The 71,746-nt window shown below is 41.4% G+C and overlaps 2 protein-coding genes across 5 annotated transcripts in view; both read right to left on the reverse strand.

Moving 5' to 3' along the window:
* The window catches only part of HACD4 (3-hydroxyacyl-CoA dehydratase 4), a 55,622-nt gene extending 31,785 nt beyond the window's left edge, over positions 1 to 23,837 (reverse strand). Inside the window, exons 1-5 of one of the 4 annotated variants that reach the window (XM_049635209.1) lie at positions 23,710 to 23,837; positions 22,342 to 22,445; positions 19,424 to 19,551; positions 6,057 to 6,169; positions 1,458 to 1,564 (exon numbers count right to left, since the gene is read on the reverse strand). In XM_049635209.1, coding sequence (XP_049491166.1) covers positions 1,458 to 1,564; positions 6,057 to 6,169; positions 19,424 to 19,551; positions 22,342 to 22,445; positions 23,710 to 23,738 — 481 coding nt within the window. In that variant the 5' untranslated portion in view covers positions 23,739 to 23,837. Of the gene's footprint in view, positions 1 to 1,457; positions 1,565 to 6,056; positions 6,170 to 19,423; positions 19,552 to 20,451; positions 20,543 to 22,341; positions 22,446 to 23,709 lie in introns of those variants that run through there. The other 3 variants (XM_049635231.1, XM_049635214.1, XM_049635222.1) reach the window with 3 other exon arrangements.
* Positions 23,838 to 52,728: 28,891 nt separating this feature from the next.
* LOC125925935 (interferon beta-like) lies at positions 52,729 to 53,464 on the reverse strand. Its single transcript, XM_049635245.1, has one exon. It carries the CDS (start codon positions 53,462 to 53,464, stop codon positions 52,886 to 52,888), a length of 579 nt encoding a protein of 192 aa, XP_049491202.1. The 3' UTR covers positions 52,729 to 52,885.
* Positions 53,465 to 71,746: the final 18,282 nt, after the last annotated feature.

A 71,746-nucleotide genomic window follows, 5' to 3' on the forward strand; every position in this document is an offset into this window, starting at 1 on the left:
GTCACCATTTTATGTTAAATTTCTTTCTGTATATTTTCCCTCAATTATCTCAATATGCTTTCTTAATTTGTTTATGCCTTCTGTTTTCAAAATTCTTAATGTCTGTTTCAGAAAGTTCCCTACCAGTCTTGCCAACTCCATTACAGAAGGAAGTATATATTCCCCTAATATCCTCAAGCTTTTTGCAGGCAGATTAATTATTTAAGTTTTAGTTTTACATTTAAGCTAAGTAACTAGCTTACTTTATATTGTATTCAGTAATTCATTCAGTGTTTATTGAGCATGTATATTGGGTATGTAAGAGAAAGAAAGCAAGGAAACACAGACAACCTCATATCCCCAAGGATATCAGAGGTTACACAGAAAATAGGCATTAATCAAAGAATCACACAAATGTCTAATTACACCCGAGATAGGTCTTGTAAAAGACAGATTCATGATGCTGTACTGGGGGTGGGGGATAGGACTGACTGAGTTGAGAAAGTTGAGGAAGGCTTCCCTGAGAAACTGATGACTGATCTAAAGGTAGAGTCTTTCAACAACAGCCAAACTATGGAAAGAGCCTAAATGTCCATCAACTGACAAATGGATAAAGAAGATGTGGTTTATATATACAATGGAATACTACTCGGCAATGAGAAAGAATGAAATCTGGCCATTTGCAGCAATGTGGATGGAACTGGAAGGCATTATGCTGAGTGAACTCAGTCAGAGAAGAACAGATATCATACGTTTTCACTCATACGTGGATCTTGAGAAACTTAACAGAAGACCATGGGGGAGGGAAGGGGAGAAAAAAAAGTTACAGAGAGTGAGGGAGGCAAACCATAAGAGACTCTTAAGGACTGAGAACAAACTATAGGTGGGGGGTGGGGGGCGAGGGGAAAGTGGGTGATGAGCAGGTAGGAGGGCACTTGTTGGGATGAGCACTGGGTGTTGAATGGAAACCACTTTGACAATAAATTATATTAAATAAAATAAATAAGTAGATAAAAGAAATAAAATAAAATAAAATAAAATAAAAATAAAGGTAGAGTCTATTCCTGGCAGAGTATGATGCATGGGAGACAGTTAAGTAGGAAAGACAGTCCCGCCAGAGGGAACTGAATTTCTATGCATTAAACATAACCACTGAGTCACTAAATGTTAAACCCCTTTTGTTTGAGTACACTGAAAGGTTACAACTCATATAACAAGTTAATGAAGTTAAGGGCCTGTGCTCAGATGTCTTCATTCCTCACCCAATATTTTGTCTACTGAGCAAAGCTGCTGCCCCCTCCAACTTTGTTTCTTAATGCTCGGCTTTTTTGCATCAAGGGAAGTGTGCCAGGAATGATACACTGGGTCAGCTGTCAGCGGTAGCAAAAATAGTAATTTAATCATCAAAAAATTTAGTGAGCCATTATAACTAGATTGCTTTGTCAGTAAGCAACACTGCAAAGTCACTCTTTGCTTACCTTCAGCGAGAACACACAAAGGATAAATCGGCATCCACAGCGTTTGACTGAGCCAGGTCAAGACAGCGTAGGATATTCCTATGACTGACAACATGCTGTAAGTGTACCTAAAAGGAGACAAGGAGCTCATCAACATCATTTCCTGCTGATGTCTGGGAAATAACAAGGGAAGAAAATAGCTTACACTGTAATTGAACACAGAAATACAACTGGAAAGTGCAAAGTCCAAACTTTACTTCCTAGCATTTAAGCAGGAGAAGAGGTTAAAAAACTAATAATAAGGGGAAGGGAACTGTGTCAGTCTGGTTTGTCTCGGGGGGTGGATCATGGATAATTATGGAAGTGAACAAAAAGGTAACTCCTATCCCTCAGTGAATTACAGTTACAAGCTTCCCTGATCAGTGACTTCAATTTCACTCAGAAGCTAAGCCCATTTTATGGAGCACATGGCTAGGTGTTTTAAGACGGACAGACTCGTAAATATCTAGGGGATGAATTTTTAAAATAAAGGTGTGACTTCTAAGTCCGTGTTTGGCATCCCTTTGCCTTGTCGTCTGATCAATTAAAAGAACTGACCTTAGAATCTCGTTTTGGGTGCAGTGGGTAGTTTTACACCTGCCTTCGTGATGTAATAGATGAAACAGCACACATCTTTTTGTTTCTCCGACTGGGCAGTGATTCTCAAGCTTAAGCATACATCAGAATCACCCAGAGGTCTTGGTAAAGCACAAATTGCTAGGCCCTCTCCCCAGAGTGTCTCATTTAGGGAATGTGAGGTAGAGCCTGTGAAGTTGTATTATAAACAAGTTCCAGGTGATGCTGGTGTCACTGGTCAGGTATCTGTTTATACTTTGAGAACTACTGGAGTAGGCAATGCATACTATAGCAAAAAAAAACAAAACCAACCAACAAACAAACAAAAACCCAAGAAATCTGACACTGAAAACACGGAGAAAACGAAATCTTTCTCCCCTTCTAAGACCCCAACTCCATTCCTCAGAGGCAGTGACCAATGCCAGTTTCTTATGTATTCTCTTAAATAGTTTTGCATTTGCTTATCTATGGGTACAGGTATTATACACCAACAGCGTGAGCCTTCATTAAACATGGCAGGTTATCAAACTTGATTTTTACCAATCTAAGTGAAAAATAGCATCTATTTTTCTTTAAAAAATTTGTTTTATATTTATTTTTGAGAGAGAGGGAGAGACAGAGCGTGAGCAGGGGAGGGGCAGAGAGAGAGAGAGGGAGACACAGAATCCGAAGCAGGCTCCAGGCTCTGAGCTGTCAGTCAGCACAGAGCCCAATGCGGGGCTCGAACTCACGAACCGCGAGATCATGACCTGAGCTGAAGTCGGACGCTCAGCTGACTGAACCACCCAGGCGCCCCTATTTTTCTTTTTAGTACAAAAGTAGATAAGCATCTTCTCATATGTTTAAAGGCCACTTTTAATGAAGTCCAAAGTATCTTTTTTCTTTCATTGCTTGTGTTTTTGGTGTTTGAGAATCCACTATCAAATCCAAAACCATGAAGGTTTACCCCTATGTGTTCGTCTCAGAGTTTTATAATTTTAGATCTTACATTCAGTGTTTTGATCCATTTTGAGTTAATTGCTGTGTATTGTGGGAGGTAAGGGACCATTCAGGTGGACATCTGGTTGTCCCAGCACCATTTGTTAAAAAGACTTTTTGCCCTCCAACAATTGTCTTGGTAACCTTGTCAAAAATCAATTTACTATAAACGTGAGAGTTTAACCTCTGGACTAACAAGTCTATTCTATGGTCTATCCTTATGCCAGTATCACATTCTTGATTATTATTGCTTTGTAGGAAGTTTTCAAACTGAGAAGTGTGAGTCGTCCAACCATGTTCTTCCTCTTCAAGATTGCTGTGGCTATTCTAAGTTCCTTGAATTTCCACACGAGTTTTAAGATCAGCTTCGCAATTCTCTCCAAGCAGCCAGCTGGGATTCTGATAAGGATTGCACCGAATGTGTACATCAGTTTGCAGAGTTTTGCAGTCTTAACAACATTAAGTCTTCAGCCCATAAACACGGGTTATCTTTGTATTTATTTAGATATTTTTAAATTTCTCCCAACAATATTTTATAGTTTTCAAGGGACAAGTTCTACACATCTTTTGTTAAATTTATGCCTAAGTACTTTTTTTTTTTGATGCTTTTATAAATGAAACGGTTTTTCTTAATTTTATTTTAGGATAGGCCATTGCAAGTGTATAGAATACAATTGACTTTTGTATGTTGGTTTTGTATTCTACGGCCTTTACCAGTTTACTAGTTCTAATATTTTTAGTGGATTCCTTATGATTTATATAAAAATCATATCACCTGCCAATAGAGACTTCACTCCTTCCTGTCTAATATGATTGCCTTTCACATAATTTTCTTGCCCAATTGCCAGAACTTGGCTGGAACTTCCAGTATAATGTTGAACACAAGTGGCAAGAGTGGACCTCCTTGTCTCATTCCTGGGTGTAGAAGGAAAGCATCCATTTTTCAACATTAACAATCACTTGGATGCAGATTTTTTATAGATGCCTTTATTAGGTTGGGCAAATTTCTAGTCCTTGCATTTATAAAAACGTCATTCTAGGGTAAGCTGGGAAGATAATTCCTCCCCAACTTCATAGAGAAAGGTTAGTTAGGTGCTCAGGGATTTCACTTCTAAGTTAGGAGAAATGAAAGTCTTTGTGCACACAAAAACTTGTACATGGATGTTTATAGCAGTTTTCCTCATAACCAAAAAGTAGGTCCATCAACTAGAGAAAGGATAAAAAGTGGTATATCGATATAATGGAGTATTATTCAGCCATAAAGAGGAAATACTGGTATGTGTTATAATATGGATAAACCTTGAAAACATTATGCTAAGTGAAGGAAGCCAGTCACAAACGGCTACATACCATATGATTCCATTCATATGAAATGCCAGCAAATTCATACAGAGAGTATGTTAGTGGTTGCCAGGGGCTGAGAGGAGGAGAAAATGGGGACTTTACTGCTAACAGGCTTGGGGTTTCTTTTGAATGCAATGAAAATGTCCTCGAATTAGTGATGATAGTTATACACATCTTTGAATACCCTAAAACCCCCAAATTTTATATTTTAAAAGGGTGAATGTTAAGGTACATGAATTATCTTAATTCTGTTATTTGTTTTTAAAGGCTCAGTGATTTGTCCAAGATTATATAGCAAGTAGTGGAGGTGAGATTCATCCTAAGATCTTCTGTGTTAAAAAGTCCTTCCGGACATCATGATGCTGCTCCCGATGCTAAGTCATTTTGTTCTCTAATGGGTCTAACCGAGCTCATCTGAGACTGAACAGGCACTGAGAAATTCGGGCACAACAGAGAACAAGACATCAGAAAGTCACAGTCCCAGTCGGGGCTCCTGGTCTCAGGAACGCAAAGTCATGGGCTACAGAAGTCCATGGAATTTGCCCTGACTCTACAAAACTATCAGTTAAAAATGAGAAATAGCTTACACAAATTATATACACAAAGAATTCAACAAAATAGTTCATCCTAACTCACTCTAGGGGCTCAACCTATTATTTAGAAATATTTTAACTCAGCTAGGTTACTGACAATACAATAAACAAAGAATTTACATAACCTCAGCTAAAATGCTATGGCTCTTTTGTTACCTAACCACATCCAGACCTTGCAAGTGGGAGAGGCAGGTCTCTACTGTGAAAGCTGAAGTCGCAGTTAGGACACCTCCCCAAGATGAGCCTCTGAGCAAAGGGGACTGTTCACCCCACTGCTGGTAAAGGTAAGACTAGACCCATCTCTGAGAAGTTTTCGACATAGAAGGAAACTGAAGATCATCTAGAGGAAAAGATTCTTAACCTGAGGTTCAAGGATTCCCAAGGAATCCATAAAATACCTTCAAGAAGTCATTCAAACCGACTGGAATTGTATTCAAAATGTATCCTGGAGACGAAAAGTGTAGCACAGGGAATGTAGCCAATAATACTATGATAATATTGTATGGTGATGGATGGTGACTGCACTTATCCCGGTGAGCACCGCATGAGTAATGTATAGAACTGTCCAATCACTATGTTGTACACCTGAAACTAATATAACATCGTATGTTAATTATACTTCAATAAAAAAATAAATGCATGTGGAGGTGCATTTTTCCCCCCAGAGAGATGAGGTCCTGTATTTAAAATATTCTGGAACTCACAGAAAGCAACTTTGGAAATCCTGACTGGGATATGATAAAAGTCTTGCTTTGCTTGTTAGAGTCACATGGACCAGAGCAATTGCAAGGAATGCCTTTCATTAGCAAACAGCTGTGAGGTTTATTCCAAACTGGTGTTTTGCCAAGTTTTCTGCAGGAAACCTGAATGCGCTGATTTGCTCTTGTAATACCGCAGTAGGTTTTCATTATCTCTGATATGCCCATTATGGAAAGCGCTAAAAATACATTTCCATATCAAGATAAAATAATTTGCAAAGGGGTTATGTTTTTCTCTCTCATTCACAGTAACCAAACGTAGGCGGCTATTACTGGCTGCATTGTAGAAAAGCAACTTGGCTTTGTTTTAAGAGATTATTTTGCCTCCTTACCTAACCATATCCAATAGATTCCAAAAGATGAATAAAACACACACCACGTATTTCTCTTGGACTTCCTCTTGACTGGTGATCACCACAAAGAGGATGATTATTCTCTCTGTGAGCTAACAAAGAAACAGCAAAGTCAAGAATTAGGATCATCTGGTAAGCATGTAGGTAATTTTCTAATTTTAAACACCCCAGTCCCTCTTAAAAGTATGCTTTCACTGGAAATAGGTATACTAAACTGTTAACATAACCTCTGAGGGAGTAGGGTTAGAGGTCCGTTTCATTTCCTCCTTTTTGTTTTTTGCATTTTGTATTCTCCAAATTACATATAACAAATGAAAAGAAAAGAAAACCTGTATTTTATCTGAATCGGGATAGCTCTCCCCCTGCAAGAAAGGCACACGTGTTGTTATTCACTTTGGCAGAAAGCATGGTCCTTGCTCCAGAGGAAAGCAGCGGTAGGAGAATGTGAGGACAGAATTCTGACACGGTGTGAATAATGGTGCCGTTTAAAGTGCTCTGTATGGGAGCACAGGTGAGGGAGATACCTGCCTCGGGAAAGGATCCAGAGAGACTCATGAAGACAGGTAACACTTCAGAGGGATCTGGGAGAAGGGACGGGAGTCTGTCAGGTAGACCGAGTAGGAGAAAGGGCATCCTAGGTCAGGGGAGCAGACTAAGCAAAGAGGCAGAGGTGTGAAAATGCAGGTGTACTGGGGAGTAATGAGAACCCCTGGAGGCTACAGTTGGAGGAAAGTGTAGAGAAGGGAATAATAGGAGATAAAATAAAAAAGGTGCTGGGGCTGGGTTGTGAAGGGTTTTGAATAATGGGCCCAGAAATTTCGATTTCATCTAAGTCATCGTAGCATTTTTTTTTAAGGGGGAAGAGAAGTAATACAATCCTAACCTTTAAAAGCCAGTGGAAAATGAAAAGAATTCAACATACGCATTTTTTTCCAAGTCAGTAAGCATTTTCAAATCATTGAGAATTCACACACTTATGGCTTAGCTCCAATTACTGACCTCAAAACACACATTCTTCTTCCCCAATCTAAATATAACGTGACTTCTTACATTAATACCCCCTGTATAGGCTGCATTTTTTTTTCTTTTTCTTTTTTTTTTTTAAGAGAACATTTTACTTTGCTTTCAGTGGTAAAAGGAAAATGTACTGGAGATTGAAGGAGCATAGTAGTGATTTAAAGAAGGAGGATTGCTTTATATTTTTCAATAGCTGTCTTTATTTTTGAGGCAGATCTAGGAATAATCTGTGACTTAGAATCATAGGCTTGTTAATCCTGGAAAATCACCTACTGCAGAGAAATCCAAGATGTGCCAACACTGGGCCCACATGCTCTATCAGCATGTTTATGACCGCAGCACTGAGTCAAGAGGGTCTCTGCTTGGCTAAGGGAATTGCATATGATTCATACGTTAGTCCATCTAGAGAAGCTATCTACACAGCTGTATTTATTTTGTTAGTCTTTCTTTACAATGCCCTAGTTTCTTAATTTATATTTACATAAAGAAGTATACTTAACTGCAATTATAATTACCAAATGATCCAAGCTTGCTGTCAGTGACACCCGGCAGCCTTCAGATAAAAGATTTTAGGCGAACATCTGAGGAGCAAATAAGTACTTAGGAACCACCTAATCTTCCGTTTGGTCAGTGCCTGCTAATTAGGAAAATCATCTAATTTCTGATAAAAATCTCAGAAGATATATACACGTGAATGCGTACATAACAACACATATTCCTAATTCTATGGCTCACTACAGAAAGAAAAGACCTAAATACCTCTTGATAAGATGGATCTCTAGGGTCCACTCTAGCCCAATCCTACCTTTTTTACAAATAAAAAACTGGAGAACCAGAGAAGTGACTTGCCCTAGCGGCAGACCTAGAAACATATAGATCCCGAGCTTTTTGGTTTCCGGAGTTGTAAGCTATCCATGATGTCAGACTGCCCCTTAACTGATGAGTACAGAGGGGGAAATCTCCTAAAACAGAGAATGTTACTGGACAATAGAAATCGCCCTGTTGAGAATCACCACTTGTTACTGATGCAATCCCAATTGCATAGAAATTGGCAATCAACATGCCCCCAAACCCCACAACCACATACATACATATGGAATATGTGAAGACACCTCTTACAACGTCAATTAAATTATCTGATGGTTCTTCAACTCTAACTTGACCATTCGATGACAATACACTGGGAGAATCTAGTTGGAGCTATTCTTAAATTGAGAACAGCCAATATTTACCGGTTAATTTGTGTAAGGTTCCAAACATACACCATACCTCATTTAATCTCCACAATGACTCTAAGAAATAAGTGTTTTAATTTTTTTCTGCCTTTTATAAAGGGCCTTGCATCTTACAAAGTGAAAGTGACTTGCCTACAGATCTGGGATAAAAATCTAGACGACGTGACTCTAAATCCCTCGTTTTGAAGCACAAAGACATTTTCCCCCTTGTCATTTCATGGGCTATCCTCATGCCTAATATCCAGGTTATAGTCTATTCTTTCAAAAAGCCTCTTTTCAAAATTTTTTTTTAATGTTTGTTTATTTTTGAGACAGACAGAGCACAAGCCTGGGAGGGGCAGAGAGAGAGGAAGACCCAGAATTCGAAGCAGGCTCCAGGCTCTGAGCTGTCAGCACAGAGCCCATGAGGGGCTGGAACTCACTAACTGTAAGATCATGACCTGAGCTGAAGTCGAATGCTTAACCAACCGAGCCACCAGGTGCCCCTCAAAAGCCTCTTTTAGGGGCACCTGGGTGGCTCAGTCAGTTAAGCATCTGACTTCAGCTCAGGTCATGATCTCACGGTCCGTGAGTTCGAGCCCTGCGTCGGGCTCTGTGCTGACAGCTCGGAGCCTGAAGCCCATTTCAGATTCTGTGTCTCCCTCTCTCTCTGCCCCTCCCCTGTTCATGCTCTGTCTCTGTCTCAAAAATAAATAAACGTTAAAAAAAAATTTTTTTTAAAAGCCTCTTTTAAAAAGTTAAACTTAAAACAAGAACCTCCTTGATATTCTAAATCAACACCAAACACTTTTGAAGACTAGACTTTTTAATTTATTACTTACCTTTATGTATAATAATTTGGCCAGTTATTTGGAGCTTTACACCTGTGAGAACTTAGCACTTCATCATTTTAAACAAATCCTAAGAGAACATGACTAATTACTAATGGTTTTTTAATGTTTAGCATAGCTCAAACCAGGTAGAATAAAAGCACCATTAAAAAAAAAAAAAAAAAAAACAACCAGTAACTTAGGCCAAATGAAACATTGTCATAATGTGGTATACTCAAAAAAGTATGGTAACTATAAAATAAAAATACTTTGCATTTTTATGTTCTATTTGGGAATCCTAAATTCCAAGTTAAGCAGTGACTAAAACTAAGTTGTGACTATAAATGGCAGCTTTAGTTATCAACTATTCCCTCTATAGAGAGAATTTCTAGAATTAAAAGTAGCAGAAAAAGAAATTAAGAGAACAATCATGTTGGGGCGCCTGGGTGGCTCGGTCGGTTAAGAGGCCAACTTCGGCTCAGGTCATGATCTCGCAGTCCATGAGTTCGAGCCCCGCGTCGGGCTCTGTGCTGACAGCTCAGAGCCTGGAGCCTGTTTCGGATTCTGTGTCTCCCTCTCTCTGACCCTCCCCTGTTCATGCTCTGTCTCTCCCTGTCTCAAAAATAAATAAAACGTTAAAAAAAAAAAAAAAAACAGATTATGTTTACAATTGCACCAAAAATAACAAAACATCTAGGAATAAATGTAATCAAGGAGATAAAGGTAAAACTATAAAACACTGATGAAAGAAATTGAAGATGACACATAAATGGAACGGTATCCCACGCTTACTGATTAGAACCAGTATTGTTAGAATGTCCACACCACCCAAAGCAATCTACAGATCTAATGCAACCCCTATCAAAATGCCAACAACATTTTTCACAGAACTAGAATAATCCTAATTTGTTTTTTTAATTTGAGAGAGCACACGAGTGTGGCAGAGGGAGAAAGAACCTTAAGCAGGCTCCACACTCAGCATGAAGCCCATGTGGGGCTTGATCCCATGACCCGGGGATCATAATCTGAGCTGAAATCAAGAGTCAGATGTTTAACCGAGCCAACCAGGTGCCTCAACGATCCGAAAATTTGTAAGGAACCACAAAAGACCTCAAACAGACAAAGCAATGTTGAGAAAGAAGAACAAAGATGGAGGTATCACATTCCCTGGTTTCAAGATACATGACAAAGCTGTATTAGTCAAAACAGTATGGTACTGACACAAACGACAGAGATATAGATCAACAGAACAGGAGAGCCTGGAAATATACCCACACATCTCTGGTCAACTAATCTAAAACAAAGTAGGCAAGAGGACACCGTGGGGAAAAGACAGTCTCTTCAACAAATGGTACTGGGAAGATGAGACAGCTACATGCAAAAGAATTAAACTGGACCACTTTTTTGCACCATACACAAAAATAAACTCAAAATGGGTCAAAGACCTAAACGTGAGACCTGAGGCCATAAAAATCCTAGAAAAAAACATAGGTGATAATTGCTTTGACATCAGCTATAGAGATGTTTTTCTAGATAGGTCTACTCTGGCAAGAGAAACAAAAGTAAAATTAAACTATTGAGACTACACCAGAATAAAAGACTTTTGCATAGGGGAGGAAACCATCAGCAAAAAGTAACCTACTCAATGGGTGAAGATATTTGCAAATGCTATATCCTATAAGGCATTAATATCCAAAATATATAAATAACTTATACAACACCAAAAATACACCAAATAATCTGATTAAAAACAAGCAGGGGACCCAAATAGACATTTTTCCAAAGAAGATATCCAGATGGCCAACAGACACGTGAGAAGATGCTCAACATCCCTAACCTAATCATTAGGGAAATGCAAATCAAACCCACAAGGAGATATCAATCAGTCAGAATGACTAAAATCAAAAACACAGGAAATACCAAGTATTGGTGAGGCTGTGGAAAAAAAGGAGCATCGGTACACTGTCGGTGAAAATGCCTGTGGTGCAGTCACTGTGGAAAACAGTATGGAGTTTCCTTAAAAATTCAAAATAGAAATACCATATGATCCAGTAATTCCACTGGAATTCCATTTACCCAAAGAAAATGAAAACACTAATTCGAAAAGACATACACACCCCTATGTTTATAGTAGCATTATTGACAATAGCCAAGATATGGAAACAACTCAAGTGTGCATCCATAGATGGATAAAGAAGAGATGGGGTGTGTGTGTGTGTGGGTGTGTGTGTGTGTACACGTATATAATGGAATATTACTCAGCCATTAAACAGGACAAAATCTTGCCATGTGCAACAACATGGATGGACCCAGAAGATACAATGCTAAGTGAAATAAGTCAGAGAGAGAAAGACAAACACCATATAATTTCACTCAAATGTGGAATTTAAGAAACAAATGAAGAAAAAAAAAGAGAAACAAAAAAAACAGACTCGAATACAGAAAACAAACTGGTGGTTGCCAGAGGGGAGGTGAGCGGGGTGATGGGTGAAAGAGATGAAGGGGATTAAGAGTACACTTAGAGTGATGAACACTGAGTACAGAACTGTTGAATCATACTGTACATCTGAAATATAACACTACGTTTTTGAATTTTTTTAAGTTTATTTATTTTGAGAGACAGAGCAGAGGAGGGGCAGAGAGAGAGAGAGGGAGAGAGAGAATCCCAGGCAGGCTCCATGCTGTCAGCACGGAGCCCAATGTGGGGCTTGAACTCACGAACCGTGAGATCACGACCTGAGCTGAAACCAAGAGTCGGACGCTTAACCGACGGGAGCCGTCCAGGCGCCCCAACACTGTATGTTAATTATATTTCATTTAAAAAAGAAATAAAAATTAGCCTCAAAGACTATTATTTTACTAAATAACCCAAACTATTTCCATCCTATGAATTTCTGTCAAGAACCTTAGAAGCAGATCTTTAACGTGTTCAAAACCATCAATTACTTTCTTCTGTAAGACACAAACGTTGACATAATTTTATTTATATATATTTTTGTTTATTCATCATTCGTCATACTTATTAAGTGCACTGTTCTGGATCCTGGGAGATCTAGCCATGAATAAGACCAAGGCCCAGCCCTCAGGGTATTTATATCCTACTTGGTGAGATATACAATAAGCACATTTAGAAGAGTAGAGAATTCAAGACAAATAGCCTAAATCCAAATTTTCACTCCACCATCCACAATTTATGTGGCCTTCAGTCATTTATTTAACTTGTGTTAAGTAATTACACTGGAAATAATAATTAGTATTAATATTATATAGTAAATATTTAGTATAAGGTTATTGTGAAGATTAAATTAGTTAATGCACATGGACTTAGAAAACTATTTGGCACATAAAAAGTCCTAAATTGGGGCGCCTGGGTGGCTCAGTCGGTTGAGCGTCCGACTTCGGCTCACGTCATGATCTCGCGGTCTGTGAGTTCAAGCCCTGCATCGGGCTCTGTGCTGACAGCTCAGAGCCTGGAGCCTGTTTCGGATTCTGTGTCTCCCTCTCTCTCTGACCCTCCCCGTTCATGCTGTCTCTCTCTGTCTCAAAAATAAGTGTTAAAAAAAATTTTTTTTTAAAAAAGTCCTAAATAAATGTAAGCTATTATTAATAAAATAAATATAATTTAATGTAGTGATTAGTACATTAAGGCTATCAGTGAAAGGGCGCCTGCATGGCTCAGTCAGTTAAGCATCCAACTCTTGATTTCAGCTCAGGTCATGATCTCACAGTTTGTGGGATCGATCCCCACATTGGGCTCTGCACTGACAGCACAGAGCCTGCTTGGGATTCTCTCACACGCTGCCCCTCCTCCCTCAAAATAAATAATCTTTTTTTTTTTTTTTTAAAGACTATCAGTGAATAAAAAAGGCGAATCTCAGCATCTTTAAAATTATACTATAAATATAGTTTTTTAATGATCACACTGAAGAACTGCATGGATCAAACGCAAAAAAAAAAAAAAAAAAAAGGAAAAACCTAAAATCCTACCTACAGAGTGAACTGTGCCATTCATTCCCAGGAAGATTCAACATTGAGAAGGTCAGCCTGACACAGTCTCCAGGACAGTTTTATCTCCAACAACATAAACCTGATCTCAACTCAAAAGTGGAAAGAAAATCTGTGATTTCATGGAAAACCAGATTATTTAATCCAGCAATGCAAAAACGTACCTGCCACACAACTAAAAAGAAATCAGGGTGCAACTTGGCGGTCTTCCGAAAAGGGTTTACTTTACAATACTCTGTTGGCATTTCCTTCATGTTTGTTCGCAGAATCTAAGACTGTGTGAGATCCTTGGAGGGATTTTTGACCAGCAGACGCTTGCTTGCCCTTATCAGGAATGGGAGGGGATTATTAGTAAATGTAACAATGGTTTTTGCAATTTAGGTTCACAAATAGAAGTTTTGTAGGCACAGGAATTTGAGGAATTTCCTGGTGTTTTGATTTATAGATTTTTAGTTTTGTAAAATGAATACACGTGCAGCAGTGTTTATTGCAATGCAAAGGAACAATGCAGAGTTTAGACTTTTTAATTCGATTTTATATGAAGTCTTTGAATTTCAAGCATTTCTCAAAACGCAAAGGAGTAAATTGGATTACTCTGAGGGTTTCCTAAAGGCATATCAGTCTAATGTCCTGATACAAAGGTTAGTTTTGTGGAGATTTTCCCCTCTCCTGGAGTTGAGACATCCAGGAGGATCAATAAAAACCTTTCTCAGGCTTCTGCACAAAGTCAGAACAAAGTCCTTCAAAATCAGTATTTCAGGGTTGGTAGTGTTTCCACACTATGAAAACCAAGCTATTTTGATTACCTCTATTGAAATAAACGAATTTCTCAATTCAACTTTTTAAATTTAATTTAATTAATTAATTATTTATTTTTACCAAGCTAAACATGAGGACTCTTTTGGGAGGAAGGGGTTGGAGAGGAGTAACGCCTAGTTTTATATTCACTTATATTATCATGTGTTAAAATAGTTCTGTGTTTCTTTTGGACCTTTTTTATTTTCCCATTTTATAAATTAAAAGCATATTTATATGTTTTATATATATTGTATTATAAAATTAAAAGTTTACTATATTTCTCTATATAACTTTTTTTTAATATTTATTTTTGAGAGAGAGACAGAGACAGAGCACAAGCAGGGTAGGGGCAGAGAGGGAGGGAGGCAAAGAATCCAAAGCAGGCTCCAGGCTCTGAGCTGTCAGCACAGAGCCTGACATGGGGCTCGAACTCACAAACTGTGAGATCATGACGTGGGCCAAAGTTGGACGTTCAACCAACTGAGCCACCCAGGAGCCCCTTCTCTATATAATTTTAATTGACATGTAATTATTTCCAAAAAGGATGTCTTTAAGCAACGATTTATTTTATAGGTTTGCCTTTTACTCCTAAAGTGTGTTTTTTTAAATATATAAAATTTATTACTGTCTACTGTATTTAATGTATATTGTGTATTTTGAAAATACATAAAAAATTTTATTCCATTAAATTATTTTAGTCTTATTGTCAATGGGTTTCCTCCCCTTTTGCAATTGTGTGTGATTCATGATGGCTTTTAGAAATTCATAATGGCTTTTCCCTATCAAAATAAATACGTGTGTATACAACATCCAGAAATGCACAGAACAAAACACGGAACACAAACACACCTTCTATAAACCCACCACAATCATTTGATACATGGTTCAGTTAGTTAAACTCTCCTGTTGCTTTATGAAATCACTTATCTTGAGATTTTGGAAGACCAGTTTCCCAAAAAGATAATTCAGTCGTCACTTAGTCTCGCAAAGGTAATGGCCAAGTGACATCACAAATTTGTGTTTTTCAGCCCACTGAAAGCAGTTGCACACCAATGCATTTTTCAAGATGCTATATGCAATCAGCTAGGCTAACAGTGGAAAGAAGCTTAGCCACAATCTTAACTACAGTTTCTTCACTTAAAAAATGGGGAAACAGGAAAACCAAGAATGATTACACAACCTTAGAGTTTTGTTTGGTTATTTTAAAGCAGGGGCCTCCCGAGTCATCTCATAATGAGGGAATTCTTCTAATTGTCTGCAGAGCTCAAATGAAGGAAGGGGGTAGAAAATGAAACTTTGAATATGATGAGACGGATTTTCAAAGCTTTTTCCAACACCAGGTCTATTTGGAAAACTATAGAAAAGACAGTAAATGAATACCACAAATAGAGGACAGATAAAATCTGAAAGAGATAAAAAGAGGAAGGCAAACAATCACAACAAAAATTAATAGTAGCCCAGGATGAAAATGGCAGCTGTCTTCCCTCATGTGGTAAATCCCTCACTTGTCATCCCTCCCAACAAAAAAGACTTAAAAATCATTTGAGCCCCATGAACAGCAGACACTGCAAATCACTCTGAATAAAAAGATTCAACGTAGATTTGCCTTTTTTTTTTTAATTACCAAACCAGGATATAGTTTGATTACACGGACCATAGTTCTATAATTAGATCACATTAGATTAATAGTGAATACAAGCACATTTAAATAGTCTGGAATTTCTGGAACTCCAAGACATCAGATTTCTAAGCTGCATAATAATTTCTATAACTAGGCAAGCCTACATAATTTTGGAAATCATAAAAAAGGTGCACATTTTCTAGGCACAATTAAGGTGCTCTGTTTTCTTTCTTACAAGTCTACTTATCCCGTGTCTCACTTGCATGCCTTACAATGTCAATAACTAAAATAACATTACTCTTAATTTTGAAAGTGCTGTTTCACCATGAAACTGATATTAGCCAATTTAGCCTAAGAAAGTAAAAAGTCCAAAAAATATACACCAAAGAATACCAAAAGAAAGTATGCCAAAAGAAAACATGACTTAGACTTTCAACGAGCTTGGTCATCCTCCAGGTAAAATAATTCCATGATAGACTACAACTTGCATTCAACCTGGATGGTTAATTCTGTTCCCTAAAATTAGCATGATGGAATGTTGGAACTATAAACATTGTGTTAGTTAACGTATAATAAACATCAATAACTCTTGTTCCCAAATATGCTGCTTCGGGGACAGACATGTACTCCTTTTTATTTTGTAAGGAAATACAGTTAAGGGAAGTCCATCTAGGTCTTGGCTAGCTGACTACTCTGTTATTAGGAGTCAAGGCTCTAAATATTATCCTGACTTTTATTTTACATTTGATATTTCAACACTTAAAATGTCTTCATCTTAACACTATTTCTCTACTTTTATTTAATAAGTAAAATTTAAAATCTCCCATAAACTTATAATGCTGAGTTCTTAACAGCCTCTTTAGGATTACAGTCCTATTTCCATCTTTTAAGCTTTCATGGTATTTTTTTTTCCTCTCTCTCTCACCTTACCAGCAATAATTTCCTATACTAGATCTCCACCCGTGAATTTCTCACCTTCCCTTCCACCGGCCTTTAAAAAGGAACATGGCCATCTAGAGCTAAAGATACAGTAGAGGAAACAAAAAATAGCTGAACAAATGGCAATAGCTCCCAGGTATTCTATTCTAGTGCTAGGAAATTATCTCACCTGTTTTTTCTGTTACTCCAAGAGATACAAGTTACTTTCACATCACTTGAGAAAATGATTCAGAACAATTGGTTCTGAACAATTGGTTCAGAACAATTTTTATGTTTTTTGTTTGTTTTTGAGAGAGAGAGACAGAGTGCGAGCGGGGGGAGGGGCAGTGAGAGGGAGACACAGAATCCAAAGCAGGCTCCAGGCTCTGAGCTGTCAGCACAGAGCCCGACGCAAGGCTCGAACCCACGAACTGTGACATCATGAGCCGAGCCGAAGTTGGACACTTAACCGACTGAGCCACCCAGGCGCCCCAACAATTTCTGTTTAAATCCATACGACTGGTTTCTACTCCTGAAACTACTATTACACTATATGTTAGCTAACTGGAAGTTAAATAAAAACTTGACATAAGAAAAAACAAATTATAACAACTAGTAAGAGCTAGAAGTGGGATTTGAATCCAGGTCTGTAGGATTCCCAAGTCTATGATTAGATGCTATACTAGATAAACATGTATCTCTCCTTTCCATTTGTATTCAGTAAAAGTGGCAGAAAGAACAAGAAATGGCTAAGTATTCTATTCTTTCGATATGGATGAAGGACACTTGTTTTTTCTGTTTGGATCATTTACACTTTGCCAGATATTTTGTGTGGTGTCTTTTTCAACAGCTCAATGACTGTGGATATGATCCCACAGTGAAAGGCAGAGGAACCAGGTGTCAACCCAAGTCTGAATGACTCCAATCCTAGGACTCTCCTCTGTCCTACACTGCCTAGGGTGGTGGCACAGTGAGCATGGGAAGTGGCTGGAAAATCTGTCCCTAAGACAGGATCACTAAAGTGTTGCACAGACCAACAGCGTCATTGTCCTGAATGTTTCCAAATGGCTCTTCTAACCACATAGGGTCTTAGAATGAGGTGGGGGTTTTTGTTTTATTGTTTGTTTTTTATAGAATTCGTATTAGTGACTTGGGTTGCAAGTTTGCAGGGGTTTGCTTTTTAACTGCTAGCTTTAAGTCAAGGGAGGCTGAAACAGTACAAAGTATAAAACAGATTCTGTAAGACTGATAATGTGATTAAAACCACCCTGCAGAACCATGCTCATGGATTGGAAGAATCAGTATCATTAAAATGTCCCAACTACCCAAAGCACAGATTCAGCGCAAACCCTATGAAACTACCGTGAGCATTTTCACAGAACTAGAAACAGTAATCCTAAAATTTGTATGGAACCACAAAAGACCTCGAATAGACAAAGTAGTCTTGAGGAAGAACAACACAGTGGAGGTATTATAATCTCAGATTTCAAGATATACAACAAAGCTGGAGTAATCAAAACAGTATGGAACTGGAACCAAAACAGACACACCCGGCAGTGGAACAGAATAGGGAGCCCAGAAATAAACCCATGATTATATGGTCAATTAATCTTAGACAAAGGAGGCAAGGATATCCAATGGGGAAAAGACAGTCTCTTCAAAAAATGGTGTTGAGAAAATGAGACAGCTGCATGCAAAAGAATGAAACTGGACCTCTTTCTTAAACCACACACGAAAACAAACTCAAAATGGATCAAATGAGACCTGAAACCACGAATATCCTAGAGGAAAACATAGGCAGTAATCTCTTAGACATTAGCCTTAGCAACATATTTATGCTTCTGTCTCCCTATATTGTAAAGGGAAACAAAAGCAAAATTAAACTACCGGGTCTACACCAAAATAAAAAGGTTTTGCACAGCTAATGAGACCATCGACAAAACAAAAAAGCAATCTAGTGAATGGGAGAAGATACTTGCATGTGAAATACCTGAGAAGTTAGTAACCAAAATGTATGAAGAACTTAGACAACTCAACACCAAACAAACAAACAAACAAACAAAACCCTGGTCCAATTTAAAAATGGGAAGAGGACCTGAATAGACATTTTTCCAAAGGAACCAGAAGGATGGCCTACAGACACATGAAAAGATGTCCAGCATCACTTACCATCAAGAAAAGGCAAATCAAAACCACAATGAGCTATCACCTCACACCTGGCAGAATGGCTAGAGTCAAAGAGACAAGAAATAACACGTGTGGGCAAGGATGTGGAGAAAGGGGAACGGTTGCTGGGAATATAAATTAGTGCAGCCACGATGGAAAACAGTATGGAGGTTCCTTAAAAAATTAAAACTAGAAATAACATATGACTCAGTAACTCCACTACTGGGTATTTACCCAAAGAAAACAAAAACACTAATTTGAAAACATATATGCACCCCTATGTTTATTGCAGCATTATTTACAATAGTTAAGATATGAAAGCAATCCAAGTGTCCATCCATAGACGAATGGATAAAGAAGATGTGGTCCACACCACACACACACACACACACACACACACAGGAATAGTAGCCATGAAAAAGAATGAGATCTTGCCATTTGCAAGACCATGGATGGAGCTAGTGGGTATTATTCTAAGTGAGGTCAGTCAGAGAGAGAAACACAATACCACATCATTTGACTTACAGGCGGCACCTAAAAAACAAATGAACCAAAAAAAAAAAAAAAAACAAAACAACCCCAAACAGACTCTAAAATACAGAGAGCTAACTGATGGCTACCAGAGGAGAGCTGGCTGGGGGGATGGGTGAAATAAATACAGGAGATTAAGAGGTTCAAACTTCCGGTTATCAAATAAGTCACAGGAATGAAAAGTACAGCATAGAGATTACAGTCAATAACATGGCTAAAAAATAAATAAATAAAACCACCACCTACCTGCAGAAACCTAGGAAGGAGATGGTTTGGTTCAATGCCGACACATATGTGCAGCAACTCCAAGAGGGAAATGGATTGGCAAACGCGCATCACAAGACCGATAGCATAAAAAGTGTCAACCATGGAATCTGCGTCAGGGAATTAAACACAGATACAGTAAGTAAAAACTAGGTCATAACCCAAACCTATGTAGCACTTTGAAATAAAAATCATTGCACAGGTGAGAAATTTCCTAAACAGCTACTAAATTGCTAAGAATACTATGCCACCAGGGTGCCTGCGTGGCTCAGTCGCTTGAGTGCCAACTCTTGATTTCGGCTCAGGTCACGACCCCAGGGTTCTGGGATTAAGCCCCGCATTGGGCTTTGCACTGAGCATGGCGTCTGCTGAAGATTCTCTCTTCAGGCATCTGGGGGGCTCAGTCGTTTGAGTGTCCAACTTCGGCTCAGGTCATGATCTCGCGGTTCGTGGTTCGAGCCCCACGTCGGGCTCTGTGCTGAGAGCTCAGAGCCTGGAGCCTGCTGCAGAGTCTCTCTCTCTCTCTCTCTCTCTCTCTCTCTCTCTGCCCCTCCCTTGCTCATGCGCACTCGTTCTGTCTCAAAAAATAAAAACATTAAAAAAAACTTCTCTCTCTCTGCCATTCTCGCTCTTGCTCACATTCTCTCTAAAATAAAAAAAGGAATACTATGCAACCAAAGAAAGCACTTCATATCATAATACATCTTAATTGTTCCTCTTCCAAAAAAAGAAGTAAAAATCTGCAAAAGAAGGATCATGGCCAAAGCTATAGGATTTATTCCCTATATTGTAAAGCAATTCCTGCATAAAAGCAACCTGGTAGAATCTAGACTATATCAAATGTGAACAGGTTGGAGGTAAGCTTATTAAAGAAGCTGGCATATTCACAATGTTTCCATGGACAAGAAAATGACAAAGATGAGAAAAATATTTCAGAGAAGCTTTATGGAAAAGGCATTAATAATGTGATATTAAATAACGTGTATCTAGCGTTTGCATCCTATACACACTTGGTTGGTGCTTTCTGGATCTTTGTTAGAACTTGGGCCTCTGGTGGGGATTTCTGGAGTTGCTGAGAGCCCTTGCTGCGTTTGGAGAGAACTGAAATAAGAGGGAAAACAACCCTTCCTCTAAATAGGATAAATCTGTTGGTTTAAATTCTAAAATGAAATCCCGCTGTGTTAAGAAACACCTAGGGAGGACTTTTGGGCCTTTACTGTCCCGTGATCATTCACATGACGATAATCTATCGAGCACTGAGGGCTGCTCAACGGCGCCATGAGGTGAACACTATTATCATCACCCCCATTTCACAGATGATGGCTGAGGCAGACAGCCTCATGCTCTCATCCGCTGCCCTGCACTGGCTACAACACAGCATTATCAGTCACACAGCTCCGGGACAGGAAAGGTAGCAGGTGTTACCATTCAGGTGATTAGATTGCTATTAAGCTACTTACTATAATTTATACACGGATTCAGGAATTGCACCGAACCCCCACTTGGTTGTTTTCAGTCTGCTTTCCATATGAATGGTTGTGTGTCTTTAATAAGTAGCTTCTATAATTACAACAGCAGGATAATAATTAAGAAATAAACACACTGGTGACTAAAGCAATTTTTCCCACTGGAAGGGCCAGGCAGGATAAGAAAGAGTTCATTGCCCACCGCTTGGGTTTTCCTCTGCTTGAAGACTCCCAACATTCATAGATGAAATTCAAGCCTTAGGCTGTATCTTTGGAGGCCGCTGAAGGCAAGACTTTAACTACAGATTTACAGTAAGAAAACGGCAACGTCGGGGCGCCTGGGTGGCTCCATCGGGTGAGCGTCCGACTTTGGCTCAGGTCATGATCTCGCGGCTCATGAGTTCAAGCCCCGCATCGGGCTCTGTGCTGGCAGCTTGGAGCCTGGAGCCTACTTCGGATTCTGTGTCTCCCTCTCTCTCTGCCCCTCCCATGCTCATGCTCTGTCTCTGTCTCAAAAATAAACATTAAAAAAAATTAAAAAGAAAAAAGCAACATAAAACAGGTTTGGTAACCCCAGAATTAAATTTCCTTATGATACACAAGTCTGAATTGATGAGCACAGCAGGACTTTCCCCGGGGTATATTCTAGGTGTTTGCTTTTAGCTGAATCCAGCAGCTCAAACGGTCAGCTTTTAGCTGAATCTTGCTCAAACGGTCAAGTCACCCAACATTTGTACACTGTGATGACACTTACCCACGTGGGGATGGAGCGTGAATGTTATTTTGACAGCCACTTAGTGATTCATTTTTTACAAATTGAAGCGCTAGTCAAAACCTTTACTTTTGAGAAAACTGGAGGAAACTTACGACTTAAACCATTAATACCAACTCCCATATAGATGGCGAGTCATCTAGAGATGTGTCATTTATTTAGGGACACATTACTCCTGAAGGGGACCAAAGAGAACCCTGGGGACTGTAAGTTTGTCTCTCACTTATTAGTAGTCTCCAGTTACCTTAAACCTGGGGGATAAGAAAACAAGGGAAGAATTTGGTGAATTCCTGATTTCCCTGCACAAAATGTTATACTGGAATTTACAGATTTCCTCAAGCCCCCTCAAATCCACTAAGGTTTGCTGCAGAACCAAAAAGGAAGAGTGAAATGGCATGCCCCAATGGCATGTCTGTGTTTTCAGGGCGAATTGCCTAGTCAGAGGGAAGCCAAATCCCTTTCCCTCATCTTACCTGCCCCCTTCTCCAAAAAGGCTTGGTTTCTGCAATAGGAAGCAAGGTTACTGAAAAATGTGGTTACTAAATTTCAGAGCAGTGAAGGATATTAGGTGAAGTTCACAGAAGTTAAAATATTAATATAAGCAGGACTGGGTGAAAACAAGGATTCAAAGTTAAAAATCCAAAACTGTTTTGGAGTTTTACCTTCTCCAAATGAAAAGAATCGGACTGTCATATTGGTAAATATCCATGAGTGGCCACAGAACTGGATTAGGTAGTAGATGAAAAGATAGGTGTTCTTTCTATACCTATAGATACAGGAAAATACCATTAAACACTTCCTTCATCATCCTTTCAGCATTATACACACATCTCTTAACTAGCCTATTGGCCCACCTGAGCAAGAGAAAAATATTCCAGAGCAGTCTTTAATTTAGTTGCCTCTGTAATGCACAGCAGATTGTGAAACGCCCCATAGCATGCATTATCTGCTAAAAGGAGTGTCTTTGGTTTGCTTAAAGCCAAATATGGTTCTGTTTCAAAATTCACTTTAGCTTTGAGGAAGTTCTAACCTTGCTCTCACGAAGGAATAAAAGGAAGTGTTGCAAAGATGACTCTGAATATTTGGGGGAGAGGGAAAAAAAAAAAAAGATGGTGAGGGCTTGATGTGCCCCACGTGTTGCTGTAGCTGCGCCTGCTCAGTGCAAAACCTGAAATGACTGGTTTAGGGTTACAAGAGGGGGAGTGGTGATGGTGGCATTTCCAAAGGGCGGATCATTCAGTAGTTGGCCATACCCGACTTTTGAATGTATTACGTGATGGGGGTCAGCACCCCGCTACTGCCTATTGTATCTGCAAGGGCAGATCGTTCCCTTCGCCAGACACACATAGAAAGCAGTTTAGTGGCTCCGGCCAGAAAAGGGAAGTCAAGCTGAGTTTAAAAATGGGTTGCTGGGGAGATGACTAAGGGATGATTGACAGATACAGTTTGAGGTAGTTAGGCAGAGCATTGTTTGAAGTGTGCCCGAGGGTTCAGAAGGGTGGTGGGAGTGGCCCTGCCTGTATAGACAAGGATCTCTCCTCGTCGGAGGTGTGAAATCTCTGAGAAAGAGAGCAAATAGGCTGGGAAGCAGATACAGTGTAGCTTGCCGACAGGCATCCAACAGATGAGGAGGGGGTGGGGAAGAAGGATCCCTTCTTAAAGCTGCAAAAGAATCACCTGGAGTGTTGGGTAAACACTCACATTCCCCAGGCTCTACCCCCAGTACCACTGAACCAGTTTCTCCGGAACTGGGCCCTGGAATCTACACGTGCGATAGGTGTTTCTGCAGCAGGTAGACCTAAAAACCTCCCCGCAACGCTGGGTCTGAGAAAGTAAGGAAAGGACTCCGGGTGGGCGGAGGGGGGAGAGAAGAAAGCACCCAACCAGCTAATGCCCGTCCAGAGCTCCAGGGCGTGCAGGGCGCTGGGCCGCGCAGCGCCGCGCTGCCGGGGGACGCGGGGGGATGGAACCCCGCCCCTGGCGCCCCTTCACCCGCGCTCCTCGCCTCCCGCCGCGGCCGAGCGCCCTACCTGGGCTGCAGCCAGGCGGGCAGCGCCATGGGTGTCACGGGCCGCCGCCGCCAGGCCCTCCAGCACCGTCAGGGAAGGAGCGCCCGCCCGGGAGGGGCGGCCCGGCGGCCAAAGCCCGGCCCGGAAAGGCGGGGCCTCGCCACACTCAGCAATTTACAAAAAAAAAAAAAAAAAAACAACACCACCAAACCCTAAGGTCTTGCTTTGGGCCAGAGATGAAAGTCAAGTTCCTCAAGTTCCCGCAGTGGCTAGAGCGCGCTGTCCCGCGAGTGCCCGGCGGGGGCGCGGCACGCGCGCGAGCTTGGGCAGGCCTGGCGGCGGCCGGAGCGCACCCACGGGGTTCGCGCAGCGCCTGCCAGGCCTTGCTAATCTTTGGATGGACCGTTCGTTGCACCTGCGTGGAAATTAATGGGTCCTCTCCCCCAAATGCCAAAGGCTGCACCGGTCCCAGGTGGGCGCCTGCCTCTCTGATTACCCTCACCTGTGAGAGCCCGTCAGCTGTGGGCACGCTCTCCCTAACACCTTCTTTTCAGCCAAGGGGCCTGATGGCTCCAGGAAGAGGCATCCTTGCCCTCTAATCGTCCCCCGGGTCTTCGCAGATGTTTGCAAATCCTCTTATTTACGTTGAGTCTTTCTTCCTATCCTGTGCCCAGCCCCCAGAAAATCTCCTGAGCCCTCGGGCTTATGGCATCTTTGTCTCGCTCCATGCTCAGAAAGCCCCCCTCCTGCTTTGCTGATCACCTCCAGACCGCCTTCCAGTGTCTCTACCGTCTAAGGGAAACCTCCCCAAATAAATTGAAAACCCAAACAAACAAGCCAAGAAAGCACTTGCCAGTAAGTGGGATGACAACATCTGATTTTTGGAGTTGGAAGCTAGTACCCCCATTTTACCTACAGGAAGGTTGAGGCTCGGAAAAAATGTTAAGTCACAGTCCACGTGGCCGATAAAGGGCGGTATTAGAACTTCAAGGCCAGAGTATGTTTTCATGAGGCCATAGGTTCCTTCCTCACAGTTCATTATGACCCCTCACTTCATAGCCCACCTCTGACAGCTAGGTTTCTCTGCACTTTCACCCACCCCTGCCCTCTGCCAGAGGTTCATCCCTCCCCTGCATTTACCGGTCCCTCTCCAAATCACTCCATCTGGCATTACTGGCATGACCACGGTCTCTTGTTGCATCCTTATCCACTCGCTTCCACTGGCTCACGCCACAGTTTAGAAACAGGCAAATCTCTCCTACTCTAGAATTAGACATTTTATTGTTTCTTTCTTGGTGATTTGCTTTCTCTCTCCTCTTTGCTCATAACTGCCTGCCTGCCCTGTCTTCTAAATCAGACGTTTCTTTCATTTCTTACCATCTTCCCGTTTCTGAACACCCTACGCTTTGACTTTCCTTCTCGATGCGCTCCTGAAACTGCTCTCTCAGGGAGTGGCCTTAATTTCCTGAGCCCTCGTCCTATACTCACCGCGTAGACAACTCTACACAGACCTTGCTCTTTGCGAGCATTTGATCTGAAGGGCAAACGGACACACAAGCCAACACTGGTGGCCAACCTGTCACCGATGCGCAGGCCAAGCCTGGGGAAGAGGGAGACAGTCCTGGATGGCCTGGAGTGGGACAAAGAGACTGCCCAGAGGAAGTGACCCTTTATCACCAAACACAGCCCCTGCGCCTACATCCTCCTTCTCCCCCCTCCTCCACCAGCCTCCTGCATTTACCAACTTCCCATCCCCTCCCACTACCTCAACACCTCGGTATGTTCTACTTCTCTCACCTCCTGTCCTCTCTTTCTCCCTAGATGGGTCCCCTCCTCCTTCTCCTGCTCTGTTTTCTCAAAGTTCTGCCCTGGGCCATCTTGTCCATTGCCACCATGTTATCCCTCCGCACAGACATTCACCACTCGCCACTTTATCTGCATGCAGACAACAGCCAACTGCATTATCTCCAGCCCCTACTTTTTTTTTTTTTTATTATTAATACCAGCTCTGGCTTTTCAACAGCTTCTGGATATTTCTGCACAAAGAGCCTACTGCAAGTTCCCACTGAGCCCGTTTAAGCATACTGTCCTTCTCAAATCACTGTCTTAGTTCCCACAGGAAAACCCCCATTTTCCTCGCCACTGATGTTTAAAATTTGGGAGTCATCATGAAGTCTCCCCATCCAATCAAATTCTACGGATTCCATCCTTTCCAGATGCCTTACTGACCACTCGTATTCTACTTCCATTCCTCATGACCCACAACCTGAATAAAAAAGACACACGAAAAGCTCCCTTTTTACTTGCCAAAGAACAAAGTAAACAAACAAAAATCTTCTTCACATCAGTTAGGGAACTGTACCTTGTTTTCCAAGGAATAAACACAGAAGAGAGCTCACAAGAGAACCCTTGGGGTGGGGAGTAAAATGCTCCCTTTCCTTTGGCAAGTCCTCCTCAGCTTCTGCCAGCTTGACCAGAAGAGCTTCCAGCAGCCTTCCTGCCTCCTCCTTCTACCCAGACTACCATACGTTAGTTGAAGACTACCGGAAGTATTGTTAAAACATAGCCATGTACCAGCTATTCTCCTGGTCAAAATCCCTCACTGGTTCCTCGTTAACTGCTACATCTAGAAGGCAGGAGACTGGCCAAGTAAGGGAGAAATGGCAGGAAACCCTGCTCCAAGTAATAAATATTTTTTGAGGAAACCCCAAAATCCTCTCCCCAAGTAATAAATATTCCTCCCCTGAGTTAACACCTGTCAATAAAAGGTAGCAACCCGAATCCGGGGCACAGCTGTCCGTTGAGCCCGCCCGGTCTCACCTCTCAAGAGTGGACTCTCCCTAGTACACTCTTCATTTGCACTGCTCAACCGATGTCTGGTCCTCCTTGAATTCTTTTCTTGTGATGAGACTAAGGGGAGACAGGATGGGCAGGAGGGAGCTTCAGGGCCCAGAGATCTCCCCAGCTCACCTGGCAACAATATGTCATCTTGCCTCCAAGCCTGTCCAGTGCGAACATTCTGTCCCTTCCCCCTGCCCCCCCCCCCACCCCCATTACAGCAACGCTTGCCATTCCATGACCACACCAGGTATTCTCGGCCATTGTGCCTCGGTGGAACTTTTCTCCTCATTTTGAATTTCTCTTCTGCCTCCACGCCTTCTCACAGACCAATACTTACCTGTCAAAAGTTCTAAAGCCCTTCTCAGGGCTTCCTCAAGGAGCCACACGGGGCCAGTAGAGGTCTATGATGGTACTTACCTTTTTTTAGTTTGATACCTGCCTACCCCACTAGATTACAGATTCCCAGAGGGCTACACCTCTTAACTAACAGTAAGGAGTTGACGAGTTTTAACTTCTCTAAATAGTTTCTTTTTCCCAAGTACACAATTGTTGCGACTAAATAAGAAAATGTATAAAATATATAAAATGTATACAAGTACCTCCTAGAGTGCATGCCATGATGGGTGTCCATAAATGTCTTGAATGAATGGATGAAACCTGGTATGAGTTCTCCTCTCCTAAAATTGTAACCAATATAAAACAAACTTTCAGAAATAGTTGCATTTTTTAAATATGTACAGTAGACTTTCAATTATCTACTTGTACAGATGTCAGAGGCCAAGATAGTTCAAATAACTCTAAGTTAATCTATTGTCTTTTGAAGGAATTTTGACATTATTTGAACACGTCAGTTTTGTTTTTCTTGGGCAAAGGTTTAAATGTGTTTTCATCCCTGACTAATTGGGAGACTAAAGCCTTAAAATATATGTCATAGCAGTAACAGACTGACTTAAGGTTTGTTTGTTTTTTTAACCATACCTAAAAAGTGATAAAATATACTATTTCACAATAATCTTCAGAGAAGTTAAGTCCAATGGTTGAACATCCTGACTTTGGACACTTAACCATCCATCCGTTGTTATTTGTGTTTTTTTCCCTCCTATTCCTTGGAAATCTCATTTTATCTTTTAAAGTTTATTTATTTTGAGAGAAAGAGAATGCACACAAAAGCACAGGGGAGGGGCAGAGAGAGGGAGAGAGAAGGACACGAAGCTCAAACTCATGAATCCTGAGAGCAATGACCTGAGCCAAAATCAAGAATCAGATGCTTTACCAACTGAGAGACTCAGGCATTATAAAATGCCAATACGACATGCAATATTCACTGAGAGCAGAGATTCTGGGAAAGTGTCCCATTGGCCACTCTAGCTTCCATCAGCCCCAAGTGACTCTGTAAGGAACCAGTTATACTCTGATAACTTTGAGATTTCTTTTTTATTTCAACCATCTAAAATTTTCAGGGATCACAATCTCCCCCTTCTTCCCATGCCCAGTCTCATGTTAGATTGGAAATTCTACAGGCTGCTAGACCCAAATAAAACCCTAGAGATTATGTGGTCTAATCTTTTTATTTCATAGGCACCCCAAAGCTAGTGAAAGCTAGGTTGAGATCTCTTTCCATAGCCCTGTGCAAAGTTTCAGACATATTTGCCCCATTACCTAATCTTAGGCATGAGTCATAATCATCATCCCTTGTAATTTTTGCTTGTACTTAGCCTCTATTATCACTCTTCTCCAGATGTTCCAAAGCATTGCTTGTACGTCTCTGCTGGAACTTTAACCATCCTTCCTTTAAATGACTTTGACCCTTACTACTCCATTCAAAAGATCAAACCCTGGACTGGGATACTTGCCTGGTTGCATCATCATTCTCCAATCTCTCTCCGGTCCTATTCCAAGGAAAATACATTCAAGTGCGTAACTGACTCATTCAATTACACAGGAGCCATTTTGTAAATTTGTTTTTTAAGCCATGGACACTCTCCTTCTCCACATATCTCACTTAATCCTCAGAGCGATGCTATGAGATGGTAACTATTCCTACCCAATTTTATAGGTGAGGAAAAAAGGTCAGATCTTGTCCAAGATCAGCACAGCTAGTAAATGTTGGAACTTAGATTTCATTAGATTTAGTCTGTCTCCAGTGAATTCTTAACCACTGTGCTATATTGTTTCATATGATTATTCACTATTTGTTCACAAGTCCTGATTCTCTTTTTATTATATATAAGAGTCAAAATGTAAGTCTACTTAAAACTTAAAACAAAAAATCCAAAAAAAAAAAAAAAAAACAACAGTCAAAAGATTTGAGCACACACTTCACCAAAGAAGATACCCAGATGGCAAGATCATGAGAAGATGCTCAACATCATTAGTCATTAGGGAAATGCAAACGTAAAACACCGTAACATATCACTACACAGCTATGAGAATGGATAAAATGAAAAAAGGCTCACCATATCACGTGTTGGTGAAGAAGCATACCACTTCTTCCAGTTGTACCAACTGGAACTCTCACACCGCTTTGTTCGTAATAACCAAAAGCTGGAAACAGCCCAAATGGCCAACAGCAGATGAATGGATAAGCAAATCGTGGCGAACCCATACAATAGAATCCCATTCAGCAATTAAAAAAAGGAATGGACCACTGATACAAGAAACAACATGGATAAAGCAAAATAATTATGTTGAATATAAGGAGCCAGGAGAAAAAGAGTACATGCTGTACTATTCCATTTACATAGAATTCTAGAAAATGGAAACTAATCCATGGTGGCAGAAAGCGTATCAGCAGTTGCCTGAAAATGGAGGAGGGAGGGGTGTGGTAGAAGGGAGGGACAGCCAAGGGGCAGGAATGACGACTATGTTCATGGTCTTGATGGTGGTGATTGTTTCACAGATGTATACTTCCCTTAAAACTTGCAAATGGAGGGGTGCCTGAGTGGCTCAGTCAGTTGACCATCTGACTGCAGCTCAGGTCATGATCTCATGGCTCATGAGTTTGAGTCCCGCATCGGGCTCACCACTGTCACTGAGGAGCCTGCTTCAGATCCTCTGTTCCCCCCTCTCTCTGCCCCTCCCCTGCTCATGCTCTCTCTGAAAAACAAATCAACATTTTTTTTTTTTTAAAAAAAAGCTTACAAATTTAAATTTATGCCACTTATTTTAGGTCAGTTACACTTCAACAAAGCCAAGATTTAACACACTAACTTATGAGGAGAAACGTCATCTTGCTTGTTTGCTTTGAATGACTGATTTATTCTTGTTTGTGAGCCTGCACCCCACTGATTATAAGGAAAAACGACACAAAGTAAAATTGGCCAATTAATAGGAACTCAAAATCCTCCTTTCGGTCTCTGAGTTACTGTCCTCCTCAAGGCACCTTGGTGAATGGGGAAGTTCACACAAGGTGGTGAACACTGGGTGTCACCCATGCACACAGGTCCTTGGGTTGCCTACCTTGCAAGCCCTGTGGAAGGGCTGTGTCCTCACTGAATCTACTGATGGCAAGATGATCGCATCTGCCACTGATCACAGACCACTCCCTCACCCCATTGCCTCCTGTCTTCTGTCCTTGCCTTAATAGCCTCCTTTTCTATCCCCAAGGCCTCTACTGATCCTCCCATCCTCTCCTCATTCCCTCACCCTCCGGAGGGGTGTTAACCTTAAAAACTAATACTGCTAAGGGGCGCCTGGGTGGCTCAGTTGGTTGGGTGACCGACTTCAACTCAGGTCATGATCTCATAGTTCGTGAGTCTGAGCCCTGCATGGGGCTCTCTGCTGTCAGTGCAGAGCTCACCTCAGATCCTCTCTCTCTCTCTCTCTCTCTCTCTCTCTCTCTGTCCCTCCCCTGCTCACACACACTCTCTCTCTCTCTCCCTCTCTCAAGAATAAAAACGTTTTTTAAAAACTTAAAAAGATAATACTGCCAGTTATATTACCAGCAAAGTAGTTTCATTTGGGACCAGCAAAGAATATAATCCAGGAAAAGCAAGCAGAACCATAGGCAAGTCTGCCAAACAAAGGAGGGGGATGCTCTTTTACAGAGGAAAGGGGTGGGGGGGAGTTGGAAAAGCTGTTATAAACAAAAAGTCCATTGGAGTAAACTGGGAGTTTGAGGTATATAATGTCTTCTCATTGGCTGAGTTGTGACAGATAGCATTGGCTGGGATGTTGCCAAGGAAGGAGTCAAGACTTTCTTCCTCCTGCTGGGATGGTAAAGCAGTATCCATATGCAAGGTCTGTGTCTTCCTGTTGGGTTTGCTACTGACCATGAGTGGTAGGGCATGGAAGCTTCCCCTGCTGGCCTCCTGACTCCATTCTGAATGAGATTTCCTTTATTAACTGTCACATTTCCCCCCTTTTGATCAAGCTCTTTCTTTAAAAGGATTGCTGATTGTCAGGCACCTGGCGGCTCAATCAGTTGAGCGTCCGATTTCAGCTCAGGTCATGATCTCGTGGTTCATGAGTTCAAGCCCCACATGGGGCTAGCTGCTGTCAGCGCAGAGCCCACTTTGGATCCTCCCTCCCTCTCTCTCTCTCTGCCCCTCCCCTGCTTGTGCTCTCTCAAAACAATAAAACCTTTTTAAAAAACAAATAAAGCATTGCTGATTAAGAGTCAGGTTTTCCATATGTAGTGGTTTTGTCCCGTAGTCCCAGGAGCGACCTCTCCTGGGTGGCCTGTCCTACACCAAGAGGGAAAGTGCGTAGCAGCTGGAAAGCACTTAAGGCCACATCTGAGTTAACAAGGAAGGTTAGGAGAGAGAAACTCTCAGGTTATCCCACCTAAAATCTTCCTAAGGTCATAACTGTTGGAAATCTCAAGGCCTTGAGCCAGCATCACCTTATCGGATACATTTTTAAGAAGTTCGACAGGCAACAAAATACAAACGTTAAAATAATTATACGAGACAGAAGTAACAGCAATTCCAGATTGTATGACGGTTCTAAACTAGGCCTCTAGGTCTGCAAGTAGCCAACTGAAATATTTATTGGCACTTACTCTGACTTAGGGGAGAAAGGTTTTCCTATGAAAGCAAACCTGAAGTCATGTGTGCCGTCTGGGAATCTCTACTGAAAGCGACCATGAAAGCAAAATAGTGAATCCTGCAAGAGCACACTGAAAGAATTAAGTCAGTACATTTGGGAAGATACAGCTAGGTATAAACATGAAATGATAGCTGATAAACTTTTTCCAAGAGAGCACAACTTCAAAGACATTTTAATGCTGTATTGTTAGCTCAAAAGAAGGGTTTGCACTGAAGTGTGTTATTGGTAATACAGCCTGTAAGTTTGTAAATTCAGAGAATATCAGTCTGGAGAAGAATCTAAAGCCAGTGAATAGTTCAGATTAAAGAAGACTTTTGTGATTTTGGAAACTTCTTGTTTTTTGTGTTTTTTTTTTTTTAATTTTTAAGTTTATTTATTTGGAGGGAGAGAGAGAACATGAAAGCGGGGTAGAGGCAGAGAGAGAGGGAGACAGAGAATCCCAAGCAGGCTCTGAGCCATCAGTGCAGAGCCCGATGTAGGGCTCAAACCCACGAACTGTGAGATCATGACCTCAGCCGGTCAAGAGCTGGACGCTTAACCGACTGAGCCACCCAGGTGCCCCTGAATTTGAAAACTTCTAACCCTTCAGAAAAAGCAAACGGAAAGTTAACTTGTCCTGGGATCATGATGAGCTATTTCCAAAAGGCCACAAACAAAAGAGGTTCCTTCCTCTCACAAGGGCTTGGGAAATGCAGACAGGAGCATTGTCTTTCTACGAAAGAGAAAAAGCAACAGTGAGAAAAAGGTGTACAGGTCTGGCCCAGACATCTTCAGAAAGTGTCTCAGGAGAGGTCATCTGCTTCAATGCCAGGAATTCTTTACTTTCGGGTCACCAGATGCTGGGCAGGTCCAGCCAGGATTTGCTGTTTTCTTTAGTTAAGTCACATGAATCTAAGAGTCTATTCCCCAGCACAAAGGTTAGTTAGCAGTTCCTGATAACAGGCTTTCCAGTGAGGCAGAAGAGTCTTTCTGGAAGGGTCTTTTTCAATAGATGAAATCTCCAGGTTACCGGATGGGGTACTTAAAGTCATGGCCTCCCAGTAGATTACTCTGACAAAGCATGGTTATTTTTAATAGAAGCAATTAGCCTTTACACTCTTGAAGTCTATTTCCTTTTATCAACTATGGGCCAAAGGAGGCAGGGACCAAGTGTATTGGACATCCTGTAATTATCTCAAAGGCTGAGAGTCTAGGAGTTCCCAAAGGATAGATGTGAGATTTAGAAGACCAACGGTAATGTTTTAGGCCAAGGTATTTGGAGGGTCTCTACAAAGTTTGCCAACTGAGTCTCTTAAGTACATGTGACTTAGTACATGTGACTAACCCCATTGTTGGGTATCTCTTGTCAATTTTTCCAAATTATCATTTGAGAGAGCATCCCTTTGAACCATGACAGAGATCTGGCTGTTGGTTTCCTTGAGAGCAACATTCTTGGCAGAAATATCAGTGAGGTGGATTACCGTGGCCTCCTGGGAGTTAAGTCTGGAATGCCCAGGAACTTTAGTGGCCAGAGCAGAAGACAAAAGCATGGCACCTAACATATTTTAGACATAGGAGCCATTTTAAATTGTATTCCCATTGGAGGGAAGGACACCTCATTGTTTCCATAACATTCCAAAGTCATGAGCTGCCCCAAAGGCATACCAACTATTGGTATAAATGTCTGTGGTTTTACCTTTGGCTAAAGTACAAGTTCAAGTAGTGGTGTGTATATAATCCAGTCTCTTGGGCTGAATTGTAAATGTAATGGTGTTGTTTCAATGACTTCAAAAGGCACTGCAGTAGCATACCCAGCATGACATTTTTCCATTTTTATTCTTTAAATAAAAACCACCAGTAAACCATGAAAAGTCTACATATGTTTAAGGAGTTTCCTGTAAATTGTCATGGGATTCAAAAGGTAACCTGTCAGCATTAAGCAGCCATGAAGGGTCTCATCGGGATCCAAATGTAGTCTTTGTTTTGGGATCAGATGCCCCAAGTATTAAAACTGAGTTTGAGCAAACTAATTCTCTTTGGAAACTTTGTGTCCCTTTAAAGCCAGAAGCTTTAACCTCTTCCTGTGAAAAGGTTTGAGAAGGGGGGCAGGGGAGCAAATCATCTGCATACTGGAACTGGTACAGCCTGCAGAAAACCATATACCATCCACATCAGTTTTCAATGTTTATGGAAGTGAGAAGGACTCTCTGTGAAACCCTGGGGCATTAGTATCCAGATAGATTTCCCTTCCTCCCAAGTAAAAGCAAAAAGATATTGTCTCTCCTGATCAACTGGAATACTAAAAAAAGCACTGCATAGGTCAATTACAGTGAAAATTCAATGCAAATGGATGTTCATAATGGATGGGGGTTGGGAATAACAGGGTGCCGAGGGATGATAATGTTATTTATTGCTCAGAGGTCCTGGACAACCTCCATCGTCAGTCATTGAGCTTTCTCATAGGTACGGTAGAGGTAACGCAGGGACCAGTGCAGGAGATAATGAGGTTCTAACACTTGCAATCTTCTATTATGGGCTTGATGCCTTGAAGGGCTTTTTTACTGACAGTGCATTGATTAATTATGGGAAGACATTGTGAGGGATATATTCGGAATCTGCCAACATGAGGCGAGGATTTTGGCCATAAAGAGGACGGTAGTTGATCCAACAAAAATGAATAGAAGATGTCCAAGTGTCATTTAATGTCCCTGGTTGGCTATTTTGATTACTACTGTCAAAATCTAGAATTATTTCCCCCTTTTGGGAGAAAGGAATTCAGGCATGCTACTTTTCCAAGAAATCTCAGCCCAATAAACGAGTAGGGTCAGAGGAACTAAGGAGAAAAAGTGTGGATCTCTCAAAGGACTTAGGCCAAAGGGGAGTAGGTTCAGAGAGAGAGGCCTCTCAAGGTTCATTGCAGGCCCTCACAGTAACTGTTCTGGTACTCCAGGCAGGGGCTGCTTTACAGCAATGGGGTTTAGCACAGAGAGCATAGCTCTGGTGTCAGTATCGATAGAGAGAGATTCATGCCCAACCTAGAGAGTAGCTTCTCTGAGCAGATGAAGAGTGAGGATTAGGAAGAGCACCTGTAGTTCCTCGGAACCCCACGATTGGGAATTAGGACACTGGAAAGACAGACTAGAGGGCCGCGGGCTCCTGGAGCACTTCAGTTTGTAACAGTCTGCTCGTTCCAATGCCGTGGCTCTTTGCAGTAACAGCAGAAACTCCAGGATTTGAATTTTGTTTAGGAGACTTCACTTGCTGGAGTTGAAAATTGAGAATTTGAGCGGTCTTTCTGTTAGGTGACTCATCTAGGACGCAAGTGAGCAGGTTTGCCAAATTAACTAAATCTGGAGGGGTTGTTTTAGCTAAAAGAGAAACATCCTGGGGTCCTTTCAGCTAAAGGGAAAGATCCCCGTTCAACCTGTTCATAAACATCGAGTTAAATGCTATATACGTGTATATATTCAGGCTTGCACACACACGTATGTGTGTGTGTGTGTGTGTGTGTGTGTATATACTTTTGAGAGAGAGAGAGACAGAGACAGAGAGCGCATGAGTGGGAGAGGGGCAGAGAGACAGGGAGACACAGAGTCTGAAGCAGGCTCCAGGCTTTGAGCTGTCAGCACAGAGCCTGATGCGGGGCTCGAACTCACGGACCACGAGATCACGACCTGAGCCAAAGTCGGACGCTTAACCAACTGAGCCACCAGGTGCCCTAAAGACCAGAATATTCTTTAAAAAGACAGTTTGGATTGACTATAACCGTCATGAACAAACTCATCAGGCTTTTGTGTGCAAGCCTGAATTTTGTTCCAATCAGCAGGCAGGGGAAAAGCTACTGCAATTGCTTGGGGGAGCTTTCCAGCCCATGCTGCAGCATCTTGTCAAAAGTTAGGGGTTTGGGGGTGCCTGGCTGGCATGCGACTCTTGATCTTGAGGTCGTGAATTTGAGCCCCACATTGGGAGTAGAGATTACTTACAAAAAAAAAAAAGTTAGGACTTTGCCTCTCTAAATTCCCTTCAGAATGTTCCCTTCTGACCAGTTTCATCCAATGTTTGGCCTAGTCCTCACCAGCAAGCATGCGGGCTAATTGATATAAATCTGAGAAACCAGATTGGTAAGTCTGAATAACTAGGCTAAATTCTTGAGCAAACCTATGGGAGTCGTCTGTTACTATAGGAAACTCATGAAATATGGTTCACAATTCAGCCTTAGTCCAGGTAACATAAGAAACTTGAGTTTTGTTTAGATCCTTAGCAGACTGAATTTTAAAGAGGCAGGTTTTCCTAGGTCCAGGAGAGGAGCAAGTTGGGGGGGGGGGGGGGGGGAGGAAATGGGAAGTTTGGCAAAGACAGAAAAATGGCACAGGGATCAGGGTCCTAAACCCAGGTGGCTGCCCCTTGTTTGCAGACAAAGAAGATGGGAGAGGAGAAAAAGGCCTCAGAAACCATTTTGACTCTTTTCAACTGTTTGCCTCAGTTAATTTAGAAATAGTACTTTGCAGGGGCAAGCTTAGAATCCTCAACCCATGCGGAAGCCTCAAGGTACCCCTTTAAAATAGCATCCCAGGGGCACCTGGGTGGCTCAGTCTGTTGAGCGTTGGACTTCGGCTCAGGTCATGATCTCACAGCTTGTGAGTTCAAGCCCCACATGGGGCTGGCTGCTGTCAGCTTGTCAATGCAGAGCCTGCTTCAGAGCTTCTGCCCTCCTCTCGCTGTCCCTCCTGCACTTGCACTCTGTCACAAATAAATAAATATTAAAATGGGGGTCTCGTTCAGGTTTTGGTTTGTTTTGGAGTCATGGCTTTCTAATTTAATCTTGAGTAAAACAAGCTTGGGGAGATCAAAATTCCCCTTAATGGCCATTGAAGTTCTAATCGGCTAAATCAGTCCACTTGGTTATAAAATACGCACACTGATGGGCTATAGTTTTGAAACACAAAACCAGCCAGGGGAGCCTGGGTGGCTCAATTGGTTAAGCGTCTGACTTGGGCCCAGTTCATGATCTCTTCATTGCTGGGTTCAAGCCCCGCGACTGGCTCTACAGCTCTGAGGCTGGAGCTTGACTCCGATTCTGTGCCTCCCTCTCTCACTGCCCCTCCCTCCCCAACTCCCGCTCAAATAAATAAACATTAAAAAATTAAGAAAAAACTGGCCAGAGTCCCAGTCGCAGGGGCAGCAACATCAAAGCATTTTGATGGCTGGAATCCCATTTCTTACAGGTTCTTCTCTACAGCAAAGACAAAAGTTCCTAAACAGGGGAGTGCAACAGAAATCGCCTGGTTCCAGAAGGAATCAGAGCAAAGGCCAGATTAGTTCTTACAGGAACAGTCCAGTTCCAAACCGAAGTCTGACCGAAGGCCAGCAGTTCTGACAGGAATGGTCTGGCCCCAAAAAGCAGTCAGACTGAAGGCCAAATGAGTTATCCTAGAAAAGAAAACCCAAGGCCTTAAAACACATCCCCAAGAAGGCCTGGAGAGCGTGTGGCTCGAAATCGAGGAGAAAATTAACCCTCAAACACCAGGGTGGGAGAGAAAGCAGTGAGCCCAGTCGGTTCCGTGGGTACCCGCACCTGTTTGCTCGCCAGCCTCAGTGTCGTTGAGGGTCTTTTCTGGATCCCACTTCCAATCACCGAGTAACGTTAACTTTAAAAAATAAAATAGACAGTTACCTCGCTTGCAAAAGTGAGGTTTTTTTTGGGGGGGGGGTAGGGGGATGGCAGAGAATTGCAACCCAGGAAGAGCAATCTATGGCAAAATGATAAGCAAGTGCCCCAAACAAAGCAGGAGAAGGCTCTTTTCCACAGGAAAGGGGGACCCTGGGAAGCCTGTTATAAACCAAAAGTCCACTGGAGGAAACCAGGAGTTGGGAGTGTAGTGGCTTTTCATTGGCTGAGTTGTGCCTGTCTCTCATCGGCTGGGCGGTTGCTAGGGGGGAGGACAGCCTTTCTTGCTCCTGCTGGTATACTCAAGTTATTCACCTGTAAGATATGTCTCTCCCTTCGGAGTGCAAGTGGGAGAGCGTGAGAGTTCCCCTGACAGCCTCCCAACTCCGCTCTGAGATGTCCTCTTATCAGTTTTCACAGGAGTCCTGCGTAAACTTTTGGAGGAAGCTGTGAGGTATCACTCACATTATTTCCGGCTATCTGTGCAGGCATCTTTCCCATGTAATGCCCGAGGTCGCGAACCCCCCCGCAAGAAACCACCAGAGTCGTAAGTCAAAGCCAAGCGGCAAGGGTCATTTATTGCAGGTTCGAACCTGGACCTCTGCTGCACTCGTCGCCAGTGACGCTGAGAGGCCCCGATCAGGGTTGGTACAGCGTTTTTATAGACAGAGACAAATAGCACAGGGGAGGTTTCAAATTATGAGGGGCCTGATTAGTTGGTTTTAAAGTAAGGACATTTGTTGTTCTCTGATTGGGCGTCCTTTGTCCTTTGGTGGGAAGGCTTTGTCCGTTACTTGTGGTGGGAGGAAAAGGGGGAAGGGGGGAGGGGGGAGGGGAGGAATGTGTTAAGCAAGCAGGTTTACAGAAGCGAGAAATGCCGGTTAGTTTGTGTACAATCACTTATTCTATTGCATATCAGACTACATTCAGGAAAGGTTTCACAATGCTCGTAGCAAACAGCAAGCAAAACAGACTTCTCAGCAATTGTATTTCTTATCAAAGATCCATAATAAGCAGAAAAGAGAACTTAGCTTTAAACTAAGGCAGGGCTGTCATTTGGATTTAAAGCTGTTCTTTTCACCCACAGGATGCCTGCTGGACATGGCTCTGAGCTGAATGTACCGCTACTTTCAGAGCCCACAGGTTTTCCAGCATCTGCCTGAGAAAGTGGGATACTAAGCCCATGGCTCTGATTCTTCCGTGTCACTCAGGATGTTCCTATGACCATCCTTGTAGCAGGGCTGGGACTAGACGAGGCTAGCAAGCACCCAGGGGGCAAAATTTAAGCAAGTGCGCCCTGTCAGCATTGTCTGCCTGAAAGGGAGCACCACCTTAAATTTTGCAACCCAGGCACCTCCCGTCCTCCCCAGGTCCCTGCCCTGCTTGGTGGTTTGGTTTGTGCCTGGGCAGGGAGTGGGGGAAGAGTAAAATGGACTTTTGCTATGTATATTTTAAAAAATTTTTTAAATGTTTATTATTTATTTTTGAGAGACAGAGTGGGAGCAGGGGGAGGGGCAGAGAGAAAGGGAGACACAGAATCTGAAACAGGCTCCAGGCTCTGAGCGGTCAGCACAGAGCCCACCGTGGGGCTCGTACCGTGACCCGTGAGATCATGACCTGATCCAAAGTCAGAGGCTTAAGCAACTGAGCCACCCAGACATCCCTGTAGCTTCCTTTTTAAAGAATCTCTCTCCCCTCCCATCCTGCAAATCTCCCCACTAATTCCCTAGGCAGGTTGTCTTCATTTATTGTCATATACCAGGTTTTCTTTCCCTGTGGCTTATAGTACAGCTCAACCCAGAGCTTTCCAAGTTTTGCTATCATGAAAGGAGTCTTTGGGGAGGAACCGAGGAATTCTTTTTCCTCCTGACAAAGTGTGACTCTCAAAACCCTTGCCTCACTAGAAACCAAAAAGGCCACTTAGGTAGAGAAAGGCTGAGATTAGGTCTATCCCATGGCAGTCTTACTACGATCAGCCCCAAATCTCCCGAGGCAAAAGGATGCCTCTGGCAGGCTAGGAAGAAGGTCACATACAAAGGAATGCAAAAGAGAAAATCCCGTTAGTATATTTCAGAACTATTATCCCTGTTATTTACAGTTAAGGTTTTATTTAAATTCACATGCAGTTTTCATTTCTATATATTTTTGCTTCCACACCATTGTCTATAATTACTGAAGATTGCTTTTCTTAGATCAATTCACTTTATAAACTACTTAGAGGAGTCACCCATAGCAAACCAACTTAATATGATAATTTTTGAGATAAGGTTTAATTTTGCAACGATGAAAACATTTGGGTGGCAGATATAAATCGTTATAAAAAGATAACTTTTGTATTGATCTCATTAAATACAATTTTAATTATTAGCATTTAAATCACTTTCAAAGGCAGGGTTGCTTTTTGGTGTTCTAAGGTAAGAGATTTTCTAATTTCTTAGGCTTTAAGAATTTAAAACTTCATGGTTGGGGGCGCCTGGGTGGCTCAGTCGGTTAAGCGGCCGACTTTGGCTCAGGTCATGATCTCACGGTCTGTGAGTTCGAGCCCTGTGTCGGGCTCTGTGCTGACAGCTCAGAGCCTGGAGCCTGTTTCAGATTCTGTGTCTCCCCCTCTCTGACCCTCCCCTGTTCATGCTCTGTCTCTCCCTGTCTCAAAAATAAATAAAACGTTAAAAAAATTTTTTTTAAATATAAAAAAAAAACAAAAAACTTCGTGGTTGTATGATACACAGTCAAGAAGCAAAACACAATGTCTTTTGTAATCTTTTTTTGAATACGGAAAGTACAAAACAAAAGGGATAAAGTTAAAAGAAACAATCTAAACACTTAAACATTAACTTACCTAAAAGTTATTGAATTTTACTGGATGCTTAAAGAGATGCACATAGTTCCTATTGTGCATTTATATAGCTGAATAATGGTAGGAAATGCTGGTCCCAAAAGAAAAATCACAGATTCCTTCCTTGAATAATCAGTTTCTGAAGAACAAAGAAAAAGGGCTTATTCCTCAGATTGCTTTATTTCATATCACCTTCTCAATGTTGGCTACTCTGTAAATTGAGGGGAATTAGGTAAAAAGATCATAAATATCTTTATGATCTGGTTCTAATATTCTATAGCTCCATGATTTTTTCCATATCTCACATATGCATTCTCTATAAAAGTTGTTTCTAGGAAAGCCATCAGTTGTAAGTGATGTTAATGTTTGTACTTCCTCCTTTATGCATCAGTTTTATATTTTTATTCTGCTGTTTGTTTATACTTTCCACAGAATTATTGTTTATCAAAAATATTGTGCATGACCTTGTGCTAAGTGGACCCTTACTGGGTGTTTGGGAGAGAGAATAAATTTAAAGACAAAAAACATGGACTACATCCTCAAGGTATTTAAAAAAAAATTTTTTAACAGTTATTTATTTTGGGGGCACCTGAGTGGCTCAGTTGGTTGAGTGTCCAACTTCGGCTCAGGTCACGATCTTGAGGTTCATGAGTTTGAGCCCCGCATCGGGCTCTGTGCTGACATCTCAGAGCCTGGAGCCTGCTTCCGATTCTGTGACTCCCTCTCTCTCTGCCCCTCCCCTGCTTGCTCTGTCTCTCTCAAAAATGAATAAACATTAAAAAAAATTTTTTTACATTCATTTATTTTTGAGAGAGAGAGAGTGTGAGCAGGGGAGAGGCAGAGAGAGACAGAGACAGAATCCCAAGCAGGCTCCAGGCTCTGAGCTGTCAGCCCAGAACCCGATGTGGGGCTCGAACTCATGGACCGTGATATCATGACCTGAGCCGAAGTCGGACGCTCAATCGACTGAGCCACCTAGGCGCCCCTCAAGGTATTTTTAAATGGCCATTTTTATTTAACTCTGCTCAGAAACAGGAAGAAAGAGTTTCAAGAAGCAAGGAATTTTCATTCAGAAGACCAGTGTTCAAGTCTAGATTTTACTTCTGTGTGATGTTGGACAAGTAATAATGCCTCTCTGAGCCTCAGTTCCTTTATTTCCAGGGTGAAAGTCGTATTATAGACCTTAGCCTGCCGCATCCCACATGAGGATCAAATGAGATCACTATCAAGCTTCAGATGAGAGTGAGGCCAGGGTTCTGCAACCCCAGCACATGACTTGTTCTAATCTGGTAGAAGCCTGTGAAAGACGGAACAGGTGTGTGTGGCTGGGAAGGAGGGTGTGGTGGTTTTGATGGGTGGAGAGGGATCAAGCTATGGTAGACAAAGGAATTATCCTAAATGAAATTCAGGAGCTAGACCTCCAGCAAGAATATTAAACACATGTTCTGTACTGGGAAAGAGTCATAGACAGGAAGTGGATGGGTGAAGTGGGGGGGGGGGGTGCTGCTGAGGGGAGGAGCAGAGGCAGATTCAGATGTGGGGAGTTCTGGGGGCACCTGGGTGGCTCAGTCGGTTAAGCATCCGACTTCGGCTTAGGTCATGATCTCAAGGTTCGTGAGTTCAAGTCCCGCGTCTGGGCTCTGCGCTCAGCTCAGAGCCTGGAGCCTGCTTCGGATTCTGTGTCTCCTTCTCTCTCTGCCCCTCCCCAACTTGTGCTCTGTCTCTCTCTGTCTCTCAAAAAATAAATAAATGTAGAAGTGGGGAGTTCTGTTAGGGGCCAGCTCAAAAAGTCAGGGCTAACCTCATATGTGAAAGGGTTGGTTCTCTGAATAAGGACTGGCAGACAGAAGCAGGAAGCAGAAATAGAGAGGTGTCATAGGCCAGGTGTGCTTGTGTTGACTCAATTGTGTAGGCAGAAAGGTCTGATTTCCTAGTCTCCTAAGGGTATTGAGGGCAGGCAAGGATGGGATCTTTGTAGGTTGCAGCAGCAGGGGAAGACAGAGCGGCTACATTGTATTATTAGCACATTAGAAACAGGGTCAAAGGAAGATAAAATTTCTACTTAACATTGTTGCTAAAGCTAACCCTGCATTGAGATTTAGTCTGTTAATTGTAAGGTTTATTAGCCCGATATAACCGCGTTTAAATGGCCACTCTTAAAGTTTATAACGATTTCTTATTTGCTCATTACGAATAATCTTTACTGCATACATAACTTTGAAGACTACTGTGGAGATGGTTAGTTGTTTTATATTGCTGTTCTAAAAGTCTTATTCCATATAGCTTGAGATTGACTGACTGGTGTCTGTTAGGCTGCCTGTAAAATGGGACAAATCCAGGCATGTGCTGGCCCCCAGCCCCTGAGACCAGCCTTAGAGGCACGGATGGCACCGAACAGATGACAAATGGAATTCAGTCAAGGAAGAAAAAAAAAAAAAAAAACTGCAAAGAGGTGCCCAAATCAGAGCTAGGTAGGGTGCCACCAGGAGGCAGAGATTTACAACAAAGTTTACGACTGGTCCTGATTCATCCTGATGATCTTGGGAGCTCAAGCTTGCCTTTATAGGGCTGGCTGATTTCATCCCGTATTTCCAAAAGGCCAGATATGAACCTTAACTTTAAAAAGATTTATAGGGCAACCTGGGGGGCTCGGTTGGCTAAGCATCTGATTCTTGATTTCGACTCAGGTCATGATCTCACGGTTCATAAGTTCAAACCCTGCATTGGGCTCTGTAGTGACAGCATGGAGCCTGCTTGGGATTCTCTCTCTCCCACTCTCTCTGCCCCTCCCCTGCTTGTGCTCTCTCTCTCTTTCCCAAAATAAACTTTTAAAAAAGATTTATAAATTCTTTCTCTATAAAACTAATAATCAGTTAAAAAAGAAGATACAATTATAAATCCATTTACAATAGTAGCAAAGCTCAAGATCTCTAGAAATAAGGAAGAAAGATACAGATTCTTTAAGAAGGAAGTTATGTGGGGCGCCTGGGTGGCTCAGTCGGTTAAGCGTCTGACTTCAGCTCAGGTCACAATCTTACTGTCCGTGGGTTCGAGCCCCGTGTTGGGCTCTGTGCTGACTGCTCAGAGCCTGAAGCCTGTTTCGGATTCTGTGTCTCCCTCTCCCTCTGACCCTCCCCCGTTCATGCTCTGTCTCTCTCTGTCTCAAAAATAAATAAATATTTAAAAATTTTTTTAAAAAAAGAAGGAAGTTATGAAATCTTATTGTAGTATATTAAAAAATAATACAAATGGAAAAATAGATCATGTTCTTAGGTGGACTCCTTAGTAGTCCCCAAGTTTAAATTTTCCCAAATTGATCTATAAATGAAAGGTAATTCCAATTAAAATCATAAGGAGAGTTTTGTTTTGGTTTTTGAGAGAGAGCACAGGTAGGAGAGGGGCAGAGAGAGAGGGGAACAGGATTCAAAGCAGGCTCGGTGCTGAGAGCAGGGAGCCTGATGCGGGGCTGGAACTCACCAACAGTGAGATGATGACCTGAGCCAAAGTTGGTCGCTCAACTGACTGCACCACCCAGGCACCTTGAGTTTTTTTTTTTTAATTGAATAAAATATTCTTAAACTCCATATAGAGAAATAAATATTTAAGAATAGCCAAGAAATTAATTAAAAAGAGGAATAGTGAGAAGGATTTGCATTAGCAGGCAATAAAATACATCATAAGACATTGTATTGGTGGAGGAAAAAACAAACTGCACAATGGAACACAATCAAGATCCCAGAAATGGATTTCAACATGAAGAGGAACTTAATGTTTGACCAAGTTGAAATTTCAATTCAATGAGAAAAGGATCACTAATTTAATAAATGGCTGACACACCAGGATAATCCATCTAGAGGGAAATAAAGTTGGAACCCTATCACATACCACATAGAAAAGTAAATTCCTGGTGGATTAGAGAATTATGTGTAAAGAAAAAAGTCATAGAAACAACTTATACAATTTAGATGATTATTTAGACAACCTAGGTGTTAGGAAGAGCTGTTCAACCAAGACAGAATTATAGAAAAATGTTTCTTATGGCAAAAGATATGAAAACAATGCCAATAGATAAAAATTATATTTATTAATGTGATGAACTAACCTTGTATTAAGATTAGTGACATGTCATCACTAGGTCATGATGTATCATCCTTTATAACGGATTCATTTGCTAATATTTTGTTAAATTTGAAGTCTACTTTGATAACAGTATAGTTACACGAGCTTTCTTATAAGTGTCTGCATGATATATCTTTTTCTATCCTTTTCCTTTCAGCCTATCTTTTTCTTTATATTTAAAGTATGTCTTTTGTAAACAGTGTGTAGTTGAGTCTTATTTTTTTTGCCTGGTCTGACAATCTCTGCCTTTTTTATTTTTAATTTTTAATGTTTATTTATTCTTGAGAGAGAGAGAGAGAGCACGAGCAGGGGAGGGTCAGAGAGAGAGGGAGACACAGAATCCAAAGCAGGCTCCAGGCTCTTAGCTGTCAGCATAGAGCACGATTTGAGGCTGGAACTCACCAGTCGTGAGATGATGACCTGAGCTGAAGTTGGACGCTTAACCCACTGAACCACCCAGGCAACCACCGCAACCCCCCCCCCCTTTTTTTTTTTAATCTCTGCCTTTTAATTAAAGTATTTAGTTTACACTTAATGCAATTATTGCTATAGTTGGGTTAATATGTGCCATCTTTTCTGTTTTCTCATTGCCCTGCTTAATCTTTTTTTCTCCTTGCCTAACATTTTTGGACTTACCAAACACTTTTGGGGATTTCATCTCATCTCCTATATTGACTTTTTGCATCTATTTTTGTTTTACATTTTAGTGGTTGCTTAAGAATTATCATATGCATCCTTAACTTATTATAACCTATATTGGATTCATATTATACCACATCACGTATATTGTAAGAAACTTTAAACACAATTCTTCCATTTTTCCTCTCCCGTTATTTCTGCTATTTCTGTTCTATCATACATTTTACTTCTACATAGTGACAAATCCCGCAATAAGTTCCATTGTGTGTATGTTAGAGTCAATTATCATCTAAATAAATTTTAATTTATATTTCTATATATTTACCATTTTGCAATTCTATATTCCCTCACAATGATTCTTATTGTTGTTTAATATCATTTTTCTTTGTCCTTAAGAACATTAAAAAATATTTCCTGTAATATAGTGCTTATAACAATGAATTCTCTGTTTTTGTCTCTATTTCACCTTATTTTTAAAAGATATTTTTACTATATACAGAATCCCTGGTTAATAGGTTGTTACTGCTGCTTCTTTTCTTTCATCACTTTAAAAATATCCTTCCAGGGGCACCCGGGTGGCTCAGTCAGTTGGGCGTCTGACTTCGGCTCAGGTCATGATGTCAGTCGGGGCTTGCAGGTTTGAGCCCCACGTCGGGCTCTGTGCTGACAGCTCAGAGCCTGGAGCCTGCTTCGGATTCTGTGTCTCCCTCTCTCTCTCTGCCTCTCCCCCGCTCACACTCTGTCTCTCTCTCTCTCAAAAAATAAACATTAAAAAATAAATAAAAATATCCTCCCATAACCTTCTGGCTTACATTGTTTTGATGAGATGCCATCAATAATCCTTGTTGTTTCCTGTATGTTATGCATCTTTTCTCTATGATTGCTTTTAAGACTTTATCTTTTTATTTTAAAGTCTCCTGTAGTCAAGACTGGAGGGTTTGAATAGCCCTACTAGGACATGACCTTTCTTGTGGCCATGGTATTTAGTGAAATCTTTCTACTCTGGGTGGCTGGAACTCTGACATGTTTCTTTGTTGGGAAAGCTCTGGAATTTCTATTTGGCACACAGCTCTCGGTAGCCAGGCATCGCAGAGCCCTGCCCTGCCAAAAAAGACACAAGGGGATGCCTCTGCAAACATCTGGAGCTGTCACTGCACATAGCTCTCTTTGTTCCGATTTCTTATAGCGCAGTTGCAACCACGTCAGCAGCCTTGAACCCTGTTCTCTGTTTTCTTTTCCCAACAAGACTACTGCTCTCTATTTGGGATTGACTTCCTGGTGCCACAGTTTGGGGAAGTGCCCCCAGGCAGAAAGCAGGTGTGAATATGTACCTCATTTTGCCGGTTCTTCTCTCAAGGATCACAGCTGCACATTGTCTCTTGTCCAGTGCTGGAAACAGTTGATTGATGTATTTTGTCGAGTTTATGATTATGGTGGGATACTAATGATTCCATCACTGGCAGAATCAGAATCAGTTATACAGGCTAGTTCTACATGACCAGCACTTAATCTTCCATCACAGGAATCGAAAAAAAAGCCAAGATTTTTGCTAGAAATTGTTGTGAAATATAATTCTTACTTTCCTGACTTTTAAAATCAAACTTTAAAGACAATTTAACCCTTTACCAAGAACTTAGTCATGGTTATAGGTAAAACGTGTTATATTATGCTATCTACACTGATGCCTTTAAGATCTCTTGAAATTAGGGGGACCTGACAGTATGAATGAACGAATGAATGAACGAATGAATGAATGAACTGCTACCATATTTTGTTTAGCACCTGCTCCATATGAGTGTTGTTCCTTTCCCGCTTCATTCTCCCTTCCTTTTGTGGTCCAGTTGACCTCGGGAAACTTAAGTCGTTCCTGTCTTATTTTAGTTTACGTACAGCATGAAAAATCTACTCCCCAAATTGCCCTCATTTGGTGCCTTCCAATACTTAACATGACTGATTTTTGTTTTGATCTCTTGTTCAGAATTATCACCTCCATTGCTACAGATGATAAATCTGCTGAATGTTTCCACTTGTTTGTATTGTAAATTGCAATTGTATTGTATTGTAATTGTTCCACTGTATTGTAATGGTTATAATACTTCTGCCAATTTTCAGAGAGGAGTTTAGATTATTTTCAACTCTTTAACTTACTTTCCATTCAATTCAACAAATTGGCCCGTGTCATAGGCCATCTTTGTGCCACGCAAGGTGTAAGTGTTGGCGTTACAAGGATGGATCAGAGTGTTGCGACTCTTCTGTAAAATGGAAAATCACAACAATGGCTTCCTGGGTGTGTTTTTTGCATAAAATCTTGGTATTGTTTTGCAATTTTGTTCATACTCTGAGCATAGTTCTCTCAAGGCTACATAGAGTGTAGGGCTGACGATAATGACATCAATTTGGATGTTACACTATGTTTCAATATTTCTGCCTTTTAATTTATTTTATTATTATTTTTTGTTATAGTACAATTGGATTTCATCTAACTTTTGTGGGCCTTGTGGGAAGGTGTGATAACGTAGAGGGCTTGAGCCCATATACATACATGTGTGTGTGTATTTTTTCAGACTGTCTTGGCATTGTGATGCCCTTGGTATAAAATTTTGTTCATATTAAACAGAGACTAAGGTTTGTATGAGTGAAGGTTTGGCTTGAGAGCTTTGCTCTAATTCTTTCTAGGAGTAAGACTCAAAGAAAATAATTTACTCACATGCAGCCATTTTGCTTCATCTGTGAAATGAAGTAAGTTGCCTTATGTTTCTGAGAACTAGACCAAAATAAGACCAAATCATGATATTAACAGTTATAATAATGAGGCTACGTATGAGGATAGATATGGGAATAGCTAAACATACTGATGGTTGAATTGCTAGTCTCTATTCTGAACACCTATGTGAATTAACTCACTTGTTCCTCCAGCAAAGCCACGATGGGTGTGATATTCATATCTCTATCTTGTAGATGGGGAAACTGGGATACAGCTAATTCAAGCAACTTACTCAGGATGAACACTGCCAACATGCCATAAACCTAAGATTTCAACTCAGGCCAACTCAAGGGATTGAAAAACTGCCTTTGCACGCAAAATTGCTTTTCAGATGCTGAATTTAAAATTTTGCTCCAGAACTCGAGAAGGTGGTATTTACTAAACAAACAGAATGCCGGCTAGTCCTAACGCTAATCTAAAACTAGAGCCTGTGTGCCAGGGGATATGTTTTCCCCTCCAACTTAATTTAATTACATCTGAAGCTGTTCAGATATCCATCGATCACCATCACATTTTCCGGGGCAGCTGTCATATTAAAGAAATTGAATCTATCACCCTCAAGGCACATAAAGACACAGCTAATAGACTCCTCTCCCTTGACTGTGCTTTCGCCCCAGCTGTTGCCTTATCTCTCCCTTTCCATTCACAGCCAAGTTGGCTTGTCTTTCAGACCCTGTCTTCCCTGGTTTTCTCCTTCCCTTGACATTGTTAACCACTTCCCGCTCTTTAAACCCTCTGTGGCCCACTGATGTTCTCTGGCTCTATCCTGTCTCTTTCCCCCCTCTTTGGATCTTCTTTTTCGTTTCAGGCTTGACCGTTTACCATAACTTATTTGTATGTCTTCCTCTTCCTCACACTTTGAGCTTTCTGAACATAGGAATCTTTGCATGAGCTCCCCGCCCCAGGCCCAACCTGGCACGATGCCAGGAGAGGAGTAGGTACTGGTGAAATGGTGTTCAATGTCACTTGAAATAGCTGCCATTAAGGATATTGGCAGGTAATCCTCTAACGACTCCTTCTGGATGGTAAAGAATCCTATTCCAGGAAGATCGTGGATATCACTATCAAGGGAGGTTTTTCTCTACATTTGGGAAGTTGTGTACATTTCAAGACCCAGGGGAAGAGTGCCGTGGGGAATAAGTGGTTGAATTTATTTAACAAGTGGAGGCACAATACTATCTTGAGCAGGAGAGGGGAGGGTTTTCACATTTACATCTCCGCTCTTCCTAAGCTAAGGTTCCTTCTCTCTCAGAGAACAAATGTGTTGAAAACTTTCTTTAGGGGCGCCTGGGTGGCTCAGTCGGTTGAGCATCTGACTCTTGATTTTGGCTCAAGTCATGATCCCAGGGTCATGGGATTGAGCCCCACGTCAGGAGCATGGAGACTGCTTGGGATCCTGTCTCTCTCTTTCCCTCTCTCTCTTATCTTTCCCTCTCTCTCTCTCTGTCTCAAAATAAAAATAAAAACAATTTCTTTGAGCATCAGAAATATTTTGATAGGAAAATTGTTAGCCCTTCCCAAAACATACTGCGTTGGAGATCTTTGATGATTAGACATTTAACATTTTTGACTTTGGTGATTTGAGAGCTACACCCAAATGTGATTGATTTCATCTTCAAGATGTGTGTGACCTCTTTAAAGTACAAACCTGAAATGTCCCTTCCTCCGGGACTTGGGAGTGCAGGCAGGGCTGCAGAAGCTTAGCTCCTGGAGGTATCTCAGCCTCTAAGGAGGCTTATCATGCTGATCGGATCTGCCCTTTGTGTCTAAATGGCAAACTACACACAATAATGCTGTTGGGGTATTGCTGAAGGTCTGCTGGATACAATCCTCACCATGTCAGAATTTTTTTAACATTTATTTATTTAAAAAAATTTTTTTAATGTTTATTTTTTGAGAGAGACAGAGAATACAAGTGGGTTAGGGGCAGAAAGAGAGGGAGATACAGAATCTGAAGCAGGCTCCAGGCTCTGAGCTGTCAGCACAGAGCCCGACGCGGGGCTCGAACTCATAGACTGTGAGATCATGACCTGAGCCAAAGTCAGATACTCAACTCCACTGAGCCACCCAGGCACCCATGTCAGAGTATATTTGAAAAGATGGTAATATTAATGGGTGACAAACTGAAGAGAAAAATCTTTAAAATCATAACAAAGCTACAATGATGTATTGTCTAAAGTATGTTAAATATCATTTCAAAAAATAATATGAACACAATAGTTGAGTTACAGTTACTACCAAAGAGACCTTTTGGGTTAAGAACTCATCCTTTTAAGCTCTAGTTTCCTCATCTATAAAGTAATAGTTCTAATTTCTCAGCATTGTGGTGGGAAATAAATTAGATTTTGTGTAGGGTTGTGTGTGTGCGTGTGTGCATGTGTGTGTGCGTGTGTATACGGGTGTGTATGTGCGTGTCTGTGCGCATATACAGACAAACACTTGGCACAGTGCCTGGCACACTATTATACCTGAAATTCAATGATTTTTTATTAAAATACATAATTTACAAGATATGATACATCCACTTTGGTGCTAAAATATTTTTGCTTCTAATTAATAAGAATCGGAATGTTAACTCTTTCCTTGTCTAACATGTCCTCATCCTGACGGAAGCTATAATGGGGTAAAGATTGTCCCTATTAAAATAAACTTGTTTCTTAAACAAATTTGTTTTCGTTGATTAGGCTTTATTAGGGTTTTAAAAAAATCTTAAGTTGGTAAATAATGCAAAAGTCCTTTCTTGAAATGGCTTGAAATGTATTTTTTGTAGGAGTTTTAAGGTTCACATTATATTTAACATGTTTTTATATGTGTATATATGGTATTCAAAATATTTTTTAGGTTTATTTATTTTTGAGAGAGCAAGAGAGAGCAGGGGAGGAGCAGAGAGAGGGAGAGACAGAATCCCAAGCAAGCTCCACACTGTCAGCGAGGAGCCTGACGCAGGGCTCAAGCTCATGAACACTAAGATCATGACCTGAGCTGAGATCAAGAGTTGGACGCTTTAACCAACTGAGCCACCCAGGCACCCTATATGATATTTTTATATGTGGTGTTTTTACCATATTTTTATATACAGTAAAGTATGTTTATATACGGTGTCTCATTTAATCTTGCTCATGAGTAGGAAGAGTACGTATTATTGATATGGTTTTAAGATGAAGGCAAGTGAGCCTCTGAGAAATTGAGTGTCCAGTCACAGAGTAAATGGTGGTCAGGACCTGGTACTAACCACCGTAGCTGGATTTTCTAACCGAAGTCATGTGCTCCTTCGTCCTCACACTGCCTCTATCTGTTGTGATCGTCAGTCCTTGGGTTTGAAACTATTCAACTGAAGTGTATTTAGGTGCTTACCCCTAGGATTTTAATTAGCTCTTAGTTATTAAAAAACAGAACTTTTTATATATTGTAAATTCTTTTTTTTTTAATCCAGTAACCAAAGGCAAATTTCCAACTATTGCTGTGACTACATTTATATTTCGGTGAAAATTAATTTCTAAGGTATGGATCCCGAGGCACTGTAGGTAGAATTTGAAAATGCCTTCTGAAATAATGTTTTTTTTTTAATTTTTTTTAACGTTTATTTACTTTTGAGACAGAGAGAGACAGAGCATGAATGGGGGAGGGTCACAGAGAGAGGGAGACACAGAATCTGAAACAGGCTCCAGGCTCTGAGCTGTCAGCACAGAGCCCGACGCGGGGCTCGAACCCTCGGACCGTGAGATCATGACCTGAGCCAAAGTCAGACGCTTAACCGACCGAGCCACCCAGGCGCCCCTGAAATAATGTTTTTTAAAAGATCAAGTTACTGTTACTTTTATTTTGCTGCTGAATTTTATTGTAGTCTTATTCTTAAATCCTCTAAATCTATATACAGCATATATTCTCTATTAAACTCACTGGCAAATAAACAAATGCTTTCAAAGCCTTTAAAAAGCGCCACGAGATGTTTCTGAGGCAGCACACAGCTTTTGATGTGTACACGGGAGAGGTGTTAACTCTCGATTTAGCAACAGGAACATTTGGAAGGCGGAAGCACTAGGAGACCACAAAAACCAGTCGATTACTCCCATGGGTACCATCTCTGAGTAGTGGGCTTTCCTGAGAAACTCTGTTTTTCTCTGCACTCAAATTCAAGATCAGGAAGATGCATCTTCTCTCTCCGTGTAGTGAGAGAGGGCTGCCAAAACAATGTATCACAAAATAGGTGGCTTAAACCGACAGAAACTTATTCCCTTCCAGTTCTAGGAGCTAAAACTCCAAAATCAAGGTATTGGCAGGACTCTATTCTCTCTGAAGACTGTAGGGGAGGATCCTTCCTTGCCTTCTTCCTAGCTTCTGCTGACCCCTAGCAATGCTTAACATTTCTTGACTTATGGATGCATCACTCTGGTCTCTGCCTCCATGTTCACATGGACCTCTCCTCTGCGTGTCCATATGCAAGTTTCCCTGCCTAAATTGTGAGATTGAGAACGTGGCCCCGAGCTTCACATAGACTGGAAGACAACACTGAATGAATAGACAGCAATGATGGATGATTGATCAGTGATAGGCTTAAGTGGAAGAATGGAAGTCTGAGAATGGGGAGCGACCATCCTCCAGGGCTTTCCACACTGGTGAATATGAGGAGACATGGTAAGAGTGCACCTCAGAAATTCCTGCCCCACCTTTCTGCCTTTCCCTCGCATTTTCATATTCACTATCATCATTATCTCCATGATTTTCTTTGTTCTCATTCTCTTATGAAATCTCAGATAACATCTAAAATAGAGGATAGGTAAACCCAAGGCTGGGATGATGGCTAGGGCAAAAGACGTGTTCCTGCTCTCGCTCCAGGTCAGGACTTACTGAGAACTGAAATTGCCAAATTTTTCATCACTGCCACAATCTTCTGTATTGGTTGATGGTCCTTCTGCATTGTGAAATGATCCTAAAGATAGTTTAAACTCTGTCAAGTGAAGCAATCTGAGGATGACCATTTGAGCAAAGTTACAAGAAGACTGAATTTAGAAGATTTGATTGTAAAAACGAAATAAAAGAATCATTTAATTTTAAAATGATATTTTATATATAAGTCATCAAATATAGTATTACTATTTTAATAACAAATGTTTGCTCAACTTTAATAAACAAATCCATTAAACTAATAATTTGCAAATGATAAGCATGGTTTTATCCATCCAGAAAACTGACTGACAATATTATCCTAAGTTACAAAAAGAATAAATAAAAAACTGCTTAGAAATACCACGTTGGTTTGAGGAGACATCTAAAATGATACTAGTGATCAGTTCCACATTAGTTAGTTATGTAAGTGACCTATTTCTTGGTCCCGATGTCTTCTTGTCAGCTGTTCAATGAAGAGAAAACACCTTCGGATTTCCACACGGATGACCTCCCAGGCACAGTGGCTATACTTTTGGCCTTGCAAATAGTCACGGATGCCTTGGAAATAATTCTTTATTGCAAGTCTGGTACCCTCCCTTTGCGAGGATGAATGATCCTCCTGCCCAGAGTCCTGCTCCAGGCATACCCCTGTCTTCTCCGTTTGCTGATACAGTCCACTTAGGAGTCTCTCTAAACGGCTTTCATTCCACAACGATTGGGAGACATTCAGGCTGAAAGTGTTGAAGACCTGTCGCAGCATTTCTCCGATGGCCGGGAAAGCAGTTTCCTCCGGAAGCTGGTCAATTTTTGCCACCTGGAGGAATCTGAAGTTGCTTCTGTCCTTCAGACATCTCAGGGGAAATTTTCCTCCAAGGTTCTCTAAATGTTGTACAATCTCCCAGATGCCCCTCCGTTGAAAGTGACAGTCCAGAGAGCAGGCAGTACTGGAAAGAAGTAGCATCAAAGCCCAGCTCGGCAAGCTCCGGCTGGTCATGGTGGGTTCCTTTGCAGGGTGACTCCCTCTCCGGAGAGAGCCCGGCTGTGGATAGCCTCTGGCTGCACAGATTCTGTATCGCTGAATTTTTATATCTGTGGGAGCCTCGTTTTTGCACAATATTTCAGGGTCCCCCTCTTTTCTCGTGGTCTTTTCCGCCTGTTGTTTACTACTTTTCAATAATAAACAAAACTCTGCAGTGTCTTTGCACGCCGATACACAGGTCCAGTTTTAGAACTGTGGTAGCTATGAACTATCTCCTATGTGACCAGCAATCAGTTAAGTGGAAACAAAGCCGCGAATGTTTTTGCCTTAGTTTAAATTTTCTGCGCATGGCTCATCATGGCTTTCCTTCCTTTAGTTATGTTGTTTGTCCTTGTTTCAATCAAGGATGACTCTCTCTGGGTAAAATGCTTGTTTAGATATTTGGGATGGTTCTCAAGGCTTTGTTTTAGCTAATTGGACTTTATCACAAACTTGTATTTCAAAGTTCTTCTAACATGTTATGTATGGTGAGACTTTTGTTAGGTTTTTTTTTCCTTCTGGCAAAACCAGAATTGTGGAATGTGTGAAATATGTTTTTGTCTCCTATCTCCCCCCATTTAATTGCGCTCACCTCCTTTCTACTTATGGTATTCCTCTTTTCCTCCTTAAGCAGAAAAACAGAGTGATGGAGAGTGCCAATACTGAAGCCAGTCTGCCTTGGTTTGGATCAGATTTAACCCCAACCACCTTAGGCAGCTAATTTAGCTCTCTCGGCCTCAGTTCTTTGCCTATTCGAGTAGAGTGCTTAGGACAGTGTCCAGTGCCCTCTTGGTGTTCCAAGAATGTTAGCTGCTCTCAGGATTATCAAGCACTGCTCACAGCTGGCTGCCATGATCCTATAGTGCTGTGAACTATAAAGATTGTAAAGCTGCTAACAGTCCCCACTCCTCCTTCTAATTTTATTGAAGATGGGCCATGTGTAGGACACTGTGTTAGACACTAGGGATATAGAAATGACAAAGAAAAGAAGCTAGGACCCCTGCCTTTAAGATGCTCATATCCAGAGATTACAAAAAGACCATGAAGGCAACAAGGAACTCTAGTAGTGTGATGATAGCCACGATATAATATAGTGCGATGAGTTACAATAAAAGTCTTCAGAAAATTCTAGAAGGACTCATGTGTCTTAGAATAGGGAAAGTAGTGAAAAGACTTAGGCATCTTAGAGAACTGTTGGTCCAACAGGAGACAAGTTGGAGACACTGTCCAGGTAGAGAGACAAAGGCGTTAACGAAGGCATGGAATGGTCCATGTTGGAAAGTCATGGAGAGATCCACAGGTGGAAGTGAGAGTGAACACTGTTCAGCACCTAGAGATAAGTCCAGAAATAATTGCTTGAAGGCAAGAAAACCCTTCTGGTTCACAGGAATGATTCTTTATTGGAAGAATTTCCAGTTTTGTAAAACTGGAAAAATATTTCGAGGCATCATGTAAGCCCTAGTGCCTCTCATATCAAAAATGTAAGTGACGGCACCTGGGGGGCTCAGTCAGTTAAGCGTCTGACCTGGGCTCAGGTTAGGATCTCACAGTTCGTGAGTTTGAGCCCCACAGCAAGCTCTGTGCCGCTAGCTCAGAGCCTCGAGCCTGCTTTGGATTCTGTGTCTGCCTCTCCCCTGCTCATGCTCGCTCTCTCTCTCTCTCTCTCCATCTCAAAACTAAGTAAACATTTTTTAAAAATTAAAAATAAAACAAATAAAAAGTGGACACCTAATGGTCAAGGGTGACTTTTACAAGTATAATTGCTGAGTTATCTGGTTTATATGGATTTAAATTATTTTTGACCTGACCATCATTTATTAACTCAGAACAGAGCTTCCACCTAAGAACCACTTTATACTCAACTCAGTCATATGCTTTAGCAGCTATTCTAGTTAGGATTTGTTCGTGGCAAAACCTTAGTTTTTTTTTTTTTTTTTTTATCTAAAAGCGTCTCTATTTATTTGTGGAGAGCACATCAACAGATATTTGTCGAAATAGTTGAATAATGGATTGAATTAAATGACCAGTTTTTTTTTTTTTACCTCATAAGGATCCTTTTAAAGATCAATTTTGAATTTTTTGAGCAAAAAGCTTAAAAATGCTATTAACTGTATTAGCCCAATAACTGGCATATTTTTCTTTCCTTGGCCTACTTTTTATTAATTTTTCTTTCTCTTTATTTTATTGTAAGCCACATTGCAAGATTTTAGTTGCTTTTAGAAAGCTCCACTTCGTGGAGCACAAGAGGAGTATATCAAATTTTGGTTAATCCATATTTATTGATTTTTTTCAGCTCTATTGAGGTATAATCGATACATAAAATTGTAAGATATTTAAAATATGCAGCACGATAATTTGATACATATGTACATTGTGAAAGGATTATGTGGATTTAAATATTGGTCTTCCTCTGAACTAATTTCTGAATGGATTAGCTGGCACTTTAGAACAGTTTTTGGCCTTTTACCCAATCAGCCAGAATCTCCCTTTATCCTGTTTGTTCTGCTGTCTCCATTTGCCTTTGCATTTGACTTGTCACGCCTAGTTAATTTACTTATACTTTGGCATATACCTTTATATTTCTATAGCTATCAAAAAAGATGTTATGAGATATTTAAAAGCCCAGCCCATGCTCTAGGTGTACGGCCTCGGGCAGGGTGATCAGGCAGCACCTGGGCAGTGCCCGTCCGGTTCTGTAGATGCCGGAAGGGGCCAAGGAAGGAAGAGGGTCTGGCTCCATCATCACACCATCCTGAGAGAACCTATCCTGTTTGACACAACCTCCACACATGCATTGAGAAGGGCCAGGGTAAACCAAGCAGGAATGCGTTGAGATAGGAATATAAGTTCTAGAACCAGCCTGCTTGGGTTTAAATCCTTGCTTAATAATGGCATGGCTTTTACCGTGATGGTTATGTGTCAGTTTGAGTGGGCTAAGAGACACCCAGATAGTTGGTAAAACATTATTTCTGGGCGTGTCTGGTAAAGGATCTTCGGAAGAGGTTAGCATCTGAATCAGTAAATTGAGTAAAGAAGATCCCTCACCAGTGTGCATGGGCCTCATCTAATCCATTGATGGCCCGAGTAGAACAAAGAAGCAGAAGGCGGCCAAATTCTCTTTCTCTGCTGGAGCTGAGACATCCATCTTCTCCTGCTCTTGGAGGAGGGCCGATGCTCTTGATTCTCAAGTTTTTGGTTTCAGTATATCATCAGCATCCCTCCTAACCCTTTCCCACTCTCATTCACAGGCTTTTGGACTCAGGCTGAATTATATCATGAGCTTTCCTGGTTCTCCAGCTGGCAGAGGCCAGGCCATAGGACTTGTTAGCCTCCATAATTGCATCAGCCAATCCTGTAATAAATCTCATCTCTATCTACCTCTCTATCTATTTATTTCCTATGGGTTCTGTTTCTCTGGAGGATGCTAACTCAACAGCTTCACAGTTGCATGGCTTTGGAAAGTTGTCTAGCCTCTCTATGCCAATTTCCTGATATCTACAGTGAAGATAACAATATTATCACATGTGACTGTTATAAAGGTTAATGATCAATGACTGGCACATGGGAAATGTTCAGTGTTTATTGCCATCGCCATCAGCAGCATCGCCGTCCTCATTGTCTTAGGGAGGGGAAGGCCTGGATGCCCCTGCCACTGACGTACTTCTTTCCAGGGTTTTCCGTCTGTGCGGAAAGAAGGCCGCAGACTCGTGAAACCAGTTGAGATAATTGTTTTTAAATCCTCTGAGATGCTATGTTTTGCAGTTTATTTAACTGGGGCAGATTGTAGGTGAAAACCCTGTGGACATTAATAGTTGGTGGGTGAGCAGGAGTGAGGCAGGAACAGGTGGAGTCTGTTGTGGAGACTAAGAACTAGTCTCCAGAAGACTAATGCTTATGGAGAACAAGTTATGTGCTAGGTGATGCGCTACGGTGTGTAAGGCAGGCCAGGATTTCCTGAGGGAGAGAGCCAGTGATGATGGGAACAATTAAAACGAGTGGAATAAAACTAACCATTGTATAAAGCTAGAGGTAATAGCAGTCATTCTGTATGTTGGCAGAGTGTTTTTACACACACTGTCTTATTAGAGCCTCGGTGCGGGGTAATTATATGACACTCGTTTCAGGGGCGAGGAAAGTGAATTTCAGTAGGATTAAGTGTACCGAGGATCGCACAACTAGCAGAGGCAACGTTCGTGGGTGACGACGCTACAGAATTGAAGGATTGTGCTCTAAACTGGCTGGAGTTGAAGACGCTTCAATCCAAATCAATTGGTGTTAGTCTCCTGGAGTGAGGAGGATTCTGAGGCTTCATCTGGGCTGAGTGAAAACAGTACTGTAATCAGCCAGCCATGTCTGCCATGAGATAGGGGGGAAGATGGGTTGTCCTCCCCATATAAACATTACCACACCTTAGGTATGCATCCTTTTGCTTGAGCATAGGTTGAGCAGGATGTAAGTCTGGGTAGATGGACGGAGATTAAACAAGACAGGTGATCACAAGCTGTAAAGGAGACTAGAAGAATGATATAGTTATGTCTACAAGTTAATACTGTTTTTACAACCTGGTATCGTAAATTTTTGAAACAAAAACACCACTTTATTCTTCTTCTTTTCCTTCCTTCCTTCCTTCCTTCTTCCCTCCTCCCTTCCTTCATTCCTTCTTTCCTCCTTCTTTTCTCTCTCTCTCTCTCTCTTTCTTCTTTTTAGGCAGGACCAGATAGAATAATTTGTAAGACTGAAAATTCAGAGATAGTGATTTCCAATCAGACTTCTAACTGTGGTCTTGGGGAAGTCCCACAACCCACTAAGTTTTATCTTTATGGCAGGGGAGCCAGATTGAGTAAGATGCCCTATCGTTCAGAGTGGTTGTGAGAGGCCACAGATATAAATAGGAAAACTTTGCCTCAAATTTAAAATGACATCCAGATCCTCAACAAAGCAGCTCTAACTGCTGGGCAAGTCAACACCTGCCCATGAAGGAAAAAGGCGAACTGCCATCTCTTTTTTTTTTTACTGTCTGCCCTCCATGTTAACGCGGGACATGCGCTTGGCTTTGTGTAGCCAGCAGTGGAAAACCACTTCCCCTGTCTGTGGCCTTGGAAATGACAACCACATGTTATTCCAGTCTTTGCTCTCAGTTTTATTTTCCAGGTCTTAACTCATGATTGCCCTCTGGGTTTCTGTAATGGTAAGGGAATGTTTTCAACTGAAACAAGAGTTCCTGCCAAAATGAAAGGACATGAAAACACGACTCTTCATCACGCATTTGCTAAATCCTCTGCTCTCTATTTGAAATTCAAAATTTGGGAGTTCAATTACAAGACCACTTTCAAGTGCTGCTTTAAGAAAATGTTTATCTAAAATCATAGGCAATCTTAGTATGAGCCTGAGTATTAAAACTGTTCAAGTGCAATTTTTTGAGGAAACGGATAAAGAATCCATGGAAATAAACACTTTAATTAGATCATTGTTTACTCTTTAAATTTTTTTTAATGTTTATTTTTGAGAGAAAGAGAGAGAGAGAGTGGGGAAGGGGCAGAGAGAGAGGGAGATGCAGAATCTGAATCAGGCCCCAAGCTCTGAGCTGTCAACACAGAGCCCAATGCAAGGCTTGAACCCATGGACCGTGAGATCATGACCTGAGCCGGAGTTGGATGCTTAACCTCCCTAATTGTCTAGCTACTCTTATGAGATGAGCTGATTTCAGTAGAACATTCTAAGTTGTGGTTGCTGGTAAACATTTTAAGACAAATTGTTTTTACTAATAATAAGAAAAGGTGATTCTCAAGTGCTTATAAATTGCAAATTCCTTTAACAGTACCCAGGAAATTCTTATCATAAAATCATTTCTCTTTTTTCCATTGATTCCTTCATTTCTGTGTGTCATTAACATGAACAAAATGGACACATAGATGTATGCTAATGAAAACATACACTAAAGTGCCTGGGTGGCTCAGTCAGTTTAGCAGCTGAGTCGAGCAGCCGACTCAATTTCAGCTCAGGTCATGATCCCAGGGTTGTGGGATTGAGCCCCACATCTGGCTCCACACTGAAGAGGGAGCCTGCTTAAGATTTTCTCTCTCTCTCTCTCTCTCGCTCTCTCTCTCTCAAAAAAAAAAGTATGCTAAGGAAAACTTCAGTTTGCCTCTTTTCAGTCTTACATATTTTCTTATCCTAAGGTTTAGGGATTGGTCTGGGTTTGAGTAGAGGTATGTAATCGATGTAGCCAATGATAACGAGAGCTAACATTTGTCTAGCACTTCCTGTGTATCAGGAATTGTGCCAGGAATTTAGATAGAATATCTCATATCTTAAATCTTAAAGAGATAAATTGTTTCCTTTGTTCATTTTTGAAGTAATGAAGCTGAACCTCTGAAAAGTTAAGAAATTTGCCCAAGGTCACACAACATATAGGTGTTGCCTTATAAATATAAGGATTCAAGTATAGATTCAAATATAGGTATGTCCAATCCAGACCTTTAGCTTCAGGTATATTAAAATCGACCAGGAAAAATTCTTTATGTGCGATTATAATCTTAAAAAGAGATGGGTACCAGATGACATTGAAAATCCTTGAGAGACAGAACTAAAATTCCGGAAGGCTCAAGCCTCTGAAATCCCCACAGGGCGCTGAGAAGTCCTACTGGGAAATCCCACTAGCTAGTGGCTGAGGAGAGAGAAGTATTCAAGTCTCCTAAACCCCAGCCTAGTACATTTTCTTTTCACAATAAAAGCTTGTGAGTGGGTAATTATGTTTTAAAATTACGTAAGGGTACAAAATAATACCATTATGTGATTCTCAGAAACGAAATGGGGGCTTAGAACTGTATCAGGTAGTGCTTACTTTCATGTTCCTTGTTATTTCATTATCGGGGACACAGTGTAGCCTATGGAATGTTAAGGTACAACTAAGGCAAATGACTCCTTAGGGTGGTGATGAGATAGGATACAATGTATTTTCCTCTTTAAAATTAAGATCACTTTATTATTGTTAAATGATTAAGAAAAGCCATTTCCTGCCGCTGAATGTATTAAACATTCAGAAAAAGTACAAAGAAGAAAATAAACCTATCCACGAGTCTGTCACTCAGAGATGCTCATTCTACTGTTTCATTTACAATTTATGCTTTATGCAATTCCAGGCTTTATTGTACGCATATGTAAATATATTCTTGCACAAAAATGGGATTATAGTAGGTATATTGTTTTATTTTTAAAAATTTTGTTAAGGTTTATTTTAGAGAGAGAGAGAGACACACACAGCACAAGCAGGGGAGGGCAGAGAAAGAGGGAGACCCAGAACCTGAAGTAGGCTCCAGGCTCTGAGCCATCCGCACAGAGCCTGATGCGGGGCTCGAACTCACAAACCATGAGATCATGACCTGAGCTGAAGTCAGATGCTCAACTGACTGAGCCACCCAGGTGCCCCTTATGTATATTGTTTTAAAATGTATCTTTGTCACTTAACAGTATGTTGGCTATGGAACTTTGTAAATCAATGCATATAGATCTAGCATAATCTTATTTTTTTTTTTTGCTATTACATTTTATTTAAATTCATCTCTTAATATATTTAGGGATTATAAATATTTTAACTGTGATGTGACACCTTTGTATTTATAACCAAGTGAGTCAATATGGAACATATCTTATAAGTTCATCTGCTTCATGTGTCCACAGGATAGAAGTTACTCAGTGCACTAGGATCATTCAGACTCTTAACTTGACTTAATATTCCTCAGTGTGTACTAAAATGGCTTTAACATTAATTTTAGTCCAAAAGAATCTTTCCCAAATATTAAATTTCTTCTAACCAGCTGAAATACTCTTTATGAGCTGAAATGCTCCTACCCAGCACATACAAAATAAAACTGGAAATCGTATTTAAATGGTCTTACATGTTAAAAAGGAAACATTTCAGTAATATCATTGAAATGCTTGTCTCATTTTTAAAAAGGCATCACACTAAAATATTATTCTCTGGGAGCAAATATTTTTGCCTACATAAATACAACGGTATGAGTGGTTTGCTTATTGACAAAGGATTATTTGCTGGTATAGTGTAATCATTTTTAATGACTACATAGTATTTCATTTTCAGGCTGTAGCATAATTTAATTAATTTTCTATGGTTGCAAGTTTATATTTTACTCCCAAATGTTGGGTATTACAAAGTCTGCACCAATAGACATCTTTGTATGAGCATTTTTTCAAAATTTATCTAATTATTTCCTTGGGATAAATTTCTAGAAACAGAATTGCTGAGTCAAAAGGAATACACACTTTTAAAGCCTTTGGCAATTGCTTTCTGTTGCCCTCTGCTCTCCTACCAGTTGCTAAATATTTGAATATCCTGAATAATAGCCTGAAAGTTCTGTTATTTTGTGTTCAATGCCTATTTCTTTTTTTTAAATGCCAGTAGGCATTTAAATTTACTAATTTTGGACCTTTATTATTTTTAAAACATGGAGTCAGTGACTTGTGTTTCCTTTTCAGAGCTAATGAGATTCAAAGCACAAGTAGTTGTCTGCATTTTTCACAAAAAAATGTATCCCTCTAAAATAAATTTAAGGCAGGTAAATTTCCCATTTGACAGAAAGGGAAACTGAGAAGAAAGGAAGCTTAGATTTCCTCACTTCTTGATGGTAAAATTACAAAGCAAATAAAGTTCGATTTTGATCCCACTCCAACTCGTGTCTGCCTTTTCTTCACTTTGGTTGTGATATCTTCTTCTATCCTTCATGTGATTCATAGTCATTCTCTCTAAGGCTTTTCAAAGGTTGCTTTCAGGTAAAGAGTCCAAACACATGCACATAAAGATATGCATACTTAGGGGAGCCTGGGTGCTGGCTCAGTTGGTTGAGCATCCAACTCTGGCTCAGGTCATGATCTCAAGGTTTGTGAGTTCGAGCCCCACGTCTGGGCTCTGTGCTGACAGCGCAGAGCCTGGAGCCTGCTTTGGATTCTGTGTCTCCCTCTCCCTGCCCTCCCCCACTCACACTCTGTCTCTCTCTCAAAAATAAATAAACATTAAAAAAAAAAAAAAGAAAAATCTTTGTTGATTGTCGCAGAAAGTTTTATAATTTAGCCCAGAAAGTCTGAGCACCCTTGGCTTAAGAAGTTCAATATTATTAGGCCCATAAGAAATAAGAGCAAAGCTAAGTAAATAGAGAGAAGTTGAATCTCTCACGCAGACCACATTTACCGGTTCAGGGGTGGGATGTGTAGATTAATCCTTGAGATTCAGCTACATGGGATTTTAGGAGAGCTCAAACTGTAGCCTAAGAGGTGAAGAAGCTAACATTAAATGTTGTCCCTACATGTGGTTCCTCTTCCTCAACAGAGGCAGAGATACCCGCACACCCAACAGAGGCCAGTTGAAGCTAATTCACCAAATATCTTGTTGTCCTTTAAACTATTTATAAAATTTACACCAAATATAATGGAAAGGGCGATTTTAACAGCCTGTGACGATGTCAACGGCATTTTAGTTGACTGGTTTTCATTTTGACTTCATAGCAACACTTCCAGGAAACATGAAGTCTGTGCCTCAGCTCCCTGTTGCTGGTAGAGAAAGGGGACTCTCTTTCAGGGCAAAAGACAGAAGAGTTGCTAAACTTTTCCCCACCCGGCATAAAGTAGAACTTAGGAGAGAAGAGAAAAAGATATCTCGTCTACCCCTGAGTTATGTATTGAATTGTGTCCCCCTCAAATTTCTATGTTGAGGTCTTAACCCCCTGCAACTCAGAATGTGACCTTATTTGGAAATAGGGTTGCTGCAGATATAACGGGTTAAGATGAAGTCATACTGGAATAGGGTGGGGCTCTAATCCAACTTGACTGGTGTCCTTATAAAAAGTGGAAATTTGGACACAGACACACACATGTACACACACACACACATACACACACACACACACACACACACACACACAGAGAACACCATGTGCGGATGAAGACAGAGATCAGGGTGACGCAGCAGAAGTCAAGGAATGCCAAAGATTCCGGGAAACCACCAGAAGCTAGGAGAGAGACATAGGACAGACTCTTCCTGACAGTTTTCTGAATGAACCAGCTCTGCTGACACCTGTTTGCAGACTTCGAGCCTTCAGAATGTGAGACAGTACGTTTCTGTTGTTCTAAGCCTCCCATGTTGCGATCCTTTGTGACGGATCCTGCTATCTAAGTCTGACTTTCACCAGGGTTAAGAGACCGTCATCTGCAGGTGAGAGAAGGGACATTGCGTGGAACCGTCCTGGCCTTGCTGGATTAGCCAGAGAGCGGGACACAAGCCCGGTTGGTTGGCAATACCCACCTTGGTAATACCCACCAACGAATAGGAAAGCTTTCGGGGTATTCCCAGGAAAAGCAGTTGCAATGCAAGCAGATAGGAGCAATATTCTGTCTCGTACGGAAATGGGTTTATCCCGTGCATGGACATAGAGGATGTTAATCTCTTCAAGTGATTTCTTATACGCAGCCGGTTGTGCATGGTCCGTGCTTTAGAGCCTCCTCATTGGCCTTATGGGAAGAGCGTCTGGGGCTACAGGGATGGTTCATTAATGACAGCAACCGTTGCTTCTCAGTCTGATTGAGGATTGTTAATTTCAGACCTTTCAAAAAATCTGTCCCTGCAGTAATGGCAAAATCGGAGGGAAGTAGTAAATATGAAGAGAAAAGAGCATATTAAGGCTGAGGGATTTATACGGAACTGAATCTGCATGACGTGTGTCTGTAAACCGACCTGTCCTCAGTCCTGGCTCAGGCTGCCATCCCGTCATGCTCAGACCCTCAAAGCCTCTTGAGCTCTGGTCTCCCCCTGCTCTAGTCCATCCCTTCCTGCTGTGATCGGTTCCTGTCTCCAAGACATGCCCAGGCCACGCCTTTCCTTAAAAACCTGGCTCTCCAGGCCCTCAGCACCTACCCCAACTTCAATTCCAGCTTCTTTTCCTTTCCACTCTTCCCTGGAACCTGCCATCTACTTGTGCTGTACTTCGTGACATTCCCTGAACAGGCTATGTGTCCTCGTGACTCCAGTTCCGTTGTTCAGAGTGCTTTTTTTTTGGAAATGCACTCTCTCCCACTCTTTTCATTTTATTTCTTTAATGTTTATTTATTTTGAGAGAGAGAGAGAACATATGAGCAGGGGAGGGACAGAGAGAGAAAGAGAGAGGGAATCCCAAGCAGGCTCCACTCTGTCAGTGCAGAGCCCAGCGTGGAGCTCCATCCCACGAACCGTGAGATCATGACCTGAGCCGAAATCAAGAGTTGGACTCTTAACGGACTGAGCCACCCGGGCGCCCCCATTCTTTTCATTTTAAAATGTCACTATCGCTCCACATCCAAGCGCAGATACTTTCTCTGTGGAGGCTGCTCAGATCCCGTCAGACTGAACAGACTGTACCCTCATCTGGGCTTCTGTATAACGTCCACTATGTTAGAATGAAATTTATCATCATGCTATCATTTTTAGCTATACACTTATCTGTTTGTTTCCCCTGGAAATGAATTTCTTGAGTATAATGTCTGTATCTCCCTTGTCTACGTAAGTTCAGTGCTTCGCACAGTGTCTGACGTGCATTGCACATTTAAGAAATGTTTGTTGAATTGCATCAAAGGACAAACAAAGCTATGTGTCTCCAAGAAGACGCAACTTGTCACTAGAAATGAGATGATGGCTTAACTCTGAAGGCCTGGCTGTCTTTCTATAGAGATTTAGCTGAACCTCAATTTAAAGCATTTAGTGACAAGGTTGTATGAGGCTTCATATATCATTGATCTTGATTAGTGCATAGACATCAGCTTACACTGGAAAAGCAAGTTTATTTTCTAGTTTATTTTCCAGTCCCCTCTAACTCTTTTTCAAAGCTCAGATTGGTTAAACATTTTAGGACACAAACCTTCAGGCATGGCTGAAACATTTTAAGGTACGTGGCTTTCTCTGTCTTTCCCTTCTGCTGTCCTTTGAGTTGGCTCTATTTTTATTTTTATTTTTATTAGTTTTATTTATTTCTTTTGAGAGAGAGAGAGAGAGAGAGAGAGAGAGCTCAAATGGGGCAGGGGCATATAGAGAGGCAGAGAGAGAGAATCCCAAGCAGGCTCTGCACTGTCAGCACAGAGCCAGATGCAGGTCTCGAACCCACAAACTGTGAGATCATGACCTGAGCTGAAGTTGACACTCAATTGACTTAGCCACCCAGGTGCCCCTAGTTGGCTTCATATTTTTTTTTAACACTTATTTATTTTTGATAGAGACAGAGCACAAGTGGGGGAGGGGCAGAGAAAGAGACACAGGATCCGAAGCAGGCTCCAGGCTCCGAGCTGTCAGCACAGAGCCCGACTCAGGGTTCGAACTCACAAACCGCGAGACAACGACCTGAGCTGAAGTCGGACACTCAACCAACTGAGCCACCCAGGCGCCCCTAGTTGGCTTTATTTTTAAGCATTTCTTCCAATATGGGACATGTGAGGATCACCAGAGAAGAGCACCACCTAAAGGTGTGCAGAGGATAAGCTGTGTAGCTGGAAGAGGCGTCCAGAGGCTTAGACTGGACCAAGCACCCACTACTGCAGATAGAGACCCTCTTCCCCCACCCTCTGCCCAGTCATGGTGGCCATAGAGAAACCAGTGCTGTTAGCTGCCCAGCCTGGGTCAGATGCTCACTCCCACAGCCGCTGGTGGTGCTCAACGCCGGGCAGGCAACAACGGACACCCAATGTACTATGTGAAAAGCTGAGCTCAGCTCAGGCACATCATAGGAGATCAACAAAGACCGATTATTCTTTCTGCTCACCCTTCCCCACAGTCTGTTTGTTTTGCCCATCTTTTTCCCGGACATTTCAAAGATTTGTGAAACAATTGGTTTTGCTTCTTACGTCACTTTCCAGAGGCCACTAATACAAATGTTGAAATTGGAATTTTAGAGAAGTCTTATTTATACATTGTAATCATAGATGCTGAGTATTCTTTCCTAATATATCCATAAATATGATGTGTAAAAATGAAGTTAGATCCCATTATCAGAGCCTATGGCTATCAACTATCTATTTATTAAGGACTTGTTTTTTGTATAAGATTTTGGGAAGAGTACTCTAGGAGTCCACCTATTTTTATGTGACAAATTTCTATAATTTTTATTCACTTTTAATTAAGGGAAAAAATGAGCATTTTCATAGGCAAGGCCCAGTGCTGGACCAAGGCATACATCCTGTGATTACATTTATTCCTCAAGAGTTCAAGGTATGATGATCTCCAACTTACATATCTTGCTCAGGACCATACAGTTAGAAAGTGGCAGAACCCACATTAGCTCTAGGGTTTGTATAACTCCATGTCCTGTGCCTTTACCTCTTGGGTATAAGAAAAAAAAAAAAAGTTGGACTTTCAAATTCACACATTTCCAATGCATTCCTGGATTAACAAGTCACTTTCTTCTTTGAAGACTATTTGCCCAACCTGTGGGTTTTCAGTGGGGGGGGGGGGGAGGGAGGCAGAGAGAGAGAGAGAGAGAGAAAAGCAAGACATTAAAAAGTGAAAGGGAAGAGAAATTTGTTGTGTGTTTCCATTAAACAACACAGGTTCTTAAGTGTTCCTATGAGATAATGAAAGCGGCTGATGCCAGACTTGAAAAGGAAACTGCGCTCGGAGACTTGCAGCCACTCCGGGGGATAACTGTAGTCAGCAGTGCCAGGGAAAACTATGACTCACGGCTCAGACAATTGCTCCAACAAACTTAAAAGAAGATATTCTGTGTAGTCTGGTGAGGGAGTGAGTGGGAATTTCCTAGTAATCTGTGTAGAGAAAGAGAGGGAGAGAGTCTTCCTCTGAAGGAAGAGAAGGGAGTCTTCCTCTGGGCGTGGAAGGGAGAAAAACAGCAGCCAGGACGGCAGAAGGTCCTCGTGGGCACTTGCAGCAAAGCCAGGAGCTGGAGCCATTGGGCGGTAGAGCTTCTCGTTCCCTCTCTAAATCACAAGATCAGTGCTATGGGCTTGGATAAAAATAACATTTTGGGAGGTAGTAGATGATTACAGGTAGTTAAGAGTATGATCTCTGGTTCCAAATCTCTCTCTCTCTCTCTCTCCCTCTCTTTTATACACTGTAGACATGGGCAAGTTATTTAACCTTACTGAGCCTTGGTTTTCTTATGTATAGAAAGGGGAGAATAATGCTTTCCTCCTAGGGTTCTCAGAAGAATTAAGTAAGATAGTATATACTTATAACACAGCAGAGTCCCATGCAAAACATACGTCTTTGAGAAATGTGGCTGTTGGGGCGCCTGGGTGGCTCAGTCGGTTAAATGTCCAGCTTCGGCTCAGGTCTTGATCTCATGGTTCGTGGGTTCGAGCCCTGCATCAGGCTCTGTGCTGACAGCTCAGAACCTGGAGCCTGCTTTGGATTATGTGTCTTCCTCTGTCTTTGCCCCTCTCCTACTTGCACTCTGTCTGTCTCTCTCTCAAAAATGAAGAAACATTAAAAAAAAAGAAATGTGGCTGTTATTATGTTTGCATTATGTTATTACTGTAAATGTTTGTTTGCACTATGAAGACATAACTTAGAAATAGTTGTGGGGCACCTAGGTGGCTCAGTTGGTTGGGCGTCTGACTCTTGGTTTCCGCTCAGGTCATGATCCTGGGGTTGTAGGATCCAGTGAGGAGCCTGCTTGACATTCTCTCTCTCTCTCTCTCTCTCTCTCTCTCTCTCTCCCTCTACCCCACTCCCCAGTTTACTCTCTCTCTATGTATATTAAACAGAATGAAAAAAAATTTTTTTTAAGTTGCTTTGATGATTCCACAATAAATTAATTATATTAAATTTAACATATGACCCAATGATTCCACTTCCACTTAGGTATACTGGGTTGTATACCTAAAAGAAGGGAAAGTTGGGTCTCCAGCAGGTGTTTACCCATGGCGGCCAAAAGACGGAAGCAACTCAAGCGTCAATCAGCGGATGAACAGGCAACTGAAATGGGACAAATACACACAATGGAATGTTACTCGGCCTTCAGAAGGAGGGAAGTTCTGACCTGTTACACCATGAATGAAAGTTGGAGACGCTGTGCTAAGTGAAATAGGCCAGTCATGAAAGGACAAATATTCTTTTTTTTTTTTTAATTTTTTTTTTAATATATGAAATTTATTGTCAAATTGGTTTCCATACAACACCCAGTGCTCATCCCAAAAGGTGCCCTCCTCAATACCTATCACCCACCCTGCCCTCCCTCCCACCCCCCATCAACCCTCAGTTTGTTCTCAGTTTTTAACAGTCTCTTATGCTTTGGCTCTCTCCCACTCTAACCTCTTTTTTTTTTTTTTCCTTCCCCTCCCCCATGGGTTTTTGTTACGTTTCTCAGGATCCACATAAGAGTGAAACCATATGGTATCTGTCTTTCTCTGTATGGCTTATTTCACTTAGCATCACACTCTCCAGTTCCACCCACGTTGCTACAAAAGGCCATATTTCATTCTTTCTCATTGCCACGTAGTACTCCATTGTGTATATAAACCACAATTTCTTTATCCATTCATCAGTTGATGGACATTTCGGCTCTTTCCATAATTTGGCTATTGTTGAGAGTGCTGCTATAAACATTGGGGTACAAGTGCCCCTATGCATCAGTACTCCTGTATCCCTTGGATAAATTCCTAGCAGTGCTATTGCTGGGTCATAGGGTAGGTCTATTTTTAATTTTCTGAGGAACCTCCACACTGCTTTCCAGAGCGGCTGCACCAATTTGCATTTCCACCAACAGTGCAAGAGGGTTCCCGTTTCTCCACATCCTCGCCAGCATCTGTAGTCTCCTGATTTGTTCATTTTGGCCACTCTGACTAGCGTGAGGAAGGACAAATATTCTACGATTCCACTCGTACGAAGTACATAGAGTCAGAAAGTAGGAGGGTGGGTGTCAGGGGCCGGTGGGAAGAGAAAACGAGAAGTTAATGTTTAATGAGTACAGTTCAGTTGGGGAAGATTAAAAAAAAGTTCTGCAAATGGATGGTGGTGATGGTTTCACAAATATATGGAATGTACTTAACGCCACAGAAGGGTACACTTAGAAGTGGTGGAAATGGTAAATTCTATGTTGTGTGTATTTTACCACAAGACAAGAAGAGAGGGAGAGAGACAAATAGTTTTCTTGAGCGCTGGACTTGGTTTTCTGTGACTGGCATTGCACATGGTCCAGCTCTGCAACGTATCAAGTGCTCTGAGCTTTTTTTCAGGGTTTAAAATGTGAAGCTACGGATCAGTTTCTTGGGCAACCTTTTAAAATATGTGTGAATGTGACATAAAAACCTCTAACGATCCAAGTGCTGACAATGACGAACTTAGAGTCTAAGATAATTTTTTGTCCGAGAGCCTGTTGATTTAGTCCTATCTTGGAGTCTTACTGAGAGATCTTGGGACATCGAACAACGGATGTCGATTCTGACAAAGAGACACGAAATGTGCTTTGGCTCCATTTCACTTGTTTTTTTAAAATGAATTAATAAACAAACACAATAAAGGGCTTTCGTGAAAGATAGTCGACATACAATAAACTGAACACATTTGAAGTGAAAACTGGTAAGTTTTGACATACGTGCAGACCGCTGAGACCATGACCACAACCAAGATTGTGAGCATATCCGTGTCCTCCCAAAAGCTTCCTTGTATCCCTTTGTAATTCCTCCCTCCTACCAACATTCATATACAAGTCTGTGCATGGAAACACTTTCTCTTGGGTAAACAACTGAGCCCAATGGCTGGGTCATATGGCGGGTGTATGTTTACCTTTTTAAACACTGCAAAACGATTTTCCAAAGTGGTTGTACCATGTTTTATTTCCACCAGCAGCATGTGAGGGTTCCAGTTGTTGCCCATCCTTGCAAAAATTTGATATAGTCAGTCTTTTTAATTTTAGCCCTTCTAATAAGCATGTAATGGTACCCCATTGTGGTTTTAATGTGCATTTCCTCAAACACTAATGATGTTGATCATCGATTAGCCATCTGTGTGTCATCTTTGGTGAAGCGTGCGTTCAAATCTTTTGTTCATCTTTATTGAGTAGTTATGTTATTACTGAGTTTTGAGTGTTCTTTATGAATTGATATAAGCCCTTTGACAGATACGTGACTTGCAAATATATTCTACCAGTCTGTGACATGTCTTTTCATCTTCTTAAGAGGGTCTTTTGAAGTGAGCTCCATTTTTTTCTTATTCCTAGATTACTTGTCCGGAGATAAAATTTAAATAATGCATTCTGGGTTCCCTAAGAACACCCTACATGGTATTATAAAACAAAGCAGGATTTTGAAACAATGTCAATTGAAGTCAAATTACCACTGATTTGGTGGTAATTGATGTGAACACATGGGCTTCATCAAGTTAATTCACAAGTTAAGTGATTAACTTGGTCCTACTAACTTAGGAGAGTATACTTCCATGCAGGCAACTGTAGTCCAATCTCAGAGTTTATTATTTTATTTTATTTTATTTTATTTTATTATTTTTTAAATTTTTTAACGTTTATTTATTTTTGAGACAGAGAGAGACAGAGCATGAACGGGGGAGGGTCAGAGAGAGAGGGAGACACAGAATCTGAAACAGGCTCCAGGCTCTGAGCAGTCAGCACAGAGCCCGACGCGGGGCTCGAACTCACGGACCGCGAGATCGTGACCTGAGCCGAAGTCGGCCGCTTAACCGACTGAGCCACCCAGGCACCCCAGAGTTTATTATTTTAAATTAACTATTCTAGGGGTATCTGGGTGGCTAATCAGTTGAGCATCCAACTTCGGTTCAGGTCATGATCTCGTGGCTCTCATGAGTTCAAGCCCTGCATCGGGCTCTATGCTGACAGCTCGGAGCCTGGAGGCTGCTTCAGATTCTGTGTCTCCCTCTCTGCCCCTCCCCTGCTCATGTTCTGTCTCTCTGCCTCTCTCTCTCTGTCTCAAAATAAATAAACATAATAATTAAAAAAAACAATTTAAAAGCTGACTGGGATGACTTTCCTCCGAAAGGGCTGTGGCTAAGATAGGTCCTCACAGAGTGGACTTGTTTGCAATTGAAAACCATTTCACATTCATTATCTGGCCTAAACCACAAAAAATTCCATGATGAGGGCTTCAGTAGTTCTATGTACATATTTGCTGAATTATTTACCTATCTCTTGGTGTAGTATCCATTCAAATGTATCACCCATTTTTTATGGGGTTGATTATTTTTTTATTGGTGAGTTTTGAGAGGTTTTTTTTTTTTTTTTTTTTTTTTTTTTTTTTTTT

This window comes from Panthera uncia, chromosome D4 (genome assembly GCF_023721935.1).
Source record: "Panthera uncia isolate 11264 chromosome D4, Puncia_PCG_1.0, whole genome shotgun sequence".
NCBI lineage: Eukaryota > Metazoa > Chordata > Mammalia > Carnivora > Felidae > Panthera > Panthera uncia.

Bases quoted from the DNA above. Each gene is read 5' to 3' on its own strand.
- LOC125925935 (XM_049635245.1), bottom strand. From the start codon at position 53,464: ATGACCAGCCGGAGCTTGCCGAGCTGGGCTTTGATGCTACTTCTTTCC.